The sequence below is a fragment of the Heptranchias perlo genome, chromosome 23 (assembly GCF_035084215.1).
Source record: "Heptranchias perlo isolate sHepPer1 chromosome 23, sHepPer1.hap1, whole genome shotgun sequence".
Taxonomy (NCBI): domain Eukaryota; kingdom Metazoa; phylum Chordata; class Chondrichthyes; order Hexanchiformes; family Hexanchidae; genus Heptranchias; species Heptranchias perlo.
The window spans coordinates 41,374,777-41,446,865 of record NC_090347.1 but is presented as its reverse complement, the minus strand read 5'-3'; the positions used below and the strand labels follow the sequence as shown (position 1 = coordinate 41,446,865).

Genomic DNA, 72,089 nt, shown 5'->3' with positions numbered 1-72,089 from the left:
TAGACTCTTATTATCCAAGCAGTATATGGCCTCCTTATTCTTCCTACCAAAATGCACCACTTCACATTTATCTGCATTGAAATCCATTTGTCAATTACATGCCTATTCTGCAAGTTTATTAATGTCCTCTTGCATTTTAACGCAGTCCTCCTTTATATTAACTACACCGCCAATTTGGGGGCGTCTGCAAATTTTGAAATTGTGCTCTGATTCCAGAGTCCGAATGGTTGATGTAAATTGTGAACAACAGTGGTCCCAGCACTGATCCCTGTGGAACACCACTTCCCACCTTTTGCCAGTCTGAGTAGTTACCCTTAACCCCTACTCTCTGTTTTCCGTGTTGTAGCCAGCTTGCTATCCATTCCGCTGCCTGTCCCCTGACTCCACCTGGTCTGACCTTAGTCATGAGTCTACAAGGCGGTATCTTATCGAAAGGCTTTTGAAAATTCAAATATATTACATCTACAGCATTACCCTTTCTGTTACTTCTTCAAAGAATTCAATAAAGTTGGTCAAGCATGACTTTCCCTTCTGAAATCCGTGATGATTATTCTTTATTATATTTTTGTTTTCTAAATGTTTTTCTATTACATCCTTGAGTAAAGATTCCATTATCTTTCCTACCATCGAAGTTAACCTAACTGGTCTATAGTTCCCTGGACTTGTTCTATCTCCCTTTTTAAATATAAGAATAACATTAGCTCTCCGCCAGTCCTCTGGCACTATTCCCTTTTCTAATGAACTTTTATGTATATGTTATAGTGCCTCTGCTATCTCTTCCCTAACTTCTTTTAATATGTGTGGATGCAATCCATCCGGACCAGGGGTTTTATCCTCTCCAAGTTTGATTAGTTTATCAATTATCTCCCCCCTTTCTATCTTAAATATCTTAATATATTTTTTTGATCTCTTCTAATGTCATACCCACTACGTTAGTCTCCCTGGTAAATACTGAGGCAAAGTAACTATTCAATATTTCTGCCATTTCGCTGTCATTACCTGTGAGTTTATCTTGTGCATCCCTTAGTGGCCCTCTCCCTATTCTGATTTTTCTTTTGTTATTTATGTTTCTGTAGAATACTTTATTATTTATTTTTATATTCGTGATAATTTAATCTCGTAGTTCCTCTTTGCTTTCCTAATTGATTTTTGATATCCTTCCTAACCTCTTCATATTCCCTTCTGTTATTCTTGCCCTTATTTTCTTTGTATTTAGAGTATGCCTTTTTTTAGTTTCAATTTTACCCTTATCTCTTTATTCAGCCATGGTGTTTCATTATTGGCTCATAGAAACATAGAAACATAGAAAATAGGAGCAAGAGTAGGCCATTCGGCCCTTCAGGCCTGCTCCGCCATTCAAAATGATCATGGCTGATCGTCTAACTCAGTACCCTGTTCCCGCTTTTTCCCCATATCCCTTGATCCCTTATCATTAAGGGCTCATTTGTTCTTGTTTTTTAGAGGGATATATTTCTCCTGAACTCTATTGATCACCATTTTAAATATTTCCCACTGCTGTTCTATCTCTTTGTCTGTCAATTTTTTTTCCAGTTTACCTTCCCTAGTTCCATTCTCATCCTCTCAAAATTAGCTTTTTTTCCAATCTATTATTTTGGTCTTTATCTTACTTATGTCTTTCTAAATCATTATTTTAAACCTTTTTATGTTATGATCGCTCTTGCCTAGATGTTCCCCTACGCTTACTTCTCTTATCTGTTCCGGTTCATTTCCCATTACTAGATCCTCTTATTGAGCTTCTCACATACTGGGTAAGAAAGGAGTCCTGTGCACACTGTAAAAACTCCACTTCCCGTTCCCCTTTCCCTACCTCTTCTTGCCAGTTTATTTGGGGGTTGTTGAAATCGCCCATGATTATTATTCGATGTTTTTTACTCATTTCATAGATTTATCTACATATTTCTTCCTCCACTTCCCTTCCATTATTAGGTGGTCTGTAGAATATGTCTATTAACCTGATCAATCCCTTCTAATCCTGTGTCTCAATCCATGATTTTGTTTCTATTTTAATGTTACTTATGTCCCTTTTTTCTATTGCCATTATGTTGTCTCTAATTAGTACAGCTACTCCACCCCCTCTTCTTTCTCCCCTATCCTTTCTAAATACATTATATCCTGCAATATTTAACTGTTCTTAATGTAGCCCTGTTTCAGTTATCCCTACCACATCTGGCTCCTCACTTTGAAGTATTGCCTCAAGTTCTCCCATTTTGTTTCGGGTGCTGTGTACATTGGTGTACAGGCAACTTAGTTTGTTTTTAATAATTGTTCCCCTCACTTTATTTTTAACAGTCATTTTGTACTCATGTTCTATAACTGTATTTCTTCCCTGACCGTTTATGTCACCCTTGTCGCTTACCTTAGTCTGACCTTTACTCTCATCTCCTATTTGTTTTATTTTCAGACTTATTCTCAGACCTCTCTGTCTCACTACGAAAAGAAAGAAAGGACTTGCATTCATATAGAACCATTCACGACCTCAGGATGTCCCAAAGTGTAGTCACTGTTGTAATGTAAGAACTGTGGCAGCCAAGTTGCACAAAGCAATGTCTCACAAGCAGCAATGTGATAATGACCAGATAAACTGTTTTTAGGTGTTGATTGAGGGATAAATATTGTCCAGGACACCAGGGAGAACTCCCCAGCTCTTCTTCGAATCGTGCCGTGGGATCTTTTACGTCCACAAGAGAGGGCAGACGGGGCCTTGGTTTAACGTCTCATCTCAAAGACGGCAACTCTGACAGTTGAGCACACCCTCAGTACTACACTGGAGGGTCAGCCTAGATTATGTGCTCAAGTCTGTGAAGTGGAACTTGAACCCATGACCTTCTGACTCAGAGGTGAGAGTGCTGGCACTGAGCCACGGGCCAAGGCAAGCAAAACTGACACTACGACTGTTTTACACACAAAAATGCCCTAGACTGACCTCCAGACTGAGATGGATAAAGAAAGGCTGACATCTGACCCCTCTACTCTCTGCGGCGAGAATTGGCTCATGCAGACTCCAATCAAAGCAGTCAACTTAAATGAGAAACTTATTCTTGGCGTGGGTTCCCACAGTAACTACATTGCCTGTTTAGCTAAGCCCCCTGCTGGATGTATTGAATGAAAAACATTTGAGCATAAAAGGTACAAACAGCTCGGGGATGTGCTAGACGACACCCCTTTAACTCAAAATCAATGTGGTAAGTGGGGCTCAGCTCTATCACTCCCCCAAGTGCTCCGTATGATGCTGGGGCAATGTAAAGGGGGCGGAGATCCAGCAAAACAGTTTTCTGTCGCTTTTTCTTGACCTTTGCACCTGGGGAAAATGATTGCAAAGGTCAAGAACATAAGAAATAGGAGCAGGAGTAGGCCAATCGGCCCCTCGAGCCTGCTCCGCCATTCAATAAGATCATGGCTGATCTGATCCGAACCTCAAATCTAAATTCATGTCCAATTTCCTGCCCGCTCCCCGTAACCCCTAATTCCCTTTACTTCTAGGAAACTGTCTATTTCTGTTTTAAATTTATTTAATGATGTAGCTTCCACAGCTTCCTGGGGCAGCAAATTCCACAGACCTACTACCCTCTGAGTGAAGAAGTTTCTCCTCATCTCAGTTTTGAAAGAGCAGCCCCTTATTCTAAGATTATGCTCCCTAGTTCTAGTTTCACCCATCCTTGGGAACATCCTTACCGCATCCACCCAATCAAGCCCCTTCACAATCTTATATGTTTCAATAAGATCGCCTCTCATTCTTCTGAACTCCAATGAGTAGAGTCCCAATCTACTCAACCTCTCCTCATATGTCCGCCCCCTCATCCCCGGGATTAACCGAGTGAACCTTCTTTGTACTGCCTCGAGAGCAAGTATGTCTTTTCTTAACTATGGACACCAAAACTGTATGCAGTATTCCAGGTGCGGTCTCACCAATACCTTATATAACTGCAGCAATACCTCCCTGTTTTTATATTCTATCCCCCGAGCAATAAAAGCCAACATTCCGTTGGCCTTCTTGATCACCTGCTGCACCTGCATACTAACCTTTTGATTTTCTTGCACTAGGACCCCCAGATTCCTTTGTACTGCAGTACTTTCCAGTCTCTCGCCATTAAGATAATAACTTAAGAAAGTCAGCTCCATGTTATTTTTTTAAAATTTTACTCCCATGGGGCTTCTTTCTCAAATTAATTTTGAGTGCACTGCACTGTGTCATCAGTACTCCGCAGTGGTTAAAGTAGCCGGTGTTTGAGCTGAGTTTTGCGGTGACCATTTTCCACAGGAATGGAAGCCCCCTGATGCGGTGGCTTTGGGGTAGATTTTCAACATCGCCGCCTGGGCAGTAACTGGAACGAACATCGGGCGGGTTCTACAATGGGAGAGCGATCCGTTCCAGCAGGTGAAGGTGAAAATTACCCCCATTGACTCTCCCGCTCTCTGCCCCCAGTTATATAAGGTTTCTAAGACTACGAACATTATAGATGGCACTATTTGATGAGGAGCAGGGATCTGGTCAACATTCCTCCCTCAAGCAACACCACCGATAAACACATTAAATGTCCGTTGGTCTCAATGCTGGCTGTGGGATCTTGTTGAGAGGAAAATGGCTGCCGTGTTTGTGAGGAAAATGGCTGCCTTGTTTGCCTACACAACATTCACTGCACTTCAAATGTAACTCAATGTATGCGAGGAGATTTGAGCCGTGATAACGCACCATACAAATGCAAATCCTTTGTTTTCTTTCTATTAGCTTGCTTGCTATGGGTAAGTTTGTACATATTAACAAAAATTACAGGTATATTGAGGATTTTTACCTGATGATTCTGGTCCTTAATGTTTCAGGAACATCGGAGGTTAAACAGACCCTTGGTGGCTCTCCCTTTCCCTCTTGCCGAGGTTGCTGCCAAATTTTCTGCCGCGGAAAGCGCCATGATTGAACTGTCCAATCATATCTCAGAGCAACTGCACAGCTGCTTCGACCCACATCTGGAGGCAGAAGGATCCAAAGGTCAGTAGCATCACGTTACAACCAAATGTGGCGGTGAGTCTACTAATGTGGGAGTAGGTGGGTTCCATTCCCTATCCCCCCTCCCCACTTGGTTCCTGCCGTGCAGGGGCTGTGGGAGAGGTGGAGGCCAATGGGGGAGGGGGGGCAGAACAGGGAAATAGGCCATGGATTTTCTGCCAGTGTGATTATTCTCACCTTGCAGTGGCCAAAACTGGCACTGCCAAGGATCTGGGACCAGGCTGCTAGACCCATAGTAAGTTGATAAAAGTTGTAGGAGAAAAATTGTATTATTAAATATTCATCAGGTTATCACACTTCAGAGTGATGTAAGCAAGGTGACCTGGGCAGTGCCTCAGATTCACTTCCTTGGGACTCCTAAGCACCATTGACAACGAGAGAGTCATCTTCATTTGTTATAATATCAGTCATCGGTCATCATTTCAACAACCTCATCATACAGTCTTGACCTTCCTCCCCCCACCCCCCGAAGGGGTGGGTGTCTCTCGCTGGTGTATTGATTCTTAGGCACAAACTTCCCAACTGTGGTGTTTCTTGTGACCGATGTCCTGGTCAATATTTATCCCTCAACCAATATCACTAAAACAGATAATCAGGTCACTATCACATTGCTGTTTGTGGGATCTTGCTGTGTGCAAATTGGCTGCCGCATTTCCGACATTACAACAGTGACTACACATCAAAAAGTACTTCATCGGCTGTAAAGTGCCTTGGGACATCCAGAGGCCGTGAAAGGCGCTATATCAATGCAAGTTCTTCCTTTTCTTTTTCTTTCTTAATTTTTGACCCCAAAGAATGGGCGATGGCAGGATATTCCACTGTGGAAGGCTTCACAACTAAACCAAATCCTGTTCGCACAGGCCCACTTTTGATAGAAACACTGAGTGGTACGGTGGGATAGTACACCGTCCTTTCAACTCCAACCCCGACTGGTGGGTTTGAGCCTCCCGACTCTCTGCTGCCTATAAGGTTTCTTCATGAAATGAGTTTGGGACTGTCTCAGCACAGCTTCCAGTGGGCTTTAAACTGCGATTAAACTGGCAGTTTGGGCTAGCATGGGTTAGATAGAGAGTAAAGCTCCATCAAACACTTCCAGGGCAGGTACAGCACAGGTTAGATACAGAGTAAAGCTCCCTCTACACTGTCCCATCAAATGCTATGACTCTATTCTGCCCAACAATGGACCCATACTGTACCTGCCCTGGGAGTGTTTGATGGGACAGTGTAGAGTGAACTTTACTCTGTATCTGACCCATGCTGTATCTGCCCTGAGAGTGTTTGATGGGACAGTGTAGAGTGAACTTTACTCTGTATCTGACCCATGCTGTACCTGCCCTGGGAGTGTTTGATGGGACAGTGTAGAGTGAACTTTACTCTGTATCTGACCCATGCTGTACCTGCCCTGGGAGTGTTTGATGGGACAGTGTAGAGGGAGCTTTACTCTGTATCTAACCCGTGTTGTACCTGCCCTGGGAGTGTTTGATGGGACAGTGTAGAGGGAGCTTTACTCTGTATCTAACCCGTGCTGTACCTGCCCTGGGAGTGTTTGATGGGACAGTGTAGAGGGAGCTTTACTCTGTATCTAACCCATGCTGTACCTGCCCTGGGAGTGTTTGATGGGACAGTGTAGAGGGAGCTTTACTCTGTATCTAACCCGTGTTGTACCTGCCCTGGGAGTGTTTGATGGGACAGTGTACAGGGAGCTTTACTCTGTATCTAACCCGTGTTGTACCTGCCCTGGGAGTGTTTGATGGGACAGTGTTCCATTCCCAGTATCAGCTTGAATGAACCCCCAAAAAATGTAAAGAAGCAAAGAATTGAGTGAATGTATATTGAAATTTATTTCTGTCCTGTACACAGATACTAACGTCTCGATCTCCTCCAGCCCACCAGTTATATGCCCCAGGGAACCAAATCCAGACTCCAATTGCAGGACGAGAGCGGATTATTTACATTGTACGTTTGTATTTGAAAGAAAAAGCATACAATTCCGCAAAGATTAGTGGCAGGTCAGAAGATTGGTCAGAATATAAAAAACAGCAAAGAATGACTAAAAGAATAATAATGAGGGAGAAATTAAAGTACGAGAGAAAGCTAGCTAGAAATATAAAAACAAATAGTAAGAGTTTCTACAGGTATTTAAAAAGGAAAAGAGTAAGTAAAGTGAGTGTTGGTCCTCTGGAGAGTGAGTCTGGGGAATTAATAATGGAGAATAAGGAAATGGCGGATGAATTGAACAGATATTTTGCGTCCGTCTTCACTGCAGAGGATACAAATAACATGCCAGAAATAATTGTGAATCAAGAGGTGAAAGGGAGGGAGGATCTTAAAATCTTCACAATCACCGGGGAAAGGTTTTTGAAAAAATTATTAGAACTAAAAGCTGACAAGTCCCCAGGTCCTGACGGACTTCATCCTTGGGCCTTAAAAGAAGTGGCTGCAGAGATAGTAGATGCATTGGTATTAATTATCCAAAATTCCCTAGATTCTGGAAAGGTCCCATCAGATTGGAAAACAGTGAATGTAACTCCTCTGTTCAAGAAAGGAGGGAGACAGAAAGCAGGAAACTACAGGTCAGTTAGCTTAACATCTGTCATAGGGAAAATGCTAGAATCTATTATTAAGGAGGTTATAGCAGGGCACTTAGAAAATCTCAATGCAATCAGGCAGAATCAACACGGCTTTGTGAAAGGAAAATCGTGTTTGACTAATTTATTAGAGTTCTTTGAGGAAGTAACAAGCAATGTGGATAAAAGGGATCCTGTGGATGTGGTGTACTTGGATTTCCAGGAGGCTTTTGACAAGGTACCACATCAAAGGCTACTACACAAAATAAGAGCTCATGGTGTAGGGGGTAACATATTAGCATGGATAAAGGATTGGTCAGCTAACAGGAAACAGAGAGTAGGCATAAATGGGTCATTTTCAGGTTGGCAAGATGTAACGAGTGGAGTGCCACAGGGATCAGTGCTTGGGCCTCAACTATTTACAATCTATATCAATGACTTGGATGAAGGGATCGAATGTATGGTTGCTAAATTTGCTGATGACACAAAGGTAGGTAGGAAAGTAAGTTGTGAAGAGGACATAAGGAGTCTGCAAAGGGATATAGATAGGTTAAGCGAGTGGGCAAAAATTTGGCAGATGGAGTATAATGTGGGAAAATGTGAACTTGTCCACTTTGGCAGGAGGAATAGAAAAGCAGTATATTATTTAAATGGAGAGAGATTGCACAACTCTGAGGTACAGAGGGATCTGGGTGTCCTAGTACATGAATCACAAAAAGTTAATATGCAGGTACAGCAAGTGATTAGGAAGGCAAATAGAATGTTGTCATTTATTGCAAGGGGAATGAAGCAGTCCGAGCCCGCATGCAGCAAGACCTGGACAACATCCAGGCTTGGGCTGATAAGTGGCAAGTAACATTCGCACCAGACAAGTGCCAGGCAATGACCATCTCCAACAAGAGAGGGTCTAACCACCTCCCCTTGACATTCAACGGCATTACCATCGCCGAATCCCCCACCATCAACATCCTGGGGGTTACCATTGACCAGAAACTTAACTGGACCAGCCACATAAATACTGTGGCTACAAGAGCAGGTCAGAGGCTGGGTATTCTGCGGTGAGTGACTCACCTCCTGACTCCCCAAAGCCTTTCCACCATCTACAAGGCACAAGTCAGGAGTGTGATGGAATACTCTCCACTTGCCTGGATGAGTGCAGCTCCAACAACACTCAAGAAGCTCGACACCATCCAGGACAAAGCAGCCTGCTTGACTGGCACCCCATCCACCACCCTAAGTATTCAATCCCTTCACCACCGGCGCACTGTGGCTGCAGTGTGTACCATCCACAGGATGCACTGCAGCAACTCGCCAAGGCTTCTCCGACAGCACCTCCCAAACCCGCGACCTCTACCACCTAGAAGGACAAGAGCAGCAGGCGCATGGGAACAACACCACCTGCACGTTCCCCTCCAAGTCACACACCATCCCGACTTGGAAATATATCGCCGTTCCTTCATCGTCGCTGGGTCAAAATCCTGGAACTCCCTTCCTAACAGCACTGTGGGAGAACCTTCACCACACGGACTGCAGTGGTTCAAGAAGGCGGCTCACCACCACCTTCTCAAGGGCAATTAGGGATGGGCCATAAATTCCGGCCTCGCCAGCAATGCCCACATCCCATGAACGAATAAAAAAAAAATAAAAGTAGAGATGTTTTGGTACAGTTGTACAGGGCATTGGTGAGACCACATCTAGAATACTGTGTGCAGTTTTGGTCTCCTTATTTAAGAAAGGACATAATTGCTTTGGAGGCGGTTCAGAGAAGGTTCACTCGACTGATTCCTGGGATGAGGGGGTTATCTTATGAGGAAAGGTTGGACAAGTTGGGCATGTATACATTGGAGTTTAGAAGAATGAGAGGTGATCTTATTGAAACATATAAGATTCTGAGGGGACTTGAAGGGGTAGATGCTGAGAGGATGTTTTCCCTTGTGGGAGAGACTAGAACTAGGGGACACAGTTTAAAAATAAGGGGTCTCCCATTTAAGACGGAGATGAGGAGAATTTTTTCTCTCAGAGGGTCGTGAGTCTGTGGAACTCCCTTCCCCAGAGAGCGGTGGAGGCAGGGTCACTGAATATTTTTAAGGCTGAGTTAGATAGATTCCTGATTAACAAGGGAGTCAAAGGTTATAGTAGGTCGACGGGAAAGTAGGGTTGAGGTCACAATCAGATCAGCAATGAACAAACTTGTATTTATATGTCGCCTTTCACAATCTCAGGACGTCCTGAAGCACTTTACATCCAATGAATTACTTTTGAAGTGTAGTCACTGTTGTAATGTAGGAAACTGTTTTAAAATTGAGACTCAGCTCACTGTCTCACACTAGAAGGATGTGCTGATAGGGTGAGTTGAAGTAAGGTGGGAGGAGGCTTGTGTAGAGCATAAACACCAGCATAGACCAGTTATGCCGAGTGGCCTGCGTCTGTGCTGTAAATTCTATGTAATTCTATGTAACTGTAACTCAGGCCCTCAAACCTTTCCTCCCTCAGCCTTTCCTTCCTCCAACAATCTAGTATTTGCGGTCAACCTTTATCATAGAATCATAGACTGGTTACTGTACAGACGGAGGCCATTCGGCCCATTGAGTCCGTGCCAGCTCTCTGCAAAAGCAATCTAGCAAGTCCCATTCCCCCGCTCTTTCCCCTTAGCCCTCCATATTTTTTCCCTTCAAGTACTTATCCAATTCCCTTTTGAAGGCCATGATTGAATCTGCCTCCACCACCCCCTCGGGCAGTGCATTCCAGATCCTAACCCCTCACTGCGTAAAAAAATGTTTCCTCATGTCGCCTTTGGTTCTTTTGCCAATCACCTTAAATCTGTGTCCTCTGGTTCTCGACCCTTCCGCCAATGGGAACAGTTTCTCTCTATCTACTCTGTCTAGACCCTTCATGATTTTGAATACCTCGATCAAATCTCCTCTCAACCTTCTCTGTTCCATGGAGAACAACCCCAGCCTCTCCAGTCTATCCACGTAACTAAAGTCCCTCATCCCTGGAATCATTCTAGTAAATCTTTTCTGCACCCTCTCTAAGGCCTTCACATCTTTCCTAAAGTGCAGTGCCCAGAATATAGAAGCTTGAGAACCGTAAAGTTAAGCTGTGTCCTGACACAGTGCCGCACCTCAATGGAAAGGAACGGAAAATCACATGGCTGTTTAACAGATGACCAATCCACTAGCAATAGCATTGTGAATAGGCTGTGAATCTACCCTGATGAATTTATCAGTAGCTCAAAAGAACGCGCCTTGATAAGGAATGCTGCATTAATTATTTTCTCTTGTGTCTCCAGATGCCCTCCAGTTGACTTTTGACCCCAACACGGCACACAAGCACCTCCTCCTGTCGGACAGTAACCTCACGGTGACAGACGTTGACCCCGAGTGCCTCTCCTACCCCGAACACCCTGAGAGGTTCGACAACTTCCCCGAAGTGTTGTGCGCCGAGAGCTTTTCGGAGGGCCGCTGCTACTGGGAGGTGGAAATGAGCGGACACTGGGCGGGAATCGGGCTCACCTACAGGGGAATCAGGAGGAAAGGGTCGAATATGTGCACTCTGATCGGGAGGAACAACCTCTCTTGGTGCCTGCTGTACAGCAACAGCAAGTGTTCGGCCCTCCACAATAAACAGGAGGTCTCCGTGCAGTCAGGGAGGCACCAGCGGATCGGCGTCTACCTTGACTACCCCGAGGGGACGCTGGACTTTTATGGGATCGGCAGCACAATGACTCTAATACACAGATTCAAGACGGTGTTTACGGAGCCCGTGTATCCGGCCTTTTGGGTATTTCTCGGAACATCCCTCAGTATCTGCCAGCTGACTTGAGCGAGGCTCTTTTCAGGGTGGACAACATATATCTCAAGATGTCTTTTAGGCTGCATTTCTGGAATGGGAAAACCAAACTGATCTTTGTCACTATTTTCATGGGGAACCCTATTATAGAGAGTGGTTAGAACATGGAACTCACGACCACATGGAGTAGTTGAGGAGAATAGCATAGATGCATTTACGGGGAAGCTAGATAAACACATGGGGGAGAAAGGAATAGAAGGGTATCCTGATAGGGTTAGATGAAGTAAGGTGGGAGGAGGCTCGTGTAGAGCATAAAGACCGGCATGGACCTGTTGGGCTGAATGGCCTGTTTTGGTGCTGTAAATTCTATGGTAATTCTAAGTAATCACCTCCAAGTTCCCCTCTATTGTCACACACCATCCCGACTTGAACATATATCACCGTTCCTTCTTGGTTGCTGGGTCAAAATCCTGGAACTCCCTATCTGAAAGCACTGTGGGAGAACCTTCACCACACGGACTGCAGTGGTTCAAGAAGGCGGCTCACCACCACCTTCTCGAGGGCAACCAGGAACGGGCAATAAATGCCGGCCTTGCCAACGACGCCCACATCCTGAGATTGAATAAAAAATACTATTCTTAATGAGACAGTGGATATGAATTGTCCATTTCAGGCCGATGTGTAGGGTTTTGTGAGAAAAGGGCTGAGGTACCAAGTTTTGTCACCTGCTCTGCGCAGTGTTAGCTGAACTCAGCACCTCTGGGCTAAGGGAGGGGCAAATCAGTCAGGATTCCCACCAGTCACTCTGCGGAGGAGGGGCGGCCGCGATCACCAACATACTGAAGCCCTCTGTCGGTGCTCACACATGAAGGATGGCCATTTGGGCAAGATATTAGAGGCTGTTGGTGCCTGTGGAACAATATCCCAGTAAGAGTCAGCCCCCTCAGGAGACTAAGAAGAAACAATATTTGTTCCTGGGATGTGGACAACACTGGTAAGGTAGCATTCATCCCCCATCTCTAGTTGCCTGAGGGCTTTACAAGTCAACCACATTGTCACATGTAGGCCAGACCGGGTATGAGGTGGCAGGTTCCCATCCCTGAAAGACATCAGTGAACCAGTTGGGTCTTTATGATAATCCAGCAACTTTCATGATAATCTTTTCAGGTGCCAACCTACAAATTATTAGTTTTATTGAATTCACCTTCATGACTTAGCATGAGTGGGATTTGAACTCACAACCTCTTGGGTTGCTAGTCCATTACCATAACCACTAGGTTACCGTACTCATTAAAGTGATAGCTGAAAAAACAACTAGAGACAAGGGCTAAGAACGGGATTATTCAGAGATTGTGCACAGGGGGTTCTAACCATAAATTGGTAATAAGTCATTTCCTCCATAACTTCAGTCATGGGAGACTGTCTGACCAGGAGCTAGTCATGGGAGACTGTCTGACCAGGAGCCAGTCATGGCAGACTGTCTGACCAGGAGCCAGTCATGGGAGACTGTCTGACCAGGAGCCAGTCATGGCAGACTGTCTGACCAGGAGCCAGTCATGGGAGACTGTCTGACCAGGAGCCAGTCATGGGAGACTGTCTGACCAGGAGCCAGTCATGGGAGACTGTCTGACCAGGAGCCAGTCATGGCAGACTGTCTGACCAGGAGCTAGTCATGGGAGACTGTCTGACCAGGAGCCAGTCATGGGAGACTGTCTGACCAGGAGCTAGTCATGGGAGACTGTCTGACCAGGAGCTAGTCATGGGAGACTGTCTGACCAGGAGCCAGTCATGGGAGACTGTCTGACCAGGAGCCAGTCATGGGAGACTGTCTGACCAGGAGCTAGTCATGGGAGACTGTCTGACCAGGAGCCAGTCATGGCAGACTGTCTGACCAGGAGCCAGTCATGGGAGACTGTCTGACCAGGAGCCAGTCATGGGAGACTGTCTGACCAGGAGCCAGTCATGGGAGACTGTCTGACCAGGAGCCAGTCATGGCAGACTGTCTGACCAGGAGCCAGTCATGGCAGACTGTCTGACCAGGAGCCAGTCATGGGAAACTGTCTGACCAGGAGCCAGTCATGGGAGACTGTCTGACCAGGAGCCAGTCATGGGAGACTGTCTGACCAGGAGCCAGTCATGGGAGACTGTCTGACCAGGAGCCAGTCATGGGAGACTGTCTGACCAGGAGTCAGTCATGGGAGATTGTCTGACCAGGAGTCAGTCATGCCATCATAAGGCAGGAGAGACAATAAATAGCACCATGGGCCACTCTGGCAGCTTTCCTAAAGGCCAGTTACCAGCCCTGGGGACCTGGGAGCAGGTTATCCACCCATCTGCCATCTTGCCCTAGGCGCGGAGCGAGGCCAGGAGAGGGTGAGGGGGAGGGGGAGGGGGAGGGGGAAAGAATGCTAGAGGAGAACATAAATAATTTCACTTTGCACTTTGCCAACAAGTCAGAGAATAAATCCCATTCTCAGGGGAAGAATTTCTTGGGTCCCTTTGTGTAGTGATGTCACTTGATTGGCACCCCTCCCACTAAACTGTGTATCCACCCCCTCCATCGCTGCTGCACTCTGACTGCAGTATGTGCGATCTACAGGATGCACTGCAGCATCTCACCAAGCTTACTTTGACATCACCTCCAAGCACTATCATCTCTACCACCGAGAAGGACAAGAGCAGCAGGATCACGGATAGACCATCACCCGGACTTGGACATGTATCATCAATCCTTCCGCTGCACGTTTTTGGCCCCATAGCGCCGTTCCTTCATCGTCGCTGGGTCAAAGTCCTGGAACTCCCTTCCTAACAGCACAGTGGGAGAACCTTCACCACACGGACTGCAGCGGTTCAAGAAGGCGGCTCACCACCACCTTCTCGAGGGCAACTAGGGATGGGCAATAAATGCCGGTGCCACCACATCCTGAGAACAAATAAAAGCAGCATGTGTTCATAAAGGCTTCCTCTGGTCAGTATTTTTAACAAAGTCTTTATAAACGTGTTTACAATTTCCTGAATTACTGAGTAGAGGGAATTTTGATGAACACATTATTGACGTCACTACACAATGACCCAAGTCATTCTCCCATTCAATATCAATCTCAAAGCATTTTCAAACTTAAATTTTAAACTGAAGTTATTTTATAAGGAGTATTTCCAGTTTTATTTAAATTTACATATATTTATATCTGTGATATTTCAATCATTAAATATCTGTTTAGGAATTGCATTCTGTGTTTAACTGGTTTGATTTAAGGTGCAATTTGATCTCAACTGTTACAAAAATAATATATATTTTTGAAAAGAGGTTGCCCAGTATTGATAATAAAGAAATTGAAACAATTGAACACAGCTTCCTCTGATACTGTATCACCATCAGCCTCCGATACTGTATCCGCTATCAGCCTCCGATACAGTATCCGCTATCAGCCTCCGATACAGTATCCGCTATCAGCCTCCGATACAGTATCCGCTATCAGCCTCCGATACAGTATCCGCTATCGGCCTCCGATACAGTATCCGCTATCGGCCTCCGATACAGTATCCGCTATCAGCCTCCGATACAGTATCCATTATCGGCCTCTGATACTGTATCCGCTATCAGCCTCCGATACTGTATCCGCTATCAGCCTCCGATACAGTATCCATTATCGGCCTCTGATACTGTATCCGCTATCAGCCTCCGATACAGTATCCGCTATCGGCCTCCAATACAGTATCCGCTATCGGCCACTGCGGCTGTATCTGCTATTGGCCTCCAATACTGTATCTGCTATTGGCCTCAGGTACTGTATCCACTATTGGTCTCATATTGCATCCGCAAATGGCCTCCGATACTGTATCCGCTATCGGCCTCAGATATTGTATCTGCTATCTGCCTCTGATACAGTATCCGCTATCAGCCTCCGATACTGTATCCGCTATCGGCCTCTGATACTGTATCCAATATCTGCCCCCAATATGGTATCCGCTATCGGCCTCCGAAATTGTATCCGCTATTGGCCTCCGATACTGTATCCGCTATCAGCCTCAGATATTGTATCTGCTGTCTGCCTCTGATACAGTATCCGATGACAGCCTCTGATACCGTATCACTATCGGCCTCCGATACCATATCCGCTATTGGCCTTTGATATGGAATCCACTATCTGCTTCCAATACTGTATCTGCTATCGGCCTCAGATACTGTATCTGCTCTTGGCCTCATACTGCTTCCGCTATCGGCCTCCGATACTGTATCCACTATTGGCCTCGGAAATTGTATCTGCTATTGGCCTCCAATACTTTATCTGCTATCAGCCTCCGATACTTTATCTGCTATCAGCCTCCGATACTTTATCTGCTATCAGCCTCAGATATTGGGCCCGATTTTAGCACCCACTATCGGGTGCGTTCTCGGCGGGGGGGCCCCGAAAATCGCGAAATCCCGGAGCGTGACCGGATCGCGCCTCGATCCCGCCCACTTCCGGGTTCCGCGCTGACGTGCGGGGGTGCGTGCGCAACCCCCGCTGGTGGGAATCCCGCAGGCAATTAAAGCCAGCGGGATGCCACTTGAGTGTATTTACTTTGCTTGTTCAGGTCATTAACTGACCTGATTAAGGGACTGTGTGTGATTTTGGATAAACATGGGACTGTTTCACACACTGGGGGAAACAGTCCTAGTTGAACTGGACGTGTTGCAGCCGTTAGCCTGTGGCAGCTGCAAAGGACCATTTGACAGGTTGCGGGGAGACCTTCACTCATTGCAGGAGGCCGCTCTGTCACTTGGGACAAAGTTTGGCCTCCACCACCCTCCTCCTGATGGTCGAAGTCAACAACCTGCACACTTACCCCGGGGTCCAGAGACATGTACCTACCTTGCGGACCCCCTCAGATGTACATCTTGCGGATGGGGGCCACTGTAGCTGCAGTCATGACCCCCTCGGAGGGCGAACAGCATCACCAGCCTCACCAGCCTCGCCATCTACGCCGTCCACCTCTGACACGTGGAGCTCCACAACAGAGTGCTGTGACACATCCACCTGTACAGCAGGATGGAGGGCTACCGCAGAGAGAGATGCGTCGCAGAGGGCACTATCCTCGCCACAGGGTCCACAGACCGAGGCTCAGCCTCCTGGACCTCTCTGAGCAGCAGTGCACACGGAGGCTCAGAGTCAGTCGACATGTAGCCGTGGACATCTGCAGCCTCTTTCATGCCGAGCTGCTCCTGGCTGGCCCGTGCACCATCTTCCTACCTGTCGCTGTCAAAGTCACCACTGCCCTCCCGAACTTCTGCTCCACAGCCTTCCAGGCTGCAACCGGGGATGTCTGCGCAGAAGAGCCCTGCAAATACACCTACACCCACTCTGCAGTGACACACTGGGTGGCATCAGTGGTGGGTCCTCATAGGGATACCCAGGAGTGGGCATTATTGCACAAACCGGACAGGATTCGCAAAGACATGGCAGTAGTGGTGCCAATATAATGTGTGATGTGAGTTGTTCTTTAATTCAATAGAAGTAAGAACCATGACAAACCCTCAAACACCCTTTCATGCTCACGACACGTTTGCCTTACGCTGCCTACTGCACATATGTGATGCATGCACTGTGGCTGCAGCACAGGTAGTGGCAGGTTGAGTGAGTCTGGCCGTGAGAGAGATGCATGAGAGGGTGAATATGGGATAGAGCCATGAGATTGTATGAGGATTGGGTTGAGTGGTAGTGGCGGGATGAGTACTGGTGAGGTGAGTAGGTGCAGGTAAGATGAGGATGAGGTTTGAGTGGGTGTGAGGGGTGATGTGACAGAGTTGTGTTGGCAGTGCTGAAGGAGATGTGGGGTGGGGGCGGTGATGTGGCAGACGGAGTGTAGGGGAATGAGTAAGTGTACTCACTTTGGCTGACCTACTGAGGTCATTGGAGCGCCTCCTGCACTGTATGCAGGTGCGCGATATGTTGGTTGCACTGGTGACCTCCTCTGCCACCTCGAGCCAGGCCTTCTTGGTGGCAGAGGCAGGCCGCTTCCTCCCGCCCGCCGGAGGGACGATCTCTGTCCTCTCCCTCCTCCTCACCCCATCCAATGATACCTGGAGTGAAGCATCATTAAACTGGGAGCAGCCTTCCCCCTGGGCTGCTCCATGCTGTAATTTTTGCTGTTTGTGGCAGCATCAGTCAGTGGAGGACTGCCCCTTTAAATAGAGCGCCTCCAGCTGACAGATCTTACTGCGCATGAGCAGCCCGCCCGACGTGCAGATCAGCAGTGGGGAACCCGGAGGAGCAGGTAAGTGGATCCAATTAGTGTGTTGCCTGCTGCGATCGCGCAGGAAACCCACTAATTTCACTGGGCGCGTTTTCAACCCGCCCAGAACCCGCACCCCTGGTAAAATCGGGCCCATTGTATCCCCTATCAGCCTCCGATACTGTATCTGCTATCTGCCTCTAACACAGTATCCGCTAATGGCCACCGAGACTGTATTCATTATCGGCCTCTAATACTTTATCCGCTATTGGCCTCCGATACTCTATCCACTTTCGGCCTCCGATACTGTATCCGCTATCGGCCTCCGATACTGTATCCGCTATCGGCCTCCGATACTGAATCCGCTATCGGCCTCCGATACTGTATCCGCTATCGGCCTCCGATACTGTATCCGCTATCGGCCTCCGATACTGTATCCGCTATCGGCCTCCGATACTGTATCCGCTATGGGCCTCCGATACTGTATCCGCTATCGGCCTCCGATACTGTATCCGCTATCTGCCTCTGATACTGCATGTGATATCAGCCTCTGATACTGCATGTGATATCTGCCTCTGATACTGCATGTGATATCAGCCTCTGATACTGCATGCGATATCAGCCTCTGATACCATATCCACTGTCAGAATATGATATTGATTCCAATATAAGCCTCCGATACTGTATCTGATATGCGCCTCAAAAAATGTAACCGATATCAGACTTTGATATTGATTTCGATATCTGCCTCTGATACTTGATATCTGCCTCCAATACTGTGCGTGATATCAGCCTTTCATCTTGAATTTGGATGGGATCGCAGAGGAAAATCCAGCCTCAATTTTCTAATTTCAGCTTCAGTTCCCTGGGATCTGAGCTTTTCGACACAGTAACAGTTTGCTTGGACCGACTTTGTCACTTCCCTTCATAATCTTGAAACCCTCAGATAGTTCCATGGATGACAGCAGCCTGAGGATGGGTCTCCTCCTGATGCTCCCCCCTCGCAGGAAGTTACTGAGCTTGGCTCTCCGCTTCTCACAGCAGCATGGCCGAGATTGCAAACTCTGCCACTGGGGGTATGGACCACTGTTGTTAGAGGTACAAAGGGAAAGAAAGAAAGACTTGCATTTATATAGCACCTTTCACAAGCTCAGGACATTGCAAAGTGCTTTACAGCCAATTACTTTTAAAGTGCAGTCACTGTTGTAATGTGGGAAACACAGCAGCCAATTTGTGCATAGCAAGATCCCATAAACAGCAATGTGATAATGACCAGATAATTGGTTTTAGTGATGTTGGTTGAGGGATAAATGTTGACCAGGACACCAGGGAGAATGCCACTGCTTTTCTTCAAATGAGTGCCATGGGATCATTTTGCATCCATCCGACAGGGGAGACGGGACCACGGTTTAATATCTCACCCGAAAGACAGCACCTCTGACAGTGCAGCACCCCCTCAGAACTGCACTGGAGTGTCAGCCTGGATTTTGTGCTCTAATCTCTGGCATGGGACTTAAACCCACCACCCTTATTGACTCAGGAGGTGAGGCGTGCGACCCACGGAGCCACGGCTGCCCCAACAAGAAAAGCCCCTTGATGGGTCGGTTGGTTTATCCTCTCAAGTCCCTGGTTTGATTCCTGGTCTGTGCTGAGTTAGATGATCCCAGCTGGGGTCACCTGCCACAGTTGTGTTCAGAGCCCCTGTGTTAAGGATGGAAATTCAGTCAGAGTTCCTGCTTCTCATAACTATCCAGCAACTCTGGCTGGAAGAGGTCATGTGTGGACACAGAATGAGGTTAGGATCAGATCAGGAGTGGACTCGCTGTGATGCCTGGAGGTTAAATAGCTGCCAAGACTCTGAGAGACTCACGCGTGAAAAGTGATCATTTGATGAAATACCAGAGTGGGTGGAATTGCGCACCGCAAGGGGTAAATGGCCATTGAACTGTGCCCAGCAAGGGGTAAATGGCCATTGAACTGTGCCCAGCAAGGGGTAAATGGCCATTGAACTGTGCCCAGCAAGGGGTAAATGGCCATTGAACTGTGCCCAGCAAGGGTAAATGGCCATTGAACTGTGCCCAGCAAGGGTAAATGGCCATTGAACTGTGCCCAGCAAGGGGTAAATGGCCATTGAACTGTGCCCAGCAAGGGGTGAATGGCCATTGAACTGTGCCCAGCAAGAAGTAAATGGCCATTGAACTGTGCCCAGCAAGGGGTGAATGGCCATTGAACTGTGCCCAGCAAGAAGTAAATGGCCATTGAACTGTGCCCAGCAAGGGGTAAATGGCCATTGAACTGTGCCCAGCAAGGGGTGGATGGCCATTGAACTGTGCCCAGCAAGAAGTAAATGGCCATTGAACTGTGCCCAGCAAGGGGTGAATGGCCATTGAACTGTGCCCAGCAAGGGGTGAATGGCCATTGAACTGTGCCCAGCAAGAAGTAAATGGCCATTGAACTGTGCCCAGCAAGGGGTGAATGGCCATTGAACTGTGCCCAGCAAGAAGTAAATGGCCATTGAACTGTGCCCAGCAAGGGGTAAATGGCCATTGAACTGTGCCCAGCAAGGGGTGGATGGCCATTGAACTGTGCCCAGCAAGAAGTAAATGGCCATTGAACTGTGCCCAGCAAGGGGTGAATGGCCATTGAACTGTGCCCAGCAAGGGGTGAATGGCCATTGAACTGTGCCCAGCAAGAAGTAAATGGCCATTGAACTGTGCCCAGCAAGGGGTGAATGGCCATTGAACTGTGCCCAGCAAGAAGTAAATGGCCATTGAACTGTGCCCAGCAAGGGGTAAATGGCCATTGAACTGTGCCCAGCAAGGGGTGAATGGCCATTGAACTGTGCCCAGCAAGAAGTAAATGGCCATTGAACTGTGCCCAGCAAGGGGTAAATGGCCATTGAACTGTGCCCAGCAAGGGGTAAATGGCCATTGAACTGTGCCCAGCAAGGAGTAAATGGCCATTGAACTGTGCCCAGCAAGGGGTAAATGGCCATTGAACTGTGCCCAGCAAGGGGTAAATGGCCATTGAACTGTGCCCAGCAAGGGGTAAATGGCCATTGAACTGTGCCCAGCAAGGGGTAAATGGCCATTGAACTGTGCCCAGCATGGAGTAAATGGCCATTGAACTGTGCCCAGCATGGAGTAAATGGCCATTGAACTGTGCCCAGCAAGGGGTGAATGGCCATTGAATTGTGCCCAGCAAGAAGTAAATGGCCATTGAACTGTGCCCAGCAAGGGGTAAATGGCCATTGAACTGTGCCCAGCAAGGGGTAAATGGCCATTGAACTGTGCCCAGCAAGGGGTGAATGGCCATTGAACTGTGCCCAGCAAGAAGTAAATGGCCATTGAACTGTGCTCAGCAAGGGGTAAATGGCCATTGAACTGTGCCCAGCAAGGGGTAAATGGCCATTGAACTGTGCCCAGCATGGGGTAAATGGCCATTGAACTGTGCCCAGCAAGGAGTAAATGGCCATTGAACTGTGCCCAGCAAGGGGTAAATGGCCATTGAACTGTGCCCAGCAAGGGGTAAATGGCCATTGAACTGTGCCCAGCAAGGGGTAAATGGCCATTGAACTGTGCCCAGCAAGGAGTAAATGGCCATTGAACTGTGCCCAGCATGGAGTAAATGGCCATTGAACTGTGCCCAGCATGGAGTAAATGACCATTGAACTGTGCCCAGCATGGGGTAAATGGCCATTGAACTGTGTCCAGCAAGGGGTAAATGGCCATTGAACTGTGCCCAGCAAGGGGTAAATGGCCATTGAACTGTGCCCAGCAAGGGGTAAATGGCCATTGAACTGTGCCCAGCAAGGGGTAAATGACCATTGAACTGTGCCCAGCAAGGGGTAAATGGCCATTGAATTACATTCTCCTTGATGTCAACTGTCCATTTGACCAATCTCTGACCCCTCCCCCTCACTATTCAGAGGCTCAATCTCTTCCCCCAAAATAAAATATAATCAATTAAGGCCTCTAGTAGAACTTTTCATTTCAACTGCAATGGTAGATTTAATGAAATATTATAAATTATGGATTAATTGTTCTAAACTGAGAGATGTGAAGAGTTACCTCGAGTATGTGCTTTGTCCGTCACAATCTAGAGCTCAGATTTTAACCCCCCCACCCCCACCTCCCCGCCCGATGAGAACGAAGGTTAAAATCTCAGCAGCCTGGCACTCACCGGTCCCACTCTGCACACCCCCAGTTTAACAGGGGCATTTCGGGCAGCGTGTGAGGTCCTCGTTCCAGGCAGACGAGGGCCTTCTCGAGTATCAATGGTCGGGGTGCGATGACATCATTCAGACCCCGACCACATTTTAACCGGAGGCGGTGACGGGTGTCGGTCGCACCAAGGAATCCCAGGGCCCAAAAGAGGGCCGAAAAGCAAAAGTTCATGTTATTTGTTTTAAAGGTCTCCTTGTGGCCCAGGTGGATCAGGACTGCTCCTCCGGGCCCCACAGGAAAAAATCCTTCGGCCTCCCCCGCCCTGGGCTTCCTGCATTCGCTTGGAACCCCCTCCCCCACCTCTGCTTACGTTGCCGGGCCTCCCGCCGCACTCGCCCCCTCCTGCCTGGACCAGGCCTCAGGCCGTTGACGCCGGGTTCAGGCGGGAGTCGGGCCTGCTTTATTTAAATGAGGCCCGGGAGCTAAAATGGCCTGAAGCTTGACCCCGCTGACCTCGCACCATCACCACTTGCCCCGAGTTAAAATCAGGGCTTGGTTGTCAAATTTTTTTGAGGTACCAAACAGGCTTCTGAGCAAGAGTGTGAAGCAATTAATGTTTCTGATCTGGAGCCCGAAAATTACAAGCTTTTTTCTTAATCTGCACAGTCCCTTCACCAAACAATTAAACTCTGATTGACCTGAGGCTCGGTTTACTTGACAACATTGAGATTTCGGGGGCCGGGACTTCCCACTTCTGCGCTCCCGGCCGGTGATTTTTCGTGCGTCCGTTTTAATTACGGGAAATGGAGGGTTCGGAAGCACAGAAGCAGAAAATTCCTGGCCTATAACCTTAAAAGGAGAGACTGCCATCCCAGCAGCTGTCATCTACATTATTAATTACATGACGTGACACTAGTGTCCTTATAAAACAGTGCGCAGTTATTTTTTATTCATTCTCGGGATTTGGGAATCGCTGGCATGGCCGTCATTTACTGCCCATCCCCTGTTGTCCTGAGGAGGTGGCGCTACTACTTCAGAGGGCAATTAAGAATCAACCATGTTGGTCCAGGACTGGAGTCACATATAGGCCAGACCGGGTAAGGACGGCAGGTTTCCTTCCCTCAAGGACATGAGTGAACCAGAGGCTTCATGGTCACTTTTACTGACACCAGCTTTTTATTTCCAAATTGTTTTGAACCAAATTCAAATTCTCAAACTGCTACAATGGGATTTGATCTTATGTTTTCTGGACTATTAGTTCAGTAACATAACAACTACAGTAAAATCTTGCATTTATAAGGCGCCTTTAGTGTCGTAAAACTTCCCAAGGGGCTTCACAGGAGCGTAATCTGACTAAATTTGACACCAAACCGAAGGAGACATTAGGACAGGTGACCAAAAGCTTGGTCTAAGTGATGGGTTTTAAGGAGCGTCTTAAAGGAGGAGAGAGAGGTGGAGAGGTTTAGGGAGGGAATTCCAGAGCTTAGGGTCTAGACAGCTGGGCAGCGGGGAGTGCACAAGAAGCCAGAATTGGAGGAATGCCGAGATAGCGGAGGGTTGTAGGGCTATAACCACTGGAGTTACTCGCAGTGTTGCAAGAGAACCACTCGTGTTTTAAAAAAAGGGGCTGAAAATAATGAACGCACACTTTGACAAAACCTCGCCCGAAAGAATTGAAATGCATTTTCAACCCCTGGGTCGACGTAGTTTAAGGAATCCCTTCGTTCATCAGTCGCACCCCACCGGTAATGCCCAATTCCTACTGCAGGTGGCACTGTCCACCACGGATTTTGATTAATGTACGATACTGAGGAATGATCACAGCATCCCCAAATGGGAATTACATGAAGCTGCAGCAATGCCCAGAATTTGAGTTTTAAAGCAGTAAGAAATCGATCTTTCAAACCACGGCTTCAGTCTCCTGTTATCTTGACTCCAAATCAGGCAGCAATTCATCATAGCAGAAAAGTGCACAATCATTGGACTGTTGTTCATCCAAAACTCTGCTGCCTGTATCCTAACTCGCACCAAGTCCTGTTCACCCATCACCCCTGTGCTCTTTGGCCTACAATGGCTCCCTGCCCGTGAACGCCTCGATTTTAAAATTCTCATCCATGTGTTCAACTCCCTCCATGGCCTCGCCCCTCCCTATCTCTGTAACCTCTTCCAGCCCTACAACCCTCCGCAATCTCTGCGCTCCTCCAATTCTGGCCTCCTGCACATTCCCGATTTTCATTGCTCCACCATTAGTGGCCGTGCCTTTAGCTGCCGAGTCTTTAAGCTTCCCTCCATAAACCTCTCTGCCTCTCTCTCCTCCCTTAAGGCGGTCTTTAAAACCTACCTCCTTTGGTCACCTGCCTTAATATCTCTAATATCACAAAAACAGATTATCTGGTCATTATAACATTGCTGTTGTGGGATCTCGCTGTGCGCAAATTGTCTGCCACATTTTCCTGCATTATAACAGTGACTACATCTCAAAAAAGTTGTTCAATGTTTGTGAAGATTTGGGGTGACCTGAGGTCGTGAAACGTGCTACAGAAATGCAAGTTCTTTATTCTCTCTCTCTCTATTTTTTTTCAATCTGGAAAGTTTCCCCGTTGTCTGCAGCCAGAGAGCACCTCCCCTTTAAGAGGGGCTGGCTGCCTTTAAGCGGCATCAGAGAGTCCTGATTTCCCGCCCCCTGCCCCCTTGAACAGGCGATGAACAGTGCGGGTCACCGGTATGAATGGGGTCCCAGCCTGGATGGAAGGTGGTGCCTGGGACCATGTGACCAGGCGTGGCAGCGTGCCCGCCCCTTGCATGCCCGTGTGTGTGGCGCGGGCATCGAATTTCTAGGCCTGTGTCCTGGTCTATCGTGCATCTGACCATATACCTTCATCTGGATCTACATTTAAGGACGTGACTCGTCAATATCTTCCTTCACCAACAATTCGACTGGGAGTCAAAATAATTCTTATTGTTGTTTTAAGTGCCTTTTAATGTCGTGTTTTCGGGTTAACAAAACAGATTAACGCGTAAAATTAAGTCTCACCAAACTTGATTTTTGTTTCCTCATTTGCCCTCCCACTCCCGATTTTTCGGAAATCCAGGAACCGAGCAATAAATCCTTCCAGTGCTGCCAAGCTCCCGGAAGTTCAAGACAACTTCTGGTTTCAGCTGCAAGCTGAGGGTAAAACTGGCAGCTCGACATGGCGTCCTCAAACCTGCGGGTCTCTGAGGAGAAACTGATCTGCGCCATCTGTTTAGAGGTGTTCAGAAATCCCGCCACGATTCCCTGCGGGCACAATTTCTGCCTGGACTGCATCGGGAGATTCTGGGACCAGCAGTTCAATGTTGGGGCCTACAGCTGCCCTCAGTGCAGGGAGAGCTTCATCCCCAGGCCCACGCTCCACAGGAACACCATCGTGTGCGACATAGTGGAGGACTTCCTTAAATCGGGGGCTAAGCTGGGCCTCAGGCCCCTGGCCGGACCGAGTGATGTCCCCTGCGATTTCTGCACCGACGCCAAGTTGAAAGCAGCCAAGTCGTGCCTGGTCTGCCTGGCTTCTTACTGCGAGATCCACCTCAAGCCACACCGGGAGAACGCAGCGTTCCAGGACCACCCCCTGACCGATCCTGTCCAGGATATCAAGGAACGCAAGTGCAAGATGCACCGGAAACACCTAGAGCTGTTCTGCAGGACTGACAAGACGTTCATTTGCTGCGTATGTACGACCAGTGAGCATCGTAAGCACGAGGCGGTCACGCTGGAGGAAGAGGTGCAGAGTAGAAAGGTAAATGCTGACATATCATTTGACTTGTGCGAAGATATTGATCAGCTTTCTCCACATCCAGTATAACACTCAGACTGCAGTGTGTCACATCCAGTAAAACACAGACTGCAGTGTGTCACACCCAGTAAAACACAGACTGCAGTGTGTCACACCCAGTAAAACACAGACTGCAGTGTGTCACACCCAGTAAAACACAGACTGCAGTGTGTCACACCCAGTAAAACACTCAGACTGCAGTGTGTCACACCCAGTATAACACTCAGACTGCAGTGTATCACACCCAGTATAACACTCAGACTGCAGTGTGTCACACCCAGTATAACACTCAGACTGCAGTGTGTCACACCCAGTATAACACTCAGACTGCAGTGTGTTACACCCAGTATAACACTCAGACTGCAGTGTGTCACATCCAGTATAACACTCAGACTGCAGTGCGTCACATTCAGAAAACACAGACTGAAATGTGTCACACCCAGTATAACACTCAGACTGCAGTGTGTTACACCCAGTATAACACTCAGACTGCAGTGTGTCACATTCAGAAAACACAGACTGAAATGTGTCACACCCAGTATAACACAGACTGCAATGTGTCACACCCAGTATAGCACTCAGACTGCAGTGTGTCACACCCAGTATAACACTCAGACTGCAGTGTGTCACACCCAGTATAACACTCAGACTGCAGTGTGTCACATCCAGTATAACACTCAGACTGCAGTGTGTCACACCCAGTATAACACTCAGACTGCAGTGTGTCACATTCAGAAAACACAGACTGCAATGTGTCACACCCAGTATAACACTCAGACTGCAGTGCGTCACATTCAGAAAACACAGACTGCAATGTGTCACACCCAGTATAACACTCAGACTGCAGTGTGTCACACCCAGTATAACACTCGGACTGCAGTGTGTCACACCCAGTATAACACTCAGACTGCAGTGTGTCACATCCAGTATAACACTCAGACTGCAGTGTGTTACACCCAGTATAACACTCAGACTGCAGTGTGTCACACCCAGTATAACACTCAGACTGCAGTGTGTCACACCCAGTATAACACTCAGACTGCAGTGTGTCACATCCAGTATAACACTCAGACTGCAGTGTGTCACATCCAGTATAACACTCAGACTGCAGTGTGTCACATCCAGTATAACACACAGACTGCAGTGTGTCACATCCAGTATAACACACAGACTGCAGTGTGTCACATGCAGTATAACACACAGACTGCAGTGTGTCACATCCAGTATAACACACAGACTGCAGTGTGTCACATCCAGTATAACACACAGACTGCAGTGTGTCACACCCAGTATAACACTCAGACTGCAGTGTGTCACACCCAGTATAACACTCAGACTGCAGTGTGTCACACCCAGTATAACACTCAGACTGCAGTGTGTCACACCCAGTATAACACTCAGACTGCAGTGTGTCACATCCAGTATAACACACAGACTGCAGTGTGTCACATCCAGTATAACACACAGACTGCAGTGTGTCACATCCAGTATAACACACAGACTGCAGTGTGTCAAATTCAGAAAACACAGACTGAAATGTGTCACACCCAGTATAACACAGACTGCAATGTGTCACACCCAGTATAACACTCAGACTGCAGTGTGTCACACCCAGTATAACACTCAGACTGCAGTGTGTCACATCCAGTATAACACTCAGACTGCAGTGTGTCACACCCAGTATAACACTCAGACTGCAGTGTGTCACACCCAGTATAACACTCAGACTGCAGTGTGTCACATCCAGTATAACACTCAGACTGCAGTGTGTCACACCCAGTATAACACTCAGACTGCAGTGTGTCACACCCAGTATAACACTCAGACTGCAATGTGTCACACCCAGTATAACACTCAGACTGCAGTGTGTCACATCCAGTATAACACTCAGACTGCAGTGTGTCACACCCAGTATAACACTCAGACTGCAGTGTGTCACACCCAGTATAACACTCAGACTGCAGTGTGTCACACCCAGTATAACACTCAGACTGCAGTGTGTCACATCCAGTATAACACTCAGACTACAGTGTGTCACATCCAGTATAACACACAGACTGCAGTGTGTCACATCCAGTATAACACACAGACTGCAGTGTGTCACATGCAGTATAACACACAGACTGCAATGTGTCACACCCAGTATAACACTCAGACTGCAGTGTGTCACACCCAGTATAACACGCAGACTGCAATTTGTCACACCCAGTATAACACTCAGACTGCAACGTGTCACACCCAGTATAACACACAGACTGCAGTGTGTCACATCCAGTATAACACTCAGACTGCAGTGTGTCACACCCAGTATAACACTCAGACTGCAATGTGTCACACCCAGTATAAGACTCAGACTGCAGTGTGTCACACCCAGTATAACTCTCAGACTGCAGTTTGTCACACCCAGTATAACACACAGATTGCAGTGTGTCACACCCAGTATAACACCCTGACTGCAGTGTGTGACATTCTGTATATCACCAAGAGTGGCTCGGTAGCACCACTACTGACCGATCTGGCCGAGTCCTGAAGCTCATAGCAGCCAGACTGGGCCTGCAGCAGATGGTGAGCGAACCAACACGAGGGAAAAACCTACTTGACCTCGTCCTCACCAATCTACCTGTCACAGATGCATCTGTCCATGACAGTATTGGTAGGAGTGACCACTGCACAGTCCTTGTGGAGACGAAGTCCTGTCTTTGCACTGAGGACACCATCCAATGTGTTGTGTGGCACTACCACCGTGCTAAATACGGTAGATTCAGAACAGATCTAGCAACTCAAAACTGTGCATCTATGAGGCGCTGTGGGCCATCAGCAGCAGTAGAATTGTATTCCAGCACAATCTGTAACCTCATGGCCCGGCATATTCCTCACTCTACCATTACCAACAAGGCAGGGGATCAACCCTGGTGCAATGAGGAGTGTAGAAGAGCATGCCAGGAGCAGCACCAGGCATACCTAAAAATGAGGTGCCAACCTGGTGAAGCTACAACACAGGACTACACGCATGCGAGAGACAGAGCTAAGTGATTCCACAACCAACGGATCAGATCAAAGCTCTGCAGTCCTGCCACATCCAGTCGTGAATGGTGGTGGACAATTAAACAACTAACGGGAGGAGGAGCCTCTGTGAACATCCCCATCCTCAATGATGGCGGAGTCCAGCACTTGAGTGCAAAAGACAAGGCTGAAGCGTTTGCAACCATCTTCAGCCAGAAGTGCCGAGTGGATAATCCATCTCAGCCTCCTCCCGATATCCCCACCATCACAGAAGCCAGTCTTCAGCCAATTCGATTCACTCCATGTGATATCAAGAAACGGCTGAGTGCACTGGATACAGCAAAGGCTATGGGCCCCGACAACATCCCGGCTGTAGTGCTGAAGACTTGTGCTCCAGAACTAGCTGCGCCTCTAGCCAAGCTGTTCCAGTACAGCTACAACACTGGCATCTACCCAACAATGTGGAAAATTGCCCAGGTATGTCCTGTCCACAAAAAGCAGGACAAATCCAATCCGGCCAATTACCGCCCCATCAGTCTACTCTCAGTCATCAGCAAAGTGATGGAAGGTGTTGTCGACAGTGCTATCAAGTGGCACTTACTCACCAATAACCTGCTCACCGATGCTCAGTTTGGGTTCCGCCAGGACCACTCGGCTCCAGACCTCATTACAGCCTTGGTCCAAACATGGACAAAAGAGCTGAATTCCAGAGGTGAGGTGAGAGTGACTGCCCTTGACATCAAGGCAGCATTTGACCGAGTGTGGCACCAAGGAGCCCCAGTAAAATTGAAGTCAATGGGAATCAGGGGGAAAACTCTCCAGTGGCTGAAGTCATACCGAGCACAAAGGAAGATGGTATTGGTTGTTGGAGGCCAATCATCTCAGCCCCAGGACATTGCTGCAGGAGTTCCTCAGGGCAGTGTCCTAGGCCCAACCATCTGCAGCTGCTTCATCAATGACCTTCCCTCCATCATAAGGTCAGAAATGGGGATGTTCGCTGATGATTGCACAGTGTTCAGTTCCATTCGCAACCCCTCAGATAATGAAGCAGTCCGTGCCCGCAGGCAGCAAGACCTGGACAACATCCAGGCTTGGGCTCATAAGTGGCAAGTAACATTCGCACCAGATAAGTGCCAGGGACCATCTCCAACAAGAGAGAGTCTAACCACCACCCCTTGACATTCAACGGCATTACCATCGCCGAATTCTCCACCATCAACATCCTCGGGGTCACCATTGACCAGAAACTTAACTGGACCAGCCACACAAATACTGTGGCTACGAGGGCAGGTCAGAGGCTGGGTATTCTGCAGCGAGTGACTCACCTCCTGATTCCCCACAGCCTTTCCACCATCTCCAAGGCACAAGTCAGGAGTGTGATGGAATACTCTCCACTTGCCTGGATGAGTGCAGCTCCAACAACACTCAAGAAGCTCGACACCATCCAGGACAAAGCAGCCCGCTTGATTGGTACCCCATCCACCATCCTAAACATTCACTCCCTTCACCACCGGCGCACTGTGGCTGCAGTGTGTACCATCTACAGGATGCACTGCAGCAACTCGCCAAGGCTTCTTTGACAGCACCTCCCAAACCCGCGACCTCTACCACCTAGAAGGACAAGGGCAGCAGACACATGGGAACAACACCACCTGCACGTTCCCCTCTAAGTCACACACCATACTGACTTGGAAATATATCGCCGTTCCTTCATCGTCGCTGGGTCAAAATCCTGGAAAACCTTACTTACCAGCACTGTGGGAGAACCTTCACCACACGGACTGCAACGGTTCAAGAAGGCGGCTCACCACCACCTTCTCAAGGTCAATTAGGGATGGGTAATAAATGCCGGCCTCGCCAGCGACGCCCACATCCCATGAATGAATTTAAAAAAATAACACAGAGCGACTGCAGACACAGTGTGACACATTCAAAATAACACAGAGACTGCAGTGTGTCACATCCAGTGTAACACACAGACTGCAGTGTGTCACATCCAGTGTAAACAGGGAGACTGCAGTGTGTCACATCCAGTGTAACACACAGACTGCAGTGTGTCACATCCAGTATAACACACAGACTGCAGTGTGTCACATCCAGTATAACACATAGACTGCAGTGTGTCACATCCAGGATAACACACAGCCTGCAGTGTGTCACATCCAGTATAACACACAGACTGCAGTGTGTCACATCCAGTATAACACACAGCCTGCAGTGTGTCACATCCAGTATAACACACAGCCTGCAGTGTGTCACATCCAGTATAACACATAGACTGCAGTGTGTCACACCCAGTATAACACAGCGAGACTGAAGTGTATCCTATTCAGTATAACACAGAGACTGCAATGTGTCACATTCAGCATAATACAGAGAGCCCGCAGTGTGTCAAATTCAGTATAACACAGGGACTGTGGTGTATCACATTCAGTATAATGCACAGATTGCAATGTGTCTCATTTTGTATAAGCCAGGGACTGCAGTGTGTCACATCCAGTATAACACAGAGACTGCAGTGTGTCACATCCAGTATAACACAGAGATTGCAGTGTGTCACATCCAGTATAACACAATTACTGCAGTGTGTCACACCCAGTATAACACTGAGACTGCAGTGTGTCACACCCAGTATAACACACAGACTGCAGTGTGTCACACCCAGTATAACACACAGACTGCAGTGTGTCACACCCAGTATAACACACAGACTGCAGTGTGTCACATCCAGTATAACACTCAGACTGCAGTGTGTCACACCCAGTATAACACTCAGACTGCAGTGTGTCACACCCAGTATAACACACAGACTGCAGTGTGTCACATCCAGTATAACACAGTGACTGCAGTGTGTCACATCCAGTGTAACACAGAGATTGCAGTGTGTCACATCCAGTATAACACTCAGACTGCAGTGTGTCACACCCAGTATAACACTCAGACTGCAGTGTGTCACACCCAGTATAACACACAGACTGCAGTGTGTCACATCCAGTATAACACACAGACTGTAATGTGTCACATCCAGTTATATTCACAGGAGAGTGTGCAGATTGGTGTGCATTAAATACTAAATAAATATTAAATATTTTGATAATAATTCCTGGGTATGTGTGGAACATGAAATTCTTGAACCATAGCATGTTACTGCATAGAAGGAGGCTATTTGGCCCATCGTGCCTGTGCCGGCTCTTTGAAAGAGCTGTCCAATTTAGTCCCACACCCCAGCTTTTTCCCCATAACCCTATAAATTAGTCCTCTTCAAATTCATGTCCAATTGTCTTTTGAAAGTTCCTATGGAATCTGCTTCCACCACCCTTTCAGTTAGTGTGTACCAGATCTTAACAACCTTCTGTGTGAATGAAAATTCTCCTCATTTCCCCTCTAGATTTTTGCCAATTATTTTAAATCTAGGACCTCTGGTTACCGAACAACTTGCCAGAGGAAACAGTTTCACCCTATTTGCTCTGTCAAAATCCCTCATTATTTTGAATACCTCTTATTGGTCTCCCCTTAACCTTCTCTGCTCTAAGAAGAAAAATCCCAGCTTCTCCAGTCTCTCCACATAACTGAAGTCCCTCATCCCTGATATCATCCTGGTAAACCTCCTTGGAGCCCTCTCCAAGGCCTTAACATCCTTCCTAAACTGTGGTGCCCAGAATTGTACACAATACTCCAGCTGAGGCCTAACCAGTGATTTGTAAAGGTTTAGCATGACTTCCTTGTTTTTGTATTCAATGCCCCTATTTACAAAACCAAGAATCCCATATGCTTTCTTAACCACCTTATCAACTTGCCCTGCCACCTTCAAAAGATTTGTGAATACGCACCCCCAGGTCCCTCTGCTCCCCCTAAATAGCACCATTTAGATTATACTGCCTCTCCATGTTTTTCCTCCCAAAGTGCATCATTTCACACTTATCCATATTAAATTGCATCTGCCATGTGTCTGCCCATTTCACCAGTCTGTCTATGTCCTCCTGAAGTCTGAACACTATCCTCGTCACTATTTATTATGTTGCCAAATTTTGTATCATCCGCAAACTTCAAAATCGTACTCCCTGTACTCAAGTCCAGGTTATTTATATATAACAAGAAAAGCAATGGTCCTAACACTGATCCCTGTTGGACCTCACTGCATACTTCTCTCCAGTCAAAAAAACATCCATTCACCACTACTCTCGGCCTCCTGTCCCTTAGCCAATTACGTACCCAAGTTACCACCATCCCTTTAATCCCTTTATTTTCTGAGTAAGTCTGTTATGTGGTACTTTATCAAAGGCCTTGTGAAAGTCCATATATACAACATCTACTGCACTACCCTCATCGACCCTCTCTGATACTTCATCAAAGAATCTTCTCAATGAATGGTTTATAATTTCCGTATTATGAATATAACTTTGATGTATTTCCGCTGCATGGAGAAAGTTATTGAAATATAATCCACGGAACAGTGATCAGAGTTATGGTCCTGGTCCCGTCCCTCTGCTCTCTCCTGTGACTATCAGTGAAACTGTGAGGTTTACTCCCATTCCATGCTTTCCTTGATGACACTTCTTCACTCATTTCCCAGAAAGAACTTCGTCTAACGGACTTTGAGATGGAGAAGCAGTTACAGAAGACCTTGCTTGAGATTGGGAAACTTCAGCAAAACGTCGACTCGATCACGGTGAGTCTGTTAGTGGCCTCCTAGGTGATGAGGCAATCAGGGATTGTTCCCTCTTCCCAATCCCGGTTCGGGATTGAAGATATGCCAGTTGAGTTCCCCGGTGTGACCGCCTATCGGGAGATTGTGCAGACCGCAGCCTGCGATTTTCCGGCTTTTTTTTAATGGGTGTAAAATCTTGGTCGGTTATGTTGCAATCCATTGGAACAGGAGTAGGCCATTTAGAAGCAAAATCAGGAAGCACGTTTGCACACAAAGGGGAGTGGAAATCTGGAATTCTCTCCCCCAAAAGGCTGTGGATGCTGAGGGTCAATTGGAGCTTTCAAGATTGGGATCGATAGATTTTTGTTGGGTAAGGGTATCGAGGGATATGGAGCAAAGACGGGTAAATGGAGTTAAGATACAGATCAGCCGTGATCTAATTGAATGCTGGAACAGGCTTGAGGGGCTGAATGGCCTACTCCTGTTCTTATGTTCCTAATGTTTCTGTGTTACTTATGACTGCTGTGTCCCCCAGGGTAAGGGGATCCTCAAGATACCTGGCATGAGGGCCGGTCCCCGAGACCACCCCGCCATGGAGCAGGATGGTCCCCGTAGGTGAAGCAAGTTTTAAGATCTCTCACCCCCCTCCCGGCTGACGTCAAGGCCTCGGGCCTTCTGGTTCCAGGCCTACAGCCGTGCTCCACTTTTCTCCCCAGCTGCGGGTAGGAGCAAGCTCAGGCCATGCAAGTGGCCCAGGAGAGGACAATCATGGGCACCTGCCTCCTTTCAGGTGTGCTCTGTCTGTCAGGCACCCAACAGGAGCCCAGGAAGGAAAACCTACCCTAAGAATTTATTTGTTAGGTAATGGTGTGGAGCTAAGGTGGGTAAATGGAGTTGAGATACAGATCAGCCGTGATCTAATTGAATGGCGTAGCAGGCTCGGGGGGCTGAATGGCCGACTCCCGTTCCTATGTTCCTAGAAACAGGACAAGGCAGTTGGACTTAAGAATTCCTTTTTCCTAGGTCAACCCCCACCTTCCCACATCATCCTTTCTCCCTCCAGATACACATTGATTTTTTAGAGTCCATTTATACTGTCCAATTCAGTGGCTTCTCTTGTAACGTATCTCCCCATTCCATTACTCCTATTCACCTGACTTCCCTTCTCACTGCCAATTACCTCAGTTTTTGGGGGAGTTGTTTTCCAAATTGCACTGAATGGGAGTGAGCGAGAGTGGGAAGTCGAACCACTGTGTTCTGTAGAGTGGCTGCTTGAAGAAGCATTTGATCTTGAGCACACCACGTCAACATGAGACCTCGTTGGGAATTAATTGGAATAAGACAAGTGTAGAAAGGATCAGGGGGAACAGTTGTTTGCGTTCCTGGGTGTGTGTCCTTTTGTGTTGATGGAACAATGATAACAAAGGAGGCCCAACATTGGCTGTGGTGAAAGAACGCGGGTTGCCAACTCTGGTCGGATGTATTCCTGGAGGTATCATCACAATGACCTCCGGCCTCCAACCGCCCGCCCAGTTAAACAGACCTTTTTTCCCCCCAATCTCCAATATTTTTATAACTAATAAACAAAAGTGTTCAAAGAAAATGAAAAAATACATACAATTGTTTTTTTAATGCCCTTATGAATTTTCTCCCTGGGTTGCTCTCAGCAGGAGGTTAATCTCTAATTCCTGGAGCCCCCAGGATAATCCGGGAGAGTTCATAACTCCAGGCAAGACAAATCTATGTTCACTTCATTGCTTTCTACTCTACTCTGCCTGAAGGCAGCTGCTGTACTTTGATTAATATGAAATCTCCATCTAGTTGCGTGACACAACTTTTTTAAGGTGTGTGCCTCTTTTGTTCATTCCTTGCCCTCTCCCTCCCCCGTGAATCGTTTGCCCGCTAAACCGGCAGGAACGCCGAGAATTCGGAAAGTACCATGAAGCTTGGCACCAGGAGCTGTGAACGGGCGCTGGGTGGTACTGGACAGGTCCAGGGGGGGCTTTAAAACTCTTTCTTACCTCACCTCAGAGATCCTCACAGAAAGTGGAATCAGAAATCACCAACAAGTTCTCTGCGATGACTGACGCCATTGAGGAGGCCCTGAAAGTGGTGATTGGGTTAATTGAGAGGGAGGAGCGAGCAGCACTGAACCAGGCTGACAGCATCAGGGCCCAACTGGAGCAGAGGTGCACCAAGCTGAGAGAGAAGAAACTCCAATTGGAAATCTTAGCCAATAAGAGTGATAATTTCAAATTTGTGCAGGTAAAATCATTATTCGTCATTAATTAATCGTACGCTGGTTCCATATTTGCTTTGTTGGCGGGTACTTGTAACACATTTTTAAAGGCTTTTATTGAATTTAACAAATTGAGCTGCTTTTTTGCATTATAATGTAACACAGGCTATGTTACATGGTACGCCCAGATATTGACTGAGAATTGAAATTCAGAAATACAATATATAACACAGTAACTCTCACATAGAGCAGGCCGTCTAAGGCATGTCATTCAAGAAGCCAGGGGATTTGGGTCAGGGGAGGTTTGGAGAATCAGGACAGGCTGTGTCGGGGAGGTTTGGAGAGTCAGGACAGGCTGTGTCGGGGAGGTTTGGAGAATCAGGACAGGCTGTGTCGGGGAGGTTTGGAGAATCAGGACAGGCTGTGTCGGGGAGGTTTGGAGAATTAGGACAGGCTGTGTCGGGGAGGTTTGGAGAATCAGGACAGGTTGTGTCGGGGAGGTTTGGAGAATCAGGACAGACTGTGTCGGGGAGGTTTGGAGAATCAGGACAGGCTGTGTCGGGGAGGTTTGGAGAGTCAGGACAGGCTGTGTCGGGGAGGTTTGGAGAGTCAGGACAGGCTGTGTCGGGGAGGTTTGGAGAATCAGGACAGGCTGTGTCGGGGAGGTTTGGAGAGTCAGGAGAGACTATGTCGGGGAGGTTTGGAGAGTCAGGAGAGACTGTGTCGGGGAGGTTTGGAGAGTCAGGAGAGACTGTGTCGGGGAGGTTTGGAGAATCAGGACAGGTTGTGTCGGGGAGGTTTGGAGAGTCAGGAGAGACTGTGTCGGGGAGGTTTGGAGAATCAGGACAGGTTGTGTCGGGGAGGTTTGGAGAGTCAGGAGAGACTATGTCTGGGAGGTTTGGAGAATCAGGACAGACTGTGTCGGGGAGGTTTGGAGAATCAGGACAGACTGTGTCGGGGAGGTTTGGAGAATCAGGACAGGTTGTGTCGGGGAGGTTTGGAGAATCAGGAGAGACTGTGTCTGGGAGGTTTGGAGAATCAGGAGAGACTGTGTCTGGGAGGTTTGGAGAGTCAGGAGAGACTGTGTCTGGGAGGTTTGGAGAATCAGGACAGACTGTGTCGGGGAGGTTTGGAGAGTCAGGAGAGACTATGTCGGGGAGGTTTGGAGAGTCAGGAGAGACTGTGTCGGGGAGGTTTGGAGAATCAGGACAGGTTGTGTCGGGGAGGTTTGGAGAGTCAGGACAGGTTGTGTCGGGGAGGTTTGGAGAGTCAGGAGAGACTGTGTCTGGGAGGTTTGGAGAATCAGGACAGACTGTGTCGGGGAGGTTTGGAGAATCAGGACAGGTTGTGTCGGGGAGGTTTGGAGAGTCAGGACAGGCTGTGTCGGGGAGGTTTGGAGAGTCAGGAGAGACTGTGTCGGGGAGGTTTGGAGAATCAGGACAGGCTGTGTCGGGGAGGTTTGGAGAATCAGGACAGGCTGTGTCGGGGAGGTTTGGAGAGTCAGGAGAGACTATGTCGGGGAGGTTTGGAGAGTCAGGAGAGACTGTGTCGGGGAGGTTTGGAGAATCAGGACAGGTTGTGTCGGGGAGGTTTGGAGAATCAGGACAGGTTGTGTCGGGGAGGTTTGGAGAGTCAGGAGAGACTATGTCTGGGAGGTTTGGAGAATCAGGACAGACTGTGTCGGGGAGGTTTGGAGAATCAGGACAGGCTGTGTCGGGGAGGTTTGGAGAATCAGGACAGGCTGTGTCGGGGAGGTTTGGAGAGTCAGGAGAGACTATGTCTGGGAGGTTTGGAGAATCAGGACAGGTTGTGTCGGGGAGGTTTGGAGAATCAGGACAGACTGTGTCGGGGAGGTTTGGAGAATCAGGACAGGCTGTGTCGGGGAGGTTTGGAGAGTCAGGACAGGCTGTGTCGGGGAGGTTTGGAGAGTCAGGACAGGCTGTGTCGGGGAGGTTTGGAGAATCAGGACAGACTGTGTCGGGGAGGTTTGGAGAATCAGGAGAGACTGTGTCGGGGAGGTTTGGAGAATCAGGACAGGCTGTGTCGGGGAGGTTTGGAGAGTCAGGACAGGCTGTGTCGGGGAGGTTTGGAGAGTCAGGACAGACTGTGTCGGGGAGGTTTGGAGAATCAGGACAGGCTGTGTCGGGGAGGTTTGGAGAATCAGGACAGGCTGTGTCGGGGAGGTTTGGAGAATCAGGAGAGACTGTGTCGGGGAGGTTTGGAGAATCAGGACAGGCTGTGTCGGGGAGGTTTGGAGAATCAGGACAGGTTGTGTCGGGGAGGTTTGGAGAATCAGGACAGGTTGTGTCGGGGAGGTTTGGAGAATCAGGACAGACTGTGTTGGGGAGGTTTGGAGAGTCAGGAGAGACTATGTCTGGGAGGTTTGGAGAATCAGGACAGGTTGTGTCGGGGAGGTTTGGAGAATCAGGACAGGCTGTGTCGGGGAGGTTTGGAGAATCAGGACAGACTGTGTCTGGGAGGTTTGGAGAGTCAGGACAGGCTGTGTCGGGGAGGTTTGGAGAGTCAGGAGAGACTGTGTCGGGGAGGTTTGGAGAATCAGGAGAGACTGTGTCGGGGAGGTTTGGAGAATCAGGAGAGACTGTGTCGGGGAGGTTTGGAGAGTCAGGAGAGACTGTGTCGGGGAGGTTTGGAGAATCAGGACAGGTTGTGTCGGGGAGGTTTGGAGAGTCAGGAGAGACTGTGTCGGGGAGGTTTGGAGAATCAGGAGAGACTGTGTCGGGGAGGTTTGGAGAATCAGGACAGGCTGTGTCTGGGAGGTTTGGAGAATCAGGACAGGTTGTGTCGGGGAGGTTTGGAGAGTCAGGAGAGACTGTGTCGGGGAGGTTTGGAGAGTCAGGACAGGTTGTGTCGGGGAGGTTTGGAGAGTCAGGAGAGACTGTGTCGGGGAGGTTTGGAGAGTCAGGAGAGACTGTGTCGGGGAGGTTTGGAGAGTCAGGACAGGCTGTGTCGGGGAGGTTTGGAGAGTCAGGACAGACTGTGTCGGGGAGGTTTGGAGAGTCAGGAGAGACTGTGTCGGGGAGGTTTGGAGAGTCAGGACAGACTGTGTCGGGGAGGTTTGGAGAATCAGGACAGACTGTGTCGGGGAGGTTTGGAGAGTCAGGACAGACTGTGTCGGGGAGGTTTGGAGAGTCAGGAGAGACTGTGTCGGGGAGGTTTGGAGAATCAGGACAGGCTGTGTCGGGGAGGTTTGGAGAATCAGGACAGGCTGTGTCGGGGAGGTTTGGAGAGTCAGGACAGGTTGTGTCTGGGAGGTTTGGAGAATCAGGACAGGCTGTGTCGGGGAGGTTTGGAGAATCAGGACAGGCTGTGTCGGGGAGGTTTGGAGAATCAGGACAGGCTGTGTCGGGGAGGTTTGGAGAATCAGGACAGGCTGTGTCGGGGAGGTTTGGAGAATCAGGAGAGACTGTGTCGGGGAGGTTTGGAGAGTCAGGACAGGCTGTGTCGGGGAGGTTTGGAGAGTCAGGACAGGCTGTGTCGGGGAGGTTTGGAGAATCAGGAGAGACTGTGTCGGGGAGGTTTGGAGAATCAGGAGAGACTGTGTCGGGGAGGTTTGGAGAGTCAGGACAGGCTGTGTCGGGGAGGTTTGGAGAGTCAGGACAGGCTGTGTCGGGGAGGTTTGGAGAATCAGGACAGGCTGTGTCGGGGAGGTTTGGAGAATCAGGACAGACTGTGTCGGGGAGGTTTGGAGAATCAGGACAGGCTGTGTCGGGGAGGTTTGGAGAATCAGGAGAGACTGTGTCGGGGAGGTTTGGAGAATCAGGAGAGACTGTGTCGGGGAGGTTTGGAGAGTCAGGACAGGCTGTGTCGGGGAGGTTTGGAGAATCAGGACAGGTTGTGTCGGGGAGGTTTGGAGAATCAGGACAGGTTGTGTCTGGGAGGTTTGGAGAATCAGGACAGGCTGTGTCGGGGAGGTTTGGAGAGTCAGGACAGACTGTGTCGGGGAGGTTTGGAGAATCAGGACAGGCTGTGTCGGGGAGGTTTGGAGAGTCAGGAGAGACTGTGTCGGGGAGGTTTGGAGAGTCAGGAGAGACTGTGTCGGGGAGGTTTGGAGAGTCAGGACAGGTTGTGTCGGGGAGGTTTGGAGAGTCAGGAGAGACTGTGTCGGGGAGGTTTGGAGAGTCAGGACAGGCTGTGTCGGGGAGGTTTGGAGAATCAGGACACGTTGTGTCTGGGAGGTTTGGAGAGTCAGGTGGTGTAAGTGTGGCCTGGAGAGTTGGGACCGGTCAGTTTTGGAAGGCCTGGAGAAGCAGGAATGGTTGGGTTGGAGAGGCCTGGAGAGTTGAGACAGGTTGGGGATGACTGAAGTAAATTGGTCATGCGTGAGGTACCAAACGTGTTTGTGTGTACAATAGAATCATAGAATCATAGAAAATTTACGACACAGAAGGAGGCCATTCGGCCCATTGTGTCCGTGCTGGCTGAGAAATGCGCCACCCAGCCCAATCCCACTTTCCCACATTTGGTCTGTAGCCCTGCAGGTCATGGCTCTTCAGGTGCACATCCAGGTATTTTTTAAATGTGATGAGGGTTTCTGCCTCTACCACCCTCTCAGGCAGTGAGTTCCAGACCCCCACCACACTCTGGGTGAAAAGATTTTTCCTCATTTCCGCTCTAATCCTTCTACGAATCACTTTAAATCTATGCCCCCTGGTTATTGACCCCTCCGCTAAGGGAAATAGGTCCTTCCTATCCACTCTATCTCGGCCCCTCATAATTTTATACACTTCAATTAAATCTCCCCTCAGCCTCCTCTGTTCCAAAGAAAATAACCCCAGCCTATCCAATCTTTCCTCATAGCTAAAACTCTCCAGTCCTGGCAACATCCTCGTAAATCTCCTCTGTACCCTCTCGAGTGCAATTACATCTTTCCTGTAATGTGGTGACCAGAACTGTACGCAGTACTCAAGCTGTGGCCTAACTAGTGTTTTATACAGTTCCAGCATAACCTCCCTGCTCTTATATTCTATGCCTCAGCTAATAAAGGAAAGTATCCCATATGCCTTCTTAACCACCTTATCTACCTGTCCTGCTACCTTCAGAGATCTGTGGACATACACTCCAAGGTCCCTCACTTCCTCTACACATCTTAGTATCCTCCCATTTATTGTGTATTCCCTTGCCTTGTTTGCTCTCCCCAAATACATTACCTCACACTTCTTCGGATTGAATTCCATTTGCCACTTTTCTGCCCATCTGACCAGTCCATTGATATCTTCCTGCAATCTACAGCTTTCCTCCTCAACCACACGGCCTATTTTTGTATCATCTGCAAACTTCTTAATCATGCCCTCTACATTTAAGTCCAAATCATTAATATATAGCACAAAAAGCAAGGGTCCTAGTACTGAACCCTGCGGAACCCCACTGGAAACAGCCTTCCAGTCACAAAAACACCCATCGACCATTACCCTTTGCTTCCTGCCAATTTTGGATCCAATTTGCCACATTCCCTTTTTTTTAAATTCATTCACGGGATGTGGGCGTCGCTGGCGAGGCCAGCATTTATTGCCCATCCCTAATTGCCCTTGAGAAGGTGGTGGTGAGCCGCCTTCTTGAACCGCTGCAGTCCGTGTGGTGACGGTTCTCCCACAGTGCTGTTAGGAAGGGAGTTCCAGGATTTTGACCCAGCAACGATGAAGGAACGGCGATATATTTCCAAGTCGGGATGGTGTGTGACTTGGAGGGGAACGTGCAGGTGGTGTTGTTCCAATGTACCTGCTGCTCTTGTCCTTCTAGGTGGTAGAGGTCGCGGGTTTGGGAGGTGCTGTCGAAGAAGCCTTGGCGAGTTGCTGCAGTGCATCCTGTGGATGGTACACACTGCAGCCACAGTGCGTCGGTGGTGAAGGGAGTGAATGTTTAGGGTGGTGGATGGGGTGCCAATCAAGCGGGCTGCTTTGTCCTCGATGGTGTCGAGCTTCTTGAGTGTTGTTGGAGCTGCACTCATCCAGGCAAGTGGAGAGTATTCCATCACACTCCTGACTTGTGCCTTGTAGATGGTGGAAAGGCTTTGGGGAGTCAGGAGGTGAGTCACTCGCTGCAGAATGCCCAGCCTCTGACCTGCTCTTGTAGCCACAGTATTTATATGGCTGGTCCAGTTAAGTTTCTGGTCAATGGTGACCCCCAGGATGTTGATGGTGGGGGATTCGGCGATGGTAATGCCGTTGAATGTCAAGGGGAGGTGGTTAGACTCTCTTGTTGGAGATGGTCACTGCCTGGCACTTATCTGGCGCGAATGTTACTTGCCACTTATCAGCCCAAGCCTGGATGTTGTCCAGGTCTTGCTGCATGCGGGCTCGGACTGCTTCATTATTTGAGGGGTTGCGAATGGAACTGAACACTGTGCAATCATCAGCGAACATCCCCATTTCTGACCTTATGATGGAGGGAAGGTCATTGATGAAGCAGCTGAAGATGGTTGGGCCTAGGACACTGCCCTGAGGAACTCCTGCAGCAATGTCCTGGGGCTGAGATGATTGGCCTCCAACAACCACTACCATCTTCCTTTGTGGTAGGTATGACTCCAGCCGCTGGAGAGTTTTCCCCGATTCCCATTGACTTCAATTTTACTAGGGCTCCTTGGTGCCACACTCGGTCAAATGCTGCCTTGATGTCAAGGGCAGTCACTCTCACCTCACCTCTGGAATTCAGCTCTTTTGTCCATGTTTGGACCAACGCTGTAATGAGGTCTGGAGCCGAGTGGTCCTGGCGGAACCCAAACTGAGCATCGGTGAGCAGGTTATTGGTGAGTAAGTGCTGCTTGATAGCACTGTCGACGACACCTTCCATCACTTTGCTGATGATTGAGAGTAGACTGATGGGGCGGTAATTGGCCGGATTGGATTTGTCCTGCTTTTTGTGGACAGGACATACCTGGGCAATTTTCCACATTGTTGGGTAGATGCCAGTGTTGCAGCTGTACTGGAACAGCTTGGCTAGAGGCGCAGCTCGTTCTGGAGCACAAGTCTTCAGCACTACAGCTGTGATGTTGTCGGGGCCCATAGCCTTTGCTGTATCCAGTGCACTCAGCCGTTTCTTGATATCACGTGGAGTGAATCGAATTGGCCGAAGACTGGCTTCCGTGATGGTGGGGATATCGGGAGGAGGCTGAGATGGATCATCCACTCGGCACTTCTGGCTGAAGATGGTTGCAAATGCTTCAGCCTTGTCTTTTGCACTCACGTGCTGGACTCCGCCATCATTGAGGATGGGGATGTTTGCAGAGCCTCCTCCTCCCGTTAGTTGTTTAATTTGTCCACCACCATTCACGACTGGATGTGGCAGGACTGCAGAGCTTTGATCTGATCCGTTGGTTGTGGAATCGCTTAGCTCTGTCTATAGCATGCTGCTTCCGCTGTTTAGCATGCATGTAGTCCTGAGTTGTAGCTTCACCAGGTTGGCACCTCATTTTTAGGTACGCCTGGTGCTGCTCCTGGCATGCTCTTCTACACTCCTCATTGAACCAGGGTTGATCCCCTGGCTTGTTGGTAATGGTAGAGTGAGGAATATGCCGGGCCATGAGGTTACAGATTGTGCTGGAATATAATTCTGCTGCCGCTGATGGCCCACAGTCCTTCATGGATGCCCAGTTTTGAGCTGCTGGATCCGTTCTGAATCTATCCCATTTAGCACGGTGATAGTGCCCTCAGTGCGAAGACGGGACTTCATCTCCACGAGGACTGTGCGGTGGTCGCTCCTACCAATACTGTCATGGACAGATGCATTTGCGACAGGTAGATTGGTGAGGACGAGGTCAAGTCAGTTTTTCCCTCGTGTTGGTTCGCTCACCACCTGCCGCAGGCCCAGTCTGGCAGCTATGTCCTTCAGGACTCGGCCAGCTCGGTCAGTAGCGGTGCTACCGAGCCACTCTTGGTGATGGACATTGTAGTCCCCCACCCAGAGTACATTTTGTGTCCTTGCTACCCTCAGTGCTTCCTCCAAGTGGTGCTCAACATGGAGGAGGACTGATTCATCAGCTGAGGGAGGGCGGTAGGTGGTATTCAGCAGGAGGTTTCCTTGTCCATGTTTGACCTGATGGCATGAGGTCCAGAGTCAATGTTGAGGACTCCCAGGGCCACTCCCTCCTGACTGTTTGTCACTGTACCGCCACCTCTGGTGGGTCTGTCCTGCCAGTGGGACAGGACATACCCAGGGATGGTGATAGAAGAGTCTGGTACGTTGGCAGAAAGGTATGATTCTGTTAGTATGGCTATGTCAGGCTGTTGCTTGACTCGTCTGTGGGACAGCTCTCCCAATTTTGGCACAAGTCCCCAGTTGTTAGTAAGGAGGACCTTGCAGGGTCGACTGGGCTTGGTGTTTTGCCGTTGTCGTGTCCGGTGCCTCGTGATCCGATGCCGGGTGGTCCGTCCGGTTTTATTCTTATTATGACTTTTCGTTGCGAGATTTTACAACTGAGTGGCTTGCTCGGCCATTTCAGAGGGTAATTAAGAATCAACCACATTGCTGTGGGTCTGGAGTCACATATCAGCCTGACCAGGTAAGGACGGCAGGTTTCCTTCCCTGAAGGACATTAGTGAACCAGATGGGTTTTTACGACAATCCGGTAATTTCATGGCCATCATTACTGATACTAGCATTTTAATTCCAGATTTTTATTTAATTAATTGAATTTAATTAATTGAATTTAAATTCGCCAGCTGCCGTGGCAGGATTTGCACTCATGACTCTGGATTTTAGTCCAGGCCTCCGGATTACTCGTCCAGTAACATAACCACTATGCTACCGTACCCTTGGATCCCATGGGCCTTTACTTTTTTGACCAATCTTTTCATGTGGGCCCTTGTCAGGAACGTTGCTAAAATCCATGTAGACTGCATCGATCCTCCTCGTCACCTCCTCGAAAAATTCAATCAAGTTAGTCAGACACGACCTCCCCTTAACAAATCCGTGCTGACTGTCCTTGATTAGTCCGTGCCTTTCTAAATGACGGTTTATCCTGTCCCTCAGAATTGACTCCAATAATTTGCCCACCACCGAGGTTAGGCTGACTGGCCTGTAATTACTCGGTCTATCCTTTGCTCCCTTTTTAAACAACAAGATTCATTGCTTTATCCAGACAATTGAAAGAATCGCGGACAGCTGTTAAAGTATTTGGTTCAGCCTTTGTAGTGTTTATCCTGGCTACCAATGCTGGCATCCATTATACCTGCATAGAATGATGGCCATCAACCCAACACCCATTAACAGCTGTGGAAGCTGAAAATTGCCTCCACACACCGGATATGAAAGTATGATCCTGATTGGGGACATCTCACCCTCCGAGTATGTCTGATTGCAACTAAAGACCAGGGGGTGATTTTAAATCCCAAGAACGGGTGGGTTGGGGGCGGGTGGGAGTTGAAAATAGTTGTTTTTTGGGTGGCGATTGCAACCCGGCGTTATTTCCGGGTTTAACATCGGCACGGAAAAGTACAGGCTTCCCACTGGGAACGCAAATCCGAAAATTTTGCGGTTGCGACACAAATGAACAACTATTTTCAACTCCCACCCGCCCCCCAACCCACCCGTTCTTGGGGTTTAAAATCACCCCCCAAGAATCCAAACAGATCTTTATTTCTGGGGAATGGAAAATCGGGAGACACACAGGCCTGGAGATCCGACCACATGTGCGACGCGTGCTCTCGATTCACACCGGGAGTGCGCCACACGCCATATTGGTTAGCTGCCTGTAGTCGTCCAGGGTACCCGCCTGAAACTGTTGGTGGACCCATTGAGTTTGCAAATCGGGGGCCTAACGCCTGTTTCAGGACCTTTTGTACAATCTGTTTGCGACTGACCCTCACTGTGCACTGTGCTTGCTGCGGTCAGTTTGCTCAGGTGCACAGCAGTCAAACCAGAGGTCCTTCAAGGGACCGCAGGAGGCTACCACCCAAAAGGTAAGTTAAAAGTTATTTTACATACATGAGAGCCCCTCATGGCTCCATGTTGATACCGTGGGATGCTGCCGGCCAACGCTCGCCCCACCCCCCCACCCGCTTCCCCCTCCCACTCCCCTCTCCCGCTCGCCCCCTTCCCACTTGCCCCCCACTCACTCCCCCCCCCCAACTGCTCATCTCCTCTCCTGCTCACCACGCTCCCACTCACCCCTCCATCCCACTCAGCCCCCCTCCCGCTCGCCTCACCCCCGTCCCGCCCCCCACCACTCAAGCCCTCCCTCCCGCTTGCCCCCCCCATTTTCCCTCCCCTTCCACTTGCCCCCCCCACCACTAGAGCCCTCCCTCCCTCTTGTCTCCTCCCATTCGCCCTCCCCTCCCGCTCGTCTCCCCCTCTCCACTTGCCCCCCACACCCATTGACTACACTTCAAAAATACTTCATTGGCTGTAAAGCGCTTTGGGACGTCTTGAGGACGTGAAAGGCGCTATATAAATGCAACTCCTTCCATCTTTTTTCTTACGATTCTGTGTTTCCTCTCAGGAGTCCCTTTATTTCAGCACAGCCTCTCAGGTGCCCGATGTCCCACAGTTAAAGACCGATTTACATTCGAAGCTTGCACGTGCCAACGACGCTGCCACTGAACTTTCGGCCCAGGTGAAGGAGTGTCTGCATCGGGCCATGAAACGAAAACTGAAGAGCACCGAGACAAAAGGTCAGTGAACTCGATAACAGTTCAGTTTGCAGAGCAGGCTCGAGGGGCTGAATGGCCTACTCGTGCTCCTGTGTTCCTATCTCTTGAGACGTTGACACAGGCTTTACATTTAGGAGATCAGAGGGTAGATGCGGGGGAGCGAGGTCATTCGGCTCATCAGTCCAAAATTAAAACAACTTACCTTCCCCCATCACATCACCTGACAGTATCCTAAGATTATTGCCTCTAACTGGAGACCCATGCAAGTGTTGATCACTGTCTATATATGAACATACGAGCAATGACGGAGAGGAAAGGACCACTCCCCACCCACCCGAAATCCATGTGATCTCCTGGGAGAGGCAAAAAACCAGATAAAAACCCAGACCCCCTTGGGTGATTGAAACTAGTCCAGGAGATCACTCTGGCCCTGATAACATTATACAGTACCCACCTTTCGTATGAGGCGATTGCCACCCCGGCCAAAAACAGGTCTATCTCTCATTTGAAGGCGTTTTCCCTGACATCAGTTTTAATCTATCCTCTCACCAGTTCTGGCGATGCCCTCTTGCTCTAGTATCCTGGAGTAGCTTGATGTAGTGCCCTGGAGTAACCTTATCCATCCCATTTACTACCTTGTATACTTTGATAAGCTCCCCTCTGCGTCACCTCCTTTCGAGGCTGAAGAGTCCCAGGTACTTCAGTCTTTCCACATTACTCAATCCGTTGACACCAGGAATTGGCTGAACTCTCCTTTTCCTCATTTACATCCTGCTCGATGGCGCCATTTAAATGGATAGAGAATTGCCCCTCCCCCTTCTCTCTCTCTTTCACAATTAACATCATAGTTTGAAACTGAAACATGATAGAAAGAAAGATTTGCATTTATACAGCACCTTTCATGCTCTCAGGACATTCCAAAGCGCTTTGCAGTCAATTACATTTTTTTTAAGTATAGGCCTAGAAATTCGATGATGCTAAGCAGGTTTTACAGGGGTAAAAGGGGTGCCGATATGGCAGGTGGCATGCACACGCACATTCTGAGCTGGAAATGTGCCACCAGCCATATTGGTATAAGCATCAAAGGAGGCATCCAGGACCAGTGCCTGAAACAGACATTAAGCCCTTTGCGTTTGTTAATAAGGGGCCTAATGCCTTTTTGATGCCTTCTTTACCAAATTGGGATGCCCTGAATGCAGTCGGCACTAGGCCTGCTGCGTCCAGGAAAACCAGGTCTACGTGCGGCCTAACCTACGGCCCTTAAAGGGACCGCTGCAGGCCACCACCTACAAGGTAAGTTTGTGACAAATACTCACTTGATGTGGACCCAGGAGGTGCAGGAGTGCTCCTCCCGACCCCACGTTAAAACCACGGGCCACTGCTGGCAATCACTCACCCCTGTAGTCAATTTTGGCTCTCTATTCAATGTTCAAGACTGACACCATAATGTTTACTAGCCATGTGACTTTATTTAGCACAAGTAAGAATCAATACATCAGAGTATTTAAGCAGTAGTTTACAAAGCACAATTAAGAATTATATTACCCCGTTGTCCTTTGGGTAGAGGCAGTGACTTTGTTCCATGTTCCCTCATGCACGTACTCTCGTTCTCGTTTACCCACCAGGTACCTTCTTTTCTGTCCTCTACAACAATGCATGAGTTTTGGGCTCTTCTTTATAGTAGAAATGATACCCAATGATTGACAGGCATTAACCCATTCAGGTCACTTTCTCTTATCTCTTAATTACTCAGTGGGCCAATGGGGGCCTGCCAACAGTGGGCCCTGGGCTGCTGATGGTCACATACCCAAGGGTTACCTCCTTCTAAATTGGAGACCTTTAATCACTCTTTGTTTAATTTCGTTGCAGACCCTACAGTTGATAAATCACCCTACAGGCTCCGAGAGTGACAAGACACACCTAGTTTTAGCATTCCAGGGTGTCTGGTCAGTGAGGGATTACCCATATGTTCTTCCCTTAATTAGTAACAAGAAGATTCCAATGGCTTTTATTGCCTGCAGTTGCAGTAAGTTAATTTAAAAGCATTCCATGTATAGTACCTTCAACTAAAGTTTTAGCTAATTAAACCTTTTTGAGCCTAGATCCACTAAATACATTTTAAAACCTAAAACCTATATTTTCTTACACCCCCGTCTCCCGAACACCGTCGGGACCCCCGCGCCCAGTCGCCCCCATCTCCCAATTGCCCCTCCTGCCCTCTCTCTCCCGGTCGCCTCCCTTTCCCACGACCTACGTGAGGACAGCAGCCTGAAATTCAAAAGGTCTTTGCTGGCGAGCTGCCTGGGGACGCCTAACAATACAGGCCAGGTCACCGGGGAGAACTCCCCCTGCTCTTTCTCGAATAGTGCTGTGGAATCTTTTACGTCCACCTGAGAGAGTAGGTGGAGCTTTGTTTTAACATCTCATTGCAAAGACGGTACTTCCGACAGTGCGGCACTCCCTCGCTACTGTACTGGAGTGTCAGCCCAGATTACGTGCTCAGATCTCTGGAGTGGGACTCGACCCCGCGACCTTCTGACTCAGGGGTGAGAGTGGTACCAACTGAGCCAAGGTAATGAATATGAACCCACAATGCACAAATACACTACTTTTTTTAATCTCTTTTGTTGTGTGCAGGGAATGAGAAAGCTGCTCGATTGTTAGATGTGTCTCCACAAGCCTCTCTGCTTCTCCCAGAACCCAAAGTTCGGAAGGATTTCGTACAGTGTAAGTATATTTTGGAAGTTTGGTTTAAATGGTCACACGTGGAGTTCAAGGATCCTTATGGCTTCGGGACTGTCAGCTGATTACGTAGATCCAGGGGATGGCAGTCACTCTGAAACGTTTTTCTTTTCAGGGCCAAGCAATCAGGTTATTGATCAGCTGCTGACCGTGAGTGGCCTCCTGATCAAATCGAAAGTTGCTGGATTTCCCACTCGATTACTGCCAGTGAGAAAAAAAGAACTTGCATTTATATAGCGCCTTTCATGTCCTCAGGACATCCCAAAGCGCTCCTCAGTCAATGAAATACTTGTGCGAAGCGTAGTCACTGTTGTAATGTAGGAAACGTGGCAGCCAATTTGCGCACAGCAAGATCCCACAAACAGCAATGTGATAAATGACCAGGTAATCTATTTTAGTGATGTTGGTTATGGGATAAATATTGGCCAGGACACTGGGGAGAACTACTGCTTGCCTTCGAATAGTGCCATGGGATCTTTTATGTCCACCCAAACAGGCAGACAGGGCCTAACGTTTCATCCCAAATGGAGGCACCTCTGACAATGCAGCACTCCATCGAAGTCTAGATTATCTGTGCAGCGTTGCTGGCTCAGGGATGAGAGTGCTACCAACTGAGCCCAACTGACAGGCTGCAGTGAAAATCTGAGGTCCCCAACTCTGAATATGACTGGTGGGGGAAGGGCGAGGAGGACATCATTGGGACGGACAAACAATCTGCGAACCAGGAAAGATGGGAGGGCACAGAGTGGTTGTGAGTGTTTTTTTTCAAAAGAACGGATTTGGGTGAAAGGAATAATGTGTCTGTGTGTTGAGTAGGAAAGAGAGTGAGACACTGAGGAAGAGGGGTAGAGAGATGCAAACAGACAGAGAGGTATTGAGACGCAACCTGCAGCAGCTCCTGTGTCCCTGACATGAACATTGAGGGAAGGAAGTTCTTACATTGGTCATGGGTCTGACCTTTCAGAGGACGGAGTGCCTGGTCACCACTGTAATGTTGAAGAGGAGAAGGAGCTGGCTTTTGCTAGGCTACGGTGCAATGCGCACTGACAACATCCAATTGACTGTTCTTCATGGATAAGAACATAAGAACATAAGAAATAGAAGCAGGAGTAGGCCAATCGGCTCCTCGAGCCTGCTCCGCCATTCAATAAGATCATGGCTGATCTGATCCTAACCTCAAATCTAAAGAATACAAGAAGTAGGAGCAGGACCCGGCCACTCAGCCCCTGGGCCCGCTCCGCCACCCACAGGGCCTTGACCGATCCGAACTCAGCTTTATGTCCAATTTCCTGCCCGCTCCCCGTAACCCCTAATTCCCTTTACTTCTAGGAAACTGTCTATTTCTGTTTTAAATTTATTTAATGATGTAGCTTCCACAGCTTCCTGGGGCAGCAAATTCCACAGACCTACTACCCTCTGAGTGAAGAAGTTTCTCCTCATCTCAGTTTTGAAAGAGCAGCCCCTTATCCTAAGATTATGCCCCCTAGTTGGCAGCCTATTTGATCATGGGGAGCATCACAGCCCACCTGACATCCGAACACACCCATTTTCCAACAGGGATCACTGGATACTGATCTGGTGTGGAAAACCCTGGCAGATTTCCTGCCCCGTAACACAGTGGTGCTGAGGCCATTATATCATCCCCGACCGAGGCTGCAGCTATCATCTGACTCAGCTCAGGCCGGCCGTACAGAATAGGTTGCAATAAATCCTATTTAATCACTTGAAGGTAGCTGTTTCTGGCTGGGGTGGAGGTCACCTCGTACAAAACGTAGGAACTGTATAACATTAATCAGGGCCAGGGTGATCTCCGGGACTAGTTTCGATCATTTAAGAGGAATTTCCTAGATGTCTTTCCCCTAGTTGGCCTGAGTTTTTATCTGGTTTAATGCCTCTCCCAGGAGATCACATGGCTTCCAGGTGGGGTGGGGAGTGTCTGTACCGCGATACACAAGGTATCACAATTATATGGGACAGGCTGGATGGACCAGAGGGTCTTTTCCTGCCCGTCCTTGTTTGTATGATCATAGCACTCTCGCCTCTGATTTGCAGGTCATGGGTTCAAGCCCTGTCTCCGGACTTGAGGCACATCATGACGTTCCAGACAGTACTGAGGGAGCGCGGCACTGTTGGAAATGCCATCCCAGAGTGAGGCACTAAACTGAGGCCCTGTCTGTGAGCTCAGGTGGATGTTAAAAAATCCCATTTCACTAATCCCACTTCCCACTTCAGCAGGGAGTCCTGGTCAACATTTGTCCTTCAGTTAGTACCCAAAAAAAACTGACTGTCTGGTCACTCAGGTCATTGCAGATTGTGGCCTCTTGCTGTGTACAAAATGGTTGTCAGTTTATGTACATAACAACAGTGGTTGCACTTTCAAAAAATAATTCATTGTACATGAAGTGGCTTGGGACATTTCTTAGAGCTGTGATCAGGCTGGATATAAACACAGGGCTTTCTTTTGCCCAATCTGAATGTGAATGAATCATTTGCATGGTAACTTTGATTGCTCCCAAATCCGTGCCCATCTTTCCCTCAGCTCCATGTTAGAAACTCTCCAATCAGGTTTCCGCCCCTGCCACAGTACTGAAACGGCCCTTATCAAAGTCACAAATGACATCCTACGTGACTGTGACAATGGTGAACTATCCCTCCTCATCCTTCTCGACCTGTCTGCAGCTTTTGACATGCTTGACCACACCATCCTCCTCCAATGCCTCTCCTCTGTTGTGCAGCTGGGTGGTACTGCCCTCGCCTGGTTCCATTCCTATCTATCCAGTCATGGCCAGAGAATCACCTGCAATGGCTTCTCTTCCCGGTCCTACACCATTACCTCTGGAGTCCCCCAAGGACCTATCATTGGCCCTGTCCTATTTCTCATCTATATGCTGCCCCTCGACGACATCATCTGAAAACACGTCAGGTTCCACATGTACACTGACGACACCCAGCTCTACCTCACCACCACCTCCCTCGACCCCTCCATGGCCTCTGATTTGTCACACTGCTTGTCCGACATCCAGTATTGGATGAGCAGAAATTTCCTCCAATTAAATATTGGGAAGACCGAAGCCATTGTCTTCAGTCCCCGCCACAAACTCCGTTCCCTAGCCTCCGATTCCATCCCTCTCCCTGGCCACTGTCTGAAGCTGAACCAGACTGTTCATAACCTTGGCGTCCTATTTGACCCTGAGCTGAGCTTCTGACCCCATATCCTCTCCATCACCAAGACCGCCTACTTCCACCTCTGTAACAGCGCCGGTCTCTGCCCCTGCCCCAACTCATCTGCTATTGAAACCCTCATGCATGCCTTTGATACCTCTAGACTGGACGATTCCAATGCAATCCTGGCCAGCCTCCCATCTTGCACCCTCCGTAAACTTGAGCTCATCCAAAACTCTGCTGCCCGCACCAAGTCCAGTTCACCCATCACCCCTGTGCTCACTGACCTACATTGGCTCCTGATCTGGCAACGCCTTGATTTTAAAATTCTCATCCTTGTATCCAAATCCCTCCATGGCCTCACCCCTCCCTATCTCTGTAACCTCCTCCAGCCCTACAAACCTCCGAGATCTCTGCACTCCTCCCATCCCATCACACTTCCGATGGAATTTCAGTCCTCAGGTGCCTCTCTTCACCGGCAATAGATTGTTTCCAATCTCACTAAGTGTCCTCAGCTTTAAAAACATAAGATAAAGATCAAATACATAGACAATGGAACTATATATAAAAGAAAGAACTTGCATTTATATAGCACCTTTCACAACCTCAGGACGTTCCAAAGTGATTCATAGCCAATGAAGTACATTTGAAGTGTAGTCACTGTTGCAATATAAGGAAATGTGGCAGCCAATTTGCGCAGAGAAAGGTCCCACAAACAGCAATGTGATAATGTCCAAGTAATCTGTTCTTTTGGTTGAGGGATAAATAGTGGCCTGGACACCAGGGAGAACTCTCCTGTTCTTCTTCAAAATAGTGCCATGGGATCTTTTACGTCCACTGAGAGGGCAGACGGGACCTTGGCTTAACGCTTCCTCCAAAAGATGGCATCTCCGATAGTGTAGCACCCCCTCAGTACTGCACTGGGAATATCATTGCGGATTTTGTGCTCAAGTCCTGGAGTGCCACTTGAACACAGCCTTCTGACTCAGAGGCAGGAGCGCGACCCACTGGGTCACATCCAAAATCCACTTATTTATGAGGATAATGGATAGAGTTATGGCATGTGCTCACCAACGCACCTGTTAAAACCACAGAATATCATATAATAAAAAACAAATTTGACTTATTCGAATGAGTGGCCGCGATGTTATCTCCTACATACATAAACACCCCCGTTGTATTAAAACAGCGAATCCTCTGGCCCACAGCAGCTTATATATGTTAAAAAATTTGGAGCCTAAAATCCAAGAGTAGTTACGCCGATGCCCTCCTGCGCAAACCCCACTGAAGTCTCCGGAGGCAGTGGAAGGAGATCTCGTTAGCATGGCACAGGCGGGTACAAGGTACAAGCGTCATTTTGGGCACTTTTCCAACACCTGCCTACCCATGGCGGCTGGAAACTTCTGCCCTCTCTCCCCCACCGTCTCTCGAGTGGGAGGAATTGCCCAGGTCACCGCTTCCACCCTCCCCCCCGATCCCAGCCATAGTCTCTGCAGACTGTATAAGGGGGCCAATCTTTAAATTAAAAATGTCAAACTCTTCTTCGGGGGTCTGGGCTGCTTTCCACCCTCACCCTTCTGGGGGCCGGTTCGCCTCAATCTCCTTCCACCGATATGCAGGGTCCTGACGGAGCCAGAGGAGTGGCAACCCCTGGCACAGAGAGTCCCTGCCCCTGGCTACGGCCCTTTGCTGCCGTTCCACCTCTTTACACGGCGATAGGAAACTCTGCTGGGTTCCGCCAGTCTCCGTCAGAGTTACAGCAAGAGGAACCCCCGAGGAATCTCAGCGCTGTGCGCCTAGCACGCACTTGCTGATGTCGTACTTACTTCCTGTATTACGGTTTTGTCACGCCTGGTCGTAACACCTAGGCATTACTTTTGACTGTAAGGTATGTATTCTGACCATTATACTTACCTTTCAGTCCTCCCACTACTAGGTGGCGCTGCTGCTCCTCCAAGGCCCGTCTCCCAGGTCTGTTCCTCTAGGCGGCGCTGCAGGTAAGTTTACATTTTATATTTATTTTTAACTCCATGTTCCCTGCAGGTAAGTTTTTTTTATTCTAAAATGTAATTTAACAATTCTATTTAATTTTTAAATTAACTTACAGGCCAACTACACAGGCCTCAGGCCCATTCTTTCTCTAGCTGCTTTCTGCCTCTGGGCCTGCTGTCATGTGGTCTCTGGCTGTCTTTTCCCTATCTGCTCAGGTTCCTGGGTACTGGCGATTACTCCTTCACCTGCTCTTGGGCCACTCTGACCCAGTTGCTTTGCCTTCAAAGGTTTCCTAGCACTAAGCTAGAATGGGAAGCAGGGTAGGGGATAGTGGTTTTGAGGGAGGGGAATAGGAGGGAAGCTTTTGGCCTCGAGTCAACCATCCTCAGAGGGAGGGAACAGGACATGGAGTGATGGATAAAGGAGAAGGGGATAGTGTGAAGGGGAATGGGTATGGAAGATGATGGAAACATTGGGATAGTGGGAAGGGGAAAGGATGTGGATGTGGTAGGAGGGAGGGAAGCAAGATGGATAGAGTGTGGGAAAGGAGCTGCCAACAGCTAAATTCCTCCCACACCTGAAGGAGAAAATGTGGGCCTCCAGCCTTTAGCAGCTTCCTTCTTCACCAATGCCATGTCACACCATGCCACACCACGCCATGGCATGTCACGCTACATCATATCATGCCATGCTGCGTCACAAATGCCACGTCACGTCATGTCATGTCACATCATGTCACATCACACCATGCCATATCACACCATGCCACACCATGCCATGCCATGTCACATCACATCATGCCATGCCATGTCATGCTAAGTCACGTCATGCCATATAACATCATGTGACACCATCCAACTCCTCCCACCCAGAAAGAAAGGAGAAAACAAGAAAAAAAGAGTGGTGCAGAAAAGAAGAGAAAGGGAGATTGAAGCAGAAGTGGTGGGAGACAGAGAGAGAAGCAGTGACATGAAGATGGCAGAGAGACTGCTGGCACTGACACGCCGCGTATAGCTTCATGACCAATCCACAACTATATTAGTGATGGTGCTGCATCTATTGTTTCTGTCACACCAAGAATTCTAATTGCCTCACATTTTGTAAGAAACAGTTGAAAATCGCCTCAGTCTCTGACTACATCTCTTTACAAATCTCTTTCCAAATCTTTTTAGTGCAGGCCTGTCCCACTCCCACTCTCCAGTACCTCTCATTGTAACACTTTAACCCCTGACTTACCATGAGCAATATGTTGATAGATCTGCTGGCATATGTCTGTGACAATAAAGCTTTGCACATCTTTTACATGTAAAACCCCTACCCTGTCATGCTTTTCCTATCATGCTTTTTTCTATGACAACTTTTGTTCCTATTTTGGCTCTGTTTCCTGCATTTATCTCTGATTAGTTCATTTCCCCATCAAATTTATAAATTTATGCTGATCAATTCATAATTTATTCAAATTTCTTGCAGTTGTTTGCATAGTATATAAATTTATTCCAACTCAAGCAAATTTCTCCTAGTTAATTGGGTGACATGCAAACTTATCCATAGAGCTTATAGAAGTTTACAATGCAGACGGAAGCCATTCATCCCCTTGTGTTTTTGCAAGCTCTCTGCTAGAGCGATCCATTGGAATGGACTCATACACTAACTTATTTAAAGGCCAAAAGGCTAACCAAGTGAACCAACCAACCTGCTCAAAAAAGTTTCTCAGTTCTGACACTTTATATCACTAACTGCAATTTTGAAGTTGACATTTTGATCAATAACTTTCATGCTTTGAGCTTCAGGGCGGTAGCGCAGTCTGAGCATGTGCAAAATTCCCTATTATGCATTGGCAGGGTTCTACCAGGGCAAGGGTCAAACTATATCATCATTGTGTAAAAGGACTTTTGAACTTTTGTTTCTGTGTTTTTCCAAAATATTTGAAAAAAAAGCTAATTTTTTTTTGGTAAAGGCTTATATGTTATCAACTGTTCAAATTTTTAGCTCAGTGAGTGCATAAGCCAGAGACAACTGGACAGAGAGCGTCAGAGAGGCAGTGGATGGGGGGTGCATTCTATTCTTTAGGACAGACTTCCAGTGGGATAGGATCTCCCCCCCGCCTCACCACCTCTCTGTATCTGACCCAGCCTTGACCCATATTCACGGGTTGGGACTCATTGACCATGGATGGCAGGCTGCTGGCGAGAATCCTGCCAAAAAGAGGGATCTCACCGGTGCGAAGGAAGAGAATCCGAATGGTGGTGCAGCAAGCCGTAGCACTAGGAGGTCCAGCGAGGGAACTTAAAGGGGCAGAAATGCCCTGAAGATCACACGGACTGCAGTGGTTCAAGAAGGCGGCTCACCACCACCTTCTCAAGGGCAATTAGGGATGGGCAATAAATGTTGGCCTTGCCAGCGACGCCCACATCCCATGAATGAATAAAAAAAAATGATGTCCTTTCGAAGGCCTCGGCTGAAACCGGACAACAGGCAAATGTGAGGGGCGGAATGGAGGGAGAGGAGGCTGCTAAAGTGCTCCCTTCATCCATGGAGGCACCTCAGGGCCGATACTTCATAAACCTTGGGCCCACCGTCACCTTCCTCACGGCAGGCCCAGGAAATGGCGATAAGATGGAGAGATAGAAGGAAAATCCACTGCGGACCAGGGCCCCACGCCCCCATCGCCATTTACACGCAGCTGGTAGGGAAGGAGCGAGCAAGGGCGACGGGAGGCGAAATCCCCGGTTGGTGTGGTTGAGGCGGTGGTAGGGCTCACTGCTCCAAATTTTCTGCTGCTTCCAGGCGGGATCGGACATAGGAAAATCCCCAACCGTGCCTTTCCTCATCCTAATTTGAGTTCTTTTTAATCAAATGTATTGCATTTTGAAAGGTTTCTCAGGTAAATACAATGATTATCATTGGCTGTTAGAAAATATAACCATTCTAAATAGTGGCCTCTGAACTAGAGACTAGAGACTAGAGTGATAGAAAGGGGTTTTGGTACTATTCATTCTTTAACACTGTATCTGCTGACTCTATTGCACGTGCGGTCAGCAAATACAATATTACCATGATCTGCACTTTAGAAACCAGCTTCAGACTGAGTGTGTTGTTTCTGGTAGGTGGGGGATGGGTTGGGTCACATGTTTCTGAGCCCATCAAGGAGATCAAGCTGACGTATTGTAACTACTGGAGCAGTACTGTACCGTCAATAATACACAGACCTGGTGTCTTGGCCAATATTTTTCCCTCAGGCAACATCACTAAAACAGATTATCTGGTCATTATCTCATTGCTGTTTGTGGGATCTTGCTGTGTGCAAATTGGCTGCCATGTTTCCTACATTACAACAGTGACTACACTTCAAAAATACTTCATTGGATGTAAAGCACTTTGGGACATCCTGAGGCCGTGAAAGACGCTATATAAATGCAAATTCTTTCTTTCCTTATCTGGTGCACCATTGCACCCGAACAGGATAAACTCCCACATAGCTATGGTGGCACAACCAAAACCTGCACCGATAGAGCGGGTAAGCACACTGACTGCTCCTTCTTGGAATCAGGTCACCGGGACTATCCACAATGCAAGCCAGTCAGTACCGCACTGTGCCATAGAAACTACACCATATACTGTACATGTTATGGAAAAGAAAAGAAAGAAAGACTTGCATTTATATAGAGCCTTTCATGACCTCAGGACACTTTACAGCCAATGAAGTACTTTTTTTGAAATGTAGTCACTGTTGCAATAGGAACATAGGAATAGAGGAACAGGAGTAGGCCATTCAGCCCCTCGTGCCCTGCTCCGCCATTTGATAAGATCATGGCTGATCTGTGATCTAACTCCATATACCTGCCTTTGGCCCATATCCCTTAATACCTTTGGTTGCCAAAAAGCTATCTATCTCAGATTTAAATTTAGCAATTGAGCTGGTATCAATTGCCATTTGCGGAAGAGAGTTCCAAACTTCTACCACCCTTTGTGTGTAGAAATATTTTCTAATCTCGTTCCTGAAAGGTCTGGCTCTAATTTTTAGACTGTGCCCCCGACTCCTAGAATCCCCAACCAGCGGAAATAGTTTCTCTCTCTCCACCCTATCTGTTCCCCTTAATATCTTATAAACTACGATCAGATCATCCCTTAACCTTCGAAACTCTAGAGAATACAACCCCAATTTGAGTAATCTCTGCTCGTAACTTAACCCTTGAAGTCCGGGTATCATTCTAATAAACCTATGCTGCACTCCCTCCAAGGCCAATATGTCCTTCTGAAGGTGCGGTGCCCAGAACTGCTCACAGTTCTCCAGGTGCGGTCTAACCAGGGTTTTGTATAGCTTCAGCATAACTTCTGCCCCCTTGTACTCTAGTCCTCTCGATATAAAGGCCAGCATTCCATTAGCCTTCTTGATTATTTTCTGCACCTGTTCATGACACTTCAATGATCTATGTACCTGAACCCCTAAGTCCCTTTGGACATCCACTGTTTTTAACTTTTTACCATTTAGAAAGTACCCTGTTCTATCCTTTTCTGATCCAAAGTGGTTGACCTCATATTTGTCTACATTGAATTCCATTTGCCACAGTTTTGCCCATTCACCTAATCTATCAATATCGCTTTGTGATTTTATGTTTTCATCTACACCGCTTACAATGCCACCAATCTTTGTGTCATCGGCAAACTTAGATATGAGACTTTCTATGCCTTTATCTAAGTCGTCAATAAATATTGTGAATAATTGAGGCCCCAAGACAGATCCCTGCGGGACTCCACTAGTCACATCCTGCCAATGTGAGTACCTACCCATTATCCCTACTCTCTGTCGCCTTTCGCTCAGCCAACTTCCTAACCAAGTCCGTACTTTTCCCTTGATTCCATGGGCTTCTATCTTAGCTAACAGTCTCTTATGTGGGACCTTATCAAATGCCTTCTGTAAGTCCATATAAATAACATCCATTGACATTCCCCTGTCCACTACTTTAGTCACCTCTTCAAAAAATTCAATCAGGTTTGTCAGGCACGACCTACCTTTTACAAATCCATGCTGGCTCTCTCTGATTAACTGAAAATTCTTGAGGTGTTCAGTCACCCTATCCTTAATTATAGACTCCAGCATTTTCCCCACAACAGATGTTAGGCTAACTGGCCTATAATTCCCCGGTTTCCCTCTCTCTCCTTTCTTAAAAAGCAGAGTGACATGTGCAATTTTCCAATCGAGAGGGACAGTTCCTGAATCTAGAGAACTTTGAAAGATTATAGTTAGGGCATCTGCAATGTGCTCACCTACTTCCTTTAAAACCCTGGGATGGAAACTATCTGGTTCTGGGGATTTGTCACTCTTTAGTGCTGTTATTTTCTTCATTACTGTTGCTTTACTTATGTTAATTTTATTGAGCCCCTGTTCCCGATTCAATATTAGTTTTCTTTGGATTTCCGGCATGCTATCCTCTTTTTCTACTGTAAATACTGACGCAAAGTAATCGTTCAACATGTTCGCCATTTCCCCATTGTCAATGATAATATCCCCACATTCAGTTTTTAAGGGGCCAACACTGATCCTGACCATCCTCTATAACTATAACTATAAAAGTTCTTCGTATTGGTTTTGATATCCTTTGCAAGTTTCTTTTCATACTCTCTTTTTGTAGCTCTTACTATCTGTTACCCTTTGTTGATCTTTGTGTCTTTCCCATTCGCCAGGATCTGTGCCATTTTTTGCCTTTTTGTATGCCCTTTCCTTATGTCTTATACTGTCCCTTACCTCTTTAGTTATGTTTACTGTCCCTTACCTCTTTAGTTGTCCATGGTTGTTTTTTTTGGCAAGTAGAGTTCTTGCCCCTCAGGGGTATAAACCGGTTCTGTATCACACTAAATGTTTCTTTAAACATTTCCCACTGATCATCAGTCATTTTACCCATTAACAGATTTGCCCAGTTTACTGTGGACAGTCTCTGTCTCATAGAGTCATAGAGTCATAGAGTTATACGGCACGGATAGAGGCCCTTCGGCCCATCGTGTCCGCGCCGGCCATCAAGCCCTGTCTATTCTAATCCCATATCCCAGCATTTGGTCCGTAGCCTTGTATGCTATGGCATTTCAAGTGCTCATCCAAATGCTTCTTGAATGTTGTGAGGGTTCCTGCCTCCACAACCCTTTCAGGCAGTGAGTTCCAGACTCCAACCACCCTCTGGGTGAAAAAGTTCTTTCTCAAATCCCCTCTAAACCTCCCGCCTTTTACCTTGAATCTATGTCCCCTTGTTATCGAACCCTCAACGAAGGGAAAAAGCTCCTTAGTATCCATCCTATCTGTGCCCCTCATAATTTTATACACCTCAATCATGTCCCCCCTCAGCCTCCTCTGCTCCAAGGAAAACAAACCCAATCTTCCCAGTCTCTCTTCATAGCTGAAGCACTCCAGCCCTGGTAACATCCTGGTGAATCTCCTCTGCACCCTCTCCAAAGCGATCACATCCTTCCTGTAGTGTGGCGACCAGAACTGCACACAGTACTCCAGCTGTGGCCTAACCAGTGTTTTATACAGCTCCATCATAACCTCCTTGCTCTTATATTCTATGCCTCGGCTAATAAAGGCAAGTATCCCATATGCCTTCCTTACCACCTTATCTACCTGTTCCGCCGCCTTCAGGGATCTGTGAACTTGCACACCAAGATCCCTCTGACCCTCTGTCTTGCCGAGGGTCCTCCCATTCATTGTGTATTCCCTTGCCTTGTTAGTCCCTCCAAAGTGCATCACCTCGCACTTTTCCGGGTTAAATTCCATTTGCCACTGTTCCGCCCATCTGACCAACCCATCTATATCGTCCTGCAGACTGAGGCTATCCTCCTCGCTATTTACCACCCTACCAATTTTTGTATCATCAGCGAACTTACTGATCATACCTTTTACATTCATATCCAAGTCATTAATGTAGACCATAAACAGCAAGGGACCCAGCACCGATCCCTGTGGTACCCCACTGGCCACAGGCTTCCAGTAACAAAAACAACCTTCGACCATCACCCTCTGCCTTCTGCCACTAAGCCAGTTTTGTATCCAAAGTGCCAAGGCACCCTGGATTCCATGGGCTCGTACCTTCTTGACCAGTCTCCTGTGGGGGACTTTATCGAAGGCCTTACTGAAATCCATGTATACCACATCCACTGCGTTACCCTCATCCACACGCCTAGTCACCCCCTCAAAAAATTCAATCAAATTAGTCAGACATGATCTTCCCTTGACAAAGCCATGTTGACTATCCCTGATTAATCCTTGCTTCTCCAAGTGGAGACTAATTTTGTCCTTCAGAATTTTTTCCAATAATTTTCCTACCACTGATGTTAGGCTCACTGGCCTGTAGTTCCCTGGTTTTTCCCTACTCCCCTTCTTGAATAATGGTACTACATTAGCGGTTCTCCAGTCCTGGGGCACATCCCCTGTGGCCAGAGAGGTTCTGAATATATGTGTTAGAGCCCCCGCAATCTCCTCCTTTGCCTCACACAGTAGCCTGGGATACATTTCGTCCGGGCCTGGGGGTTTATCCATTTTTAGGCCCGCTAAAACCGCCAATACCTCCTCCCGCTCGATGTTAATATGTTCGAGTATATCACAGTCCCCCTGCCGTATTTCTATGTCTACATCGTCCTTCTCCATAGTGAAAACAGATGCAAAAAATTCATTTAGAACCCCTCCTACATCTGCCGGCTCCACACACAGATTGCCATTTTTGTCCCTAATGGGCCCTATTTTTTCCCTAGTCATCCTCTTACCCTTAATATACTTATAAAACATCTTAGGATTTTCCTTTATTTTGCTCGCCAGTGTTATTTCATGGCCCCTCCTTGATCTCCTAATTTCTTTTTTAAGTATCCCCCTGCACTTTTTGTACTCCTCTAGGGCTTCCTCCGTCTTTAGCCTTTTGTATCTGCCAAAAGCCCTCCTTTTTTTCCTAATCCATTCTCGTATATCCCCTGACATCCAAGGTTCCCTGGAGTTCTTGGAACCTTGGATGTCAGGGGATATACGAGAATGTCATCCCATTGAAGTCGGCCTTACCCAAGTTTAGAATCTTAGCAGCTGATTCACTTTTTTCCCTTTCAAACACTACATTGAACTCTGATGTGGAGATGCCGGTGATGGACTGGGGTTGACAAATATAAGGAATCTTACAACACCAGGTTATAGTCCAACAGTTTTATTTGAAAATCACAAGCTTTCGGAGGCTTTCTCCTTCGTCAGGTGAAGGAGAAGGCCTGACGAAGGAGATAATCTCCGAAAGCTTGTGATTTTCAAATAAAACTGTTGGACTATAACCTGGTGTTGTAAGATTCCTTACATACATTGAACTCGATCATGTTATGATCACTGTTGGATAGATGTTCACGCACAGTTAAGCTGTTAACTAAATCTGGTTCATTACTCATTACTAAATCTAGTATGGCTTGCCCCCTTGTTGCCTCTAGGACATACTGCTGTAGAAAACTATCCCAGACACACTCAAGAAATTCACTACCTTTCTGACAGTTGCTAGTCTGCTTTTCCCAATCTATGTGAAGGTTAAAGTCCCCCATTAAGACCACTATGCCTTTGTTACGTGCTTGTCTAATCTCTGCATTTATACAATCTAGCACTTCAGAGCTGCTGCCAGGGGTCCTATATACAACTCCCACTATAGTCTTAGATCCTTTCCTATTTCTCAATTTAACCCATTAGGTCTCTGTTGGCTGCTTACCTCTCCTTATATCCTTTATCATTGAAGTGATTTCATCTCTAATCACTAAGGCTACTCCTCTCCCTCTTCCATTTTCCCTATCTCTCCTGTAGACCTTGTAACCCGGTATATTTAGTTCCCAATCCTGACCATCCTGCAGCCATGTCTCAGTACTAGCTATCATGTCATACCCTCCAATTTGAATTTGAACGTGTAGTTCATTTAATTTATTCCTTATACTCCATGCATTTGTATATAGAACTCTTAGTTGGGCCACACGCCCTAGCCTGACCTTCAGCTTTGATGCTGGGATAATCACTTTACGCCTTCTAGTTTTCACTTTATCTGTCGTGCCTAAAGTACACTTTCATTCTGCTGCTCTATGCTTTTCCCGTTCACTTGTTCTTGAACAACTGTTTGTACTATTTGTATTGTAAATTTCCCCTGGGTCTTCCCCTCTCTTGCTGCTCTCAACTTTACTCCCTTCTGACTCCCCGCTCAGGTTCCCATCCCCCTGCCACTCTAGATTAAACCTTCCCCAACAGCACTAGCAAACACCCCCGCGAGGACATTGGTCCCGGTCCTGCTCGGGTGTAACCCGTCCCGCTTGTACAGGTCCCACCTTCCCCAAAAACCAGTCCCAGGAATCTAAATCCCTCCCTCCTACACCATCCCTGCAGCCACACATTCATCCAGTCTATTCTCCTGTAATTCTAATGCAGGAAACGCGGCAGGCAATTTGCGCACAGCAAGGTCCCACAAACAGCAATGTGACAATGACCTGGAGTGTCAGCTTAGATTATGTGCTGAAGTATCTGGAGTGGGACTTGAACCCACAACCTCTGACTGAGCTGCGGCTAACACCTCAATGTAACGAATGTTGATGTACTGTTACAATAAGGAGAAAAAAAGAGTTCAAGATGAGATCAAAAGCCATTGTCTTTCTGTCTCTTAGATGCCATGAAGCTGACTTTTGATCCAAACACAGCAAATGAATACCTTCGCTTGTCTAGTAGGGGTCAGAGAGTGGAGCACACCTATCCAAAGTCATGGCACTATCCAGAACACCCTGAGAGATTTGACAACTGCCGGCAAGTCATGTGTTTGGAGAGCTCGTACCAGGGGAAATGTTACTGGGAGGTTCAGCTCGTCGAGGGCCTGTGGGGTGTCTGGGCCGACGTGGGAATTACATATAAGAGGATGAACCGGAAAGGCAGGGAATGCACCTGTTACCTGGGGAGGAATGACGTGTCCTGGTGTTTAGAAATCATGCCCCCTAGTGGCCTGTTGAATGGATTGCATCGTGTGCCTTACTCTGTGTCCACCTGGCACAATAAGGTTGAGTCGAAGTTACCCGATCAGGCATACAACCGGATTGGGATTTTCCTGGATTATCCGGCTGGCACCTTGTCATTTTATGGAGTGGCTGGCACGATGAAGCTGCTACACAGGTTCCAAGCTGTCTTTAAAGAGCCGCTGTATCCTGTGTTTTGGATTGGGTCAGGCACATCTCTTTGTATTTGCCAGCCCAAGTAACCAGGGGCAGGCAATTTTTTTAGTATTAATATTTTTTCTCACCTATTTTTTTTAATGCATGTGTTCTGAAGGCAACTGGGTCTCACTGGGTCAACTCTCCCAAATGGCCATGTGGGCTTGGACAGTGAGTGCCATTCGGCTATTCCACCATAGATGGCATCGCAACCAAGCCTGATGACTGTCCTCACCCGAAACCAACACACGTGCAGTTACCAGAGGTCACCAGGCAGCATTGAGGAGCAGGTACCGCTGATATTTGCTCCTTGGGGCTTTGAGGTGAATTGTAGCATCCCCACTACTGCCTCAGCTGAGATCAGGTAGATCCACCACAACCAGGGATTGATCCTTGGGCCCTGGTCTAGATGGTTGAGTACCACACTACCTGGTAGACCCACACACAAGGGGACTTGCATTAAGACCAACCAAGCTCATTGTACTGGAGATCTTTATTGCTAATAGTTTGAGCTGGATATTCTGCGGCGAGGGACTCACCTCCTGACTCCCCAAAGCCTTTCCACCATCACAAGGAAGTGTGATGGAATACTCTCCACTTGCCTGGATGAGTGCTGCTCCAACAACACTCAAGAAGCTCGACACCACCCAGGACAAAGCAGCCCGCTTGATCGGCACCCCATCCACCACCCTAAACATTCACTCCCTTCACCATCGGCGCACTGTGGCTGCAGTGTGTACCATCCACAGGATGCACTGCAGCAACTTGCCAAGGCTTCTCCGACAGCACCTCCCAAACCCGCAACCTCCACCACCTAGAAGGACAAGGGCAGCAGGCACATGGGAACAACATCACCTCCAAGTTCCCCTCCAAGTCACACATACTGATGTGGACATATATAGCCAGCCATTCCTTCATCATCGCTGGGTCAAAATCCTGGAATTCCCCACCTGACAGTACCTTCACCACACGGACTGCAGCGGTTCAAGAAGACAGCGCTAGCACCATCTTCTTGAGGGCAACTGGGGATGGGCAATAAACGCTGGCCTTACCAGCGACGCCTACATCCCGAGAATGAATTAAACCCAGCCGCCGAGGTGGGAGTATGACCCAATGCGGCTCTCAGTTCCCCGCCGACAGACTCTCACTTTGTACTCATGCCCAGGCGGTCCCTTATTCTCTGTGCGGTTATTCTATTCAAGGTGGGGTGGCGGTGTCCACACTATCAGTGGAAAGCATGGTGGTGGTGTGTCACCAGCATCATTGTGCCAATTTTCTAGGCGCGCACCAGGGTGGTCTCACCGTGCTGGCGGTGGAGATCAGGAGATCGGGAGGTGGGAGTGTTCCAGGGATTCTCCATCCATCCAGCCATATGGGGGAGGGGGAAGGATGGAGGAACCTGCCCTCGATTGCTCCATCCACACTCCCGGTGGAGAAGGCCTCGAGCCCAGACCGTCCAGCCCCAACATGTGATGCTGCTGAGTGCTGGAAGTGTCACTTCTGCGCCCATAATGCCTTCAATGCTATTTTATTCTCTTCCTGCTGTTCCATCGCGTATATCACATAGTTTCACATTTGCTCCCAGCTCCTCCACCCAGTTATGAGTTGGGCGTTTGCAGTGGGGGAGCGACAAGAGCTTGCTGTTTTATTAAAAACATATGAAAGCATTCGTTAAAATAAACCTCTCTCTTTCTATGTTCCAGTTATATACAAAAACTGTTATCAATGGATAATGTTTACAAAAAGCAAACTCTTACTACTTCACTACAATTGAATAAGATTTAGATCAATAAAGGTTATGTATACCATCATTTTATGTGTGATGTGGTCCTGAAACTATATATTGAATGACTGCTCCTCACATTTCTCTAAAGGTTGGCCCTGATTTTAACTCCAGGGAGATTTTGTGCAGTTAGAAACTCACCAACTGGAGCAGTAAACAGGCCTGGGGTATGTTAATTCCCAAGGCCCCTTAACGGGCGGGAAGTGAATGGGAAGTGGCTGCTGGCCTGAGGAAAATATGACCGCCTGCTGGCATGAAGGTAGGTTTTGGGAAGGGGGTTCCTGGAGGGAGTCCGGGGCAGGCGAGGCACATGTTGTATTCGAGGGAGAGAAAACATGGCAGGACATGTTCCGGTCTTTAATCGAAAAGACTTTCTTGCTGAAAGCAAGTAAGAGAACATGTTCTCTAGACAATCAAGGGATGGTGTGACTCTGAAGAGGTAAAAGATGCACAGTTAGAACGGAGATGAGGATGGGTGGGGTCGCCTCATCTCAGAATATGTCAGAGACAACAACTGAGAGATGACAAGGTGGTGGAGGGAAAAATGGAGAGATTAAACTGTGACCCAAGCATTTTACTAGTGGTCGTTCCATTGAGTTCTGGGCTCACAGTCCAAGTCAAGGAGTAAACATCACCTCTGCCTCTCAGCATCGTAAAGACCTGAAGAGAGTAGAAATGAATATTTGAAGGTTGCATAATTCCGATATCACGTTCAGAAGTTGTGTCTTATTCTGCTCAAAGCATTGGTCAGTCATAAAAGTTGTGCCGTTCTATTAAAGCGAGTGACAAGAAACCTCTATATGAATCAACGGGGGGGGAAAAAAAAATTCAATAAGGGCCATTTTTGGGCGCGGGTAGCGTGATCCACTATTACCCTGCGCTCAATGGCCCCTATGCAGGCAGCACCTGAATTTTGAGCTGCCTGCTACTTACCATGATATCTCCGTGCAGCCAGCGCTGCCCACGCTGATAAGAGGCTGCACAGACAATGGGGAGGTTGGAAATGGGGCGTGCTCAGCGCACGTCGCTGCACATTTTAAATGGGACATGCACAGTTCACTAGGAGGAGGGAAAGATGGCCGCAGAGATGGCAGGACCGGCACGAGAGAGGGCCCCACGCTTCTCTGATGATGCACTGGAGGTCTTGGTGGAAGGGGTATATGAAAGGAGGGCCAACAGGTACCGTAGGGTGGCAGGAGACCCTCCAGACTGCAGCTCCGCAGGCATTGGCAGACTGTGGCGCAGGGAGTGAATGCCAGGAGCACTGCACCACTCACGTGGGTGCAGTGCCGAAAGAAGTTCAATGACTTGACACGAGTGGTCAAGGTGAGTGAATGCAAGTGTCAAGTGGCATCTCCTACCAACTGCACCACTGCTCCACGCATCACACTCCCCATCACCCACCCACCAACAAACACTGCCCATCCATACGCAATGCTGCACTTGGCATGCTGCATCTCACCCGCACATAGTACCACACTTGCAACTCACTACCAACACACAACCACCACTCACAGGTCACACACAATGGCAGCTATTGACAGGCACATCACCCACACACCTTGCAGGACACTCACTGACACACTGTCCTCTGTCTTGCAGGAGAAGGTGGCGCATAACAGCTGGCAGCAGGAGGATGGACGGGGACGCTTACATTGGGCAGGCCGTCGCTGCAGCCGTGACAACATGCTGCGCTGGAGGTCCCGATGAAGGGGGTCTCTGCATATCTAATGCTCCTTCTCCTTTTCCACATCTCCCTCCTCCCATATGCTTTTCTGACTCACATGCTGCAGATGCTGTCACCACACACGTTTTGCTCCTCTCCCCACTCCACAACTCAACCTGTTTCCCTTTGTCATTGCAGATACCCAAGAACATGTGGCAGCACCGTCCGAGGAGGAGGAGGAGGAGGAGGAGGAGGACACTGAAGCCACACCGTCACTCGATCTGACACTTGCTTCCACCAGCTCAGAGACTGACACTGCGCGTCCTTTAGAGGTTAGGTTAGAGGAGGGATCTGCACGTGGTGAGACACCGAGCACAAGTGCGCAGGAGCCGGGGCGGGGGGAATGGAAACCACAGGAGTCAGCTCGCCGGAGGGTGAGGTCGCTCACTCGTTCTGCTGCAGAGGAGTCAGATGAGGACTTCGATGGGCCAGGCTACAGAAGGCGGCTGATGGGCGTACACCAACAAATGCTTGGGGCACTGGAAAACCTGCCAGAAGGCCTGCGCACAATGAGAAGGGGCATGGAGGAGTCCAGCTCCAACTTGGCGCAGGGCTTTGCGCAGAGCTTGGAGCCCATCCTTTCCAACATGGAACGGGTCACCTCCATCAGCACACCTGTGGAACCCACCATGATGCAGCACCTGATGGCTGATGTCGCGGCTTCTATTGCAGCACAGACCGATGTCATCAAAGGTCTGCAAGCTACGGTTGCTGCTCAGACTGCTGCAATGGAAGCTCAGACTGCTGCTATCGTGGCTCTGGGGGCCACTTTGGAACGGGGCTTCCAGGGCGTCACAGCACTCCAGCAATCCATTCTCCAGTGATTAACAGGATTGCTGAGGCGCCTCCCTGGTAGAGTCGCAGTGGCGCCAAGGCAGCCGGACCTGCTGTCCTCTCTCAGGATGACAGCATTCCTGCTCCCACCCCTGCCATTCCAGCAGTGCCCCTGTTGTTGCCTATTGGCCAGCCAGGCCAGACTGCTGCAGCCCATGCTGAGTTGGTGCAGTCTGAAGCCGGGCCCTCCCGGCCCAGAGCTGCTCGAGGTCGCCCTCCAAGGCCATCTGCACTCTCCTCCACTGAAGGCCAGCAGCCTCCCACCACCCAGGCTCCAGCCACTGGGGAAGCACCTCGTAGGAGCACTAGGATAGATAAAGGCACACGAACAACAGGCACTGAGGGAATGCACAAGAGTGAATAGTTCTGTTATGTTTCCATCATTTCATTTATTCATTGATAAATGTGACTTTGAATTTGCATTTGGTGATTGGTTTTTATTTGTGCGATGAGCTGAGGGGGGAATCCAATGTGTAATCAGATGGAGGGCGATTTGTTTGTCTTGTGGGAGCGGAAAGGTGGGGAATGTAGGACTGTTGGTGAGTTGGGGGATGTAGTTGACATTATTGATAGCGGGCATGGATCAGGCGAGCACGCAGGGCCCTTGCAGACAAGGCGTGTGGTTCCTGTTGTACCCTTGAGTCTTCCTCCACTTCCTCTTCCGGCTCCTCCCTCTCCTCCTCCTCCTCAGCCTCCTCCTCCTCAGCTTCCTCCTCCTTCACCTCCACTTCTTCCTCCTCAGCCTCCTCCTCCTTCACCTCTGGCTCGGGTCTTCTCCGATCATTGGTGGCAAAGGCTGGTCCCTCATGATGGTGAGGTTGTGCAGCATGCAGCAGACCACCACGAATCTGCCCACCCGCTCGGGGGAGTACTCAGGGCTCCTCCAGACCGGTCCAGGCAGCAGAAGCGTTGTTTGAGGAGGCCTATGGTGTGCTCCACGATGTTGCATGTGGCAGCATGACTCTCATTATAGGTCTGCTGTGCACGTGTGCGTGGGTTCCTGACCGGTGTCATGAGCCACGGAGTGAGGGGATAGCCCTTATCGCCCAGTAGCCAGCCTTTGACTTCTGGAGGTGGGTGAAAGATAGCTGGCACGTTGGACTGCCGCATGTCGAAGGCGTTGTGACTGCTCCCAGGGTAGCGGGCATCGATCTCCATGATTCGATGCGTGTGGTCGCACACCAGCTGCACGGAGGACGAGGAGGCGCAGGGCACTGAGCAGGAGGCCCTACCCGATGAGGACCTTCCGGGATCAATTCTCTTACCTCAACATGACCGAGGAGGATTGCATCGGACGCCTGAGGTTCACCAAGTTTATGCAACTTGGTTTCCAGATTTTTCTCGGTTACTTCCATCTTTTTAAAGGGAGATAGATGCCTTGGAAATGATTTGAACACATGAACGACAGCAAAGGGCAACGTGACTCACATTTCAAACCCACACTCTTTCAACACCTTCCAATGTTTGACATCTGAAGCAAGGTGCTTTGTCTACACGATACATCACCATGAAGGGATGCCATGTATCAAACTGCATTGCCAAGTGGCAACTGTTCTGTGTTGGAAGTTAAATCTTGTAATTCAAGTCAGTACACCTGATGCATGCTAAGATAGATCAGTGAAGGTCAGTCAGTCAGTAAATCTTACCAACCCATTCGATTGCTTAATAGCAGACGGTAAAAATAAACTCTGATTGCTGCAAATCTGAAATAAACAAATAGAAAATGCTGGAAATGTGCAACATGGTCAGTCAGCATCTAAAAGAAAGAAAGAACTTGCATTTATATTACACCTTTCACAACCTCAGGGCCTCCCAAAGCACTTCACAACCAATGAAGTACAGTCACTGTTGTAATGTAGGAAATGCAGCAGCCGATTTGCGCACAGCAAGATCCCACAAACAGCAATGTGATAATGACCAGATCATCTGTTTTAGGTTTTGGTTGAGGGATAAATATTGGCCAGGAGACCGGGGAGAATCCCCTGGCTCTTCTTCAAATAGTGCTGTGCTATCTTTTACATCCATCTGAGAGGCTTCAGGTTAATGTCTCATCCTAAAGATGGCACCTTCAACAGTGCAGCACTCCTTCAGTACTGTACTGGAGTGTCAGCCTAGATTTTATGCTTAAATCTTAGGAGTGGGACTTGAACCCACAACTTTCTGACTTAAATACATGAATGCTACCCACTGAGCCACGGCTGACAACAAAAGGTAGGCCAGATGTGCTCATCCATTCCCCGAAAGAGAAAGGTAGGTCATCATTTCAGGTGTGGCCCGACAGCAAAACTGGCAGAGGCTGACTGGAGGAGCATGTTCACAGCATTGAACTTCAAGCTGGGTCAACGAACACGTCCTGAGGTCTGGAGACTTCTGTCTGACTGTCAGTAGATTTCTGTATTTGTTGACTGACCAGCGCATTGGCCCCGATTTTAACACGGGGCATTAGTGCGGCCTGAGGGAGCAGAGGTGGACGGCAATCTGTCCAGCGCCCTGCATCGTGAGGTCTGGGTTATTATAACTACTGATTCTCATTTCAATGATATGAATCGTACTCCCACCCGAACCCGGCGAGCATCCAACATGGCCGGTGGGCGAGAGCGGGATTTCGGGCGTCAGGAGGCTGCTGCTGGGGATACAAGGGAACGGTCCCCAGGCATAAGGTAAGTGTGTAAATTGGTGTAGGGGGGAGGGTGCGGTCCTGAGGCGATTGCGGTTGGGGGAGAGGGAGGGAAGTCCGGGCCGGGGAGGCCCAAGGTTTCCTTGTGAGGCCCGAAGGAGCAACTCTTGCACCTCCCAGCCCACAAAAAAATCTTCAATAAAATAAAACCCACCGGGCCTCTCGTGGCTGTGATCCTGTCTCCCGTCACGTTTCACTGGTGGCTCCCGGCACCGAGCGTCACTGCCGCAGTCGGCAGTTGAGAATGTGTCGGGGTCTGAATTACATCAGCAGACCCCAACATTTAAATATTAATGAGGCCCCTGCCTGCTAGTGGCAGGCGGCCCCGACGCTCCCGAAAACCCGGCAGTTAAAATGCAGCAGACACGTCGGAAATGCAGCGTTACGAGCCCGGACGCCATTTTAACCACCTGTGGGCAGGATTAAAATTGGGTGCATCCATGAGGCGCTGTGGGCCATCAGCAGCAGCAGAATTGTATTCCAGCACAATCTGTAACCTCATGGCCTGGCATATTCCTCATTCTACCATTACCAACAAGCCAGGGGATCAACCCTGGTTCAATGAGGAGTGTAGAAGAGCATGCCAGGAGCAGCACCAGGCGTACCAAAAAATGAGGTGCCAACCTGGTGAAGCTACAACTCAGGACTACATGCATGCTAAACAGCGGAAGCTACAAACTATAGACAGAGCTAAGCAATTCCACAACCAACGGATCAGATCAAAGCTCTGCAGTCCTGCCACATCCAGTCGTGAATGGTGATGGACAATTAAACAACTAACGGGAGGAGGAGGCTCTGCAAACATCCCCATCCTCAATGACGGCAGAGTCCAGCACGTGAGTGCAAAAGACAAGGCTGAAGCGTTTGCAACCATCTTCAGCCAGAAGTGCTGCATGGATGATCCATCTCGGCCTCCTCCCG

At 48.4% G+C, this 72,089-nt stretch overlaps 2 protein-coding genes across 3 annotated transcripts in view; both read left to right on the top strand.

The window, feature by feature from the left end:
* LOC137341265 (E3 ubiquitin-protein ligase TRIM16-like) overlaps positions 1-13,766 on the top strand; it is a 24,390-nt gene extending 10,624 nt beyond the window's left edge. Inside the window, exons 4-6 of one of the 2 annotated variants that reach the window (XM_068004367.1) lie at positions 4,840-5,005; positions 6,884-6,979; positions 10,883-13,766. In XM_068004367.1, the coding sequence (XP_067860468.1) occupies positions 4,840-5,005; positions 6,884-6,979; positions 10,883-11,415 (795 nt within the window). In that variant the 3' untranslated portion in view covers positions 11,416-13,766. The remainder of the gene's footprint in view (positions 1-4,839; positions 5,006-6,883; positions 6,980-10,882) is intronic. The other variant, XM_068004368.1, reaches the window with a different exon arrangement.
* An 11,006-nt stretch (positions 13,767-24,772) lies between these two features.
* On the top strand, positions 24,773-65,959 carry LOC137341264 (tripartite motif-containing protein 16-like). The gene is made up of 6 exons (XM_068004366.1): positions 24,773-25,540; positions 33,153-33,248; positions 35,259-35,492; positions 45,920-46,091; positions 48,708-48,797; positions 63,615-65,959. The coding sequence occupies exons 1-6, from the start codon at positions 24,956-24,958 to the stop codon at positions 64,193-64,195; spliced, it is 1,758 nt and encodes a 585-aa protein (XP_067860467.1). The 5' UTR covers positions 24,773-24,955; the 3' UTR covers positions 64,196-65,959.
* The last annotated feature ends 6,130 nt before the right edge of the window (positions 65,960-72,089 follow it).

Bases quoted from the DNA above. Each gene is read 5' to 3' on its own strand.
- LOC137341264 (XM_068004366.1), top strand. From the start codon at position 24,956: ATGGCGTCCTCAAACCTGCGGGTCTCTGAGGAGAAACTGATCTGCGCC. The intron at 25,541-33,152 runs GTAAATGCTGAC...CTCATTTCCCAG, and splicing joins AAGAGGTGCAGAGTAGAAAG to AAAGAACTTCGTCTAACGGA. The intron at 35,493-45,919 runs GTAAAATCATTA...GTTTCCTCTCAG, and splicing joins ATAATTTCAAATTTGTGCAG to GAGTCCCTTTATTTCAGCAC.